This window comes from Gekko japonicus, unplaced genomic scaffold (genome assembly GCF_001447785.1).
Source record: "Gekko japonicus isolate JY-2015 unplaced genomic scaffold, Gekko_japonicus_V1.1 scaffold53, whole genome shotgun sequence".
Classification (NCBI taxonomy): domain Eukaryota; kingdom Metazoa; phylum Chordata; class Lepidosauria; order Squamata; family Gekkonidae; genus Gekko; species Gekko japonicus.
This window is the reverse complement of record NW_015162474.1, coordinates 1,322,545-1,391,647: the sequence shown is the minus strand read 5'-3', so window position 1 is coordinate 1,391,647 and position 69,103 is coordinate 1,322,545. Positions and strand designations below refer to the sequence as shown.

General features: G+C 41.4%; 2 protein-coding genes across 2 annotated transcripts in view; both read left to right on the top strand.

The window, feature by feature from the left end:
* The first annotated feature begins 29,775 nt into the window (after positions 1 to 29,775).
* FRS2 (fibroblast growth factor receptor substrate 2) lies at positions 29,776 to 40,969 on the top strand. Its single transcript, XM_015405712.1, has 5 exons — positions 29,776 to 29,841; positions 30,250 to 30,436; positions 36,842 to 37,000; positions 39,526 to 39,689; positions 39,980 to 40,969. Exons 1-5 carry the CDS (start codon positions 29,776 to 29,778, stop codon positions 40,967 to 40,969), a joined length of 1,566 nt encoding a protein of 521 aa, XP_015261198.1.
* Positions 40,970 to 54,344: 13,375 nt separating this feature from the next.
* Positions 54,345 to 69,103, top strand: part of CCT2 (chaperonin containing TCP1 subunit 2) — an 18,019-nt gene continuing 3,260 nt past the window's right edge. Inside the window, exons 1-13 of the mRNA XM_015405703.1 lie at positions 54,345 to 54,456; positions 57,165 to 57,239; positions 57,367 to 57,432; positions 57,527 to 57,638; positions 58,092 to 58,168; positions 60,787 to 60,899; positions 61,842 to 62,044; positions 64,040 to 64,140; positions 64,644 to 64,771; positions 64,863 to 64,966; positions 65,918 to 66,037; positions 66,642 to 66,770; positions 66,862 to 66,965. Of these exons, the coding sequence (XP_015261189.1) occupies positions 54,454 to 54,456; positions 57,165 to 57,239; positions 57,367 to 57,432; positions 57,527 to 57,638; positions 58,092 to 58,168; positions 60,787 to 60,899; positions 61,842 to 62,044; positions 64,040 to 64,140; positions 64,644 to 64,771; positions 64,863 to 64,966; positions 65,918 to 66,037; positions 66,642 to 66,770; positions 66,862 to 66,965 (1,335 nt within the window). The 5' untranslated portion in view covers positions 54,345 to 54,453. The remainder of the gene's footprint in view (positions 54,457 to 57,164; positions 57,240 to 57,366; positions 57,433 to 57,526; positions 57,639 to 58,091; positions 58,169 to 60,786; positions 60,900 to 61,841; positions 62,045 to 64,039; positions 64,141 to 64,643; positions 64,772 to 64,862; positions 64,967 to 65,917; positions 66,038 to 66,641; positions 66,771 to 66,861; positions 66,966 to 69,103) is intronic.

Genomic DNA, 69,103 nt, shown 5'->3' with positions numbered 1-69,103 from the left:
GACCCACTCTGCTGGGTTGTTTTTCACCGCTATGTGATGTCCTCTTTTAAATTGATATCGTCTCTGGGATGTACCATGGCTGGGCTGATGTCATCTCTGGGATGTCCAAAAACAGACAGGCTGGGTCATCTTGGGGATGTCCGGAAACAACTCGGCTGGGTCCATCTTCCTCTCTGTTATGTTGCACCGCGGGGTTGAAATCATCTCAGCTATTACATTATCCTTGTTTGTTTCTTTAGCCACGGTTTCTTTCTCTTCTATGTCCCTTTTAACCTTCTCTTGGATGGAGGAAAGTTGGTTTGTCTTACAAGCAAGTTCATTTTCCAACGTTCTAATGACTGATGTTAGCTGCTATTCCTTTGTTTTAAAGCGTTCTAGTTCTGCATCTTTTTCTTTAAGTTGTTTACTTAATTTTTCCAATTTCAGCTGGAATGTATTCACCTTGTCTTCAGTACTACTACACTGCTTGCTCTCTATTGCGACTTGCTTTCTCAAAGCCTTATTTTCTTGCTGGAGTTCTTTAAGGTATTTTGTTTTAACCTCTCTCTTAAACCCTTCAGAGTCTTTATTTCTTTTGGCTTCAGAGAGTGAGAGCTTTTTTTCCACACAGACAGGTATCTGGGAGGCCTGTTCTCCCTCTGACTCTTGGCAAATAGCAACTGTATCAGTTGTCAAGGTCTCAAGAGGCTGTTTTGCTGGGCCTATGGATTCACTTGGAGGCAAGTCGCTTTCTTCTGAATTTATTTGAATCCTTGCTTTTGCTCCCATCACATCTCTGCCTAAGATCACTGGTAACTTTTGATTGGAGATAACTGCTACAGGGAAAGATCCCTCCTTTCCTCTCCAAGAGACCTTTACTTGAGCAACAGGTACACATTGGGAGTTTCCCCAAACACCTTGCAATGAGATATATCTATCAGGAAGCATGTCCTCTTTGGGAACTAAATCTTTTCTAACAAGAGTTACTGCAGCCCCAGTGTCTAAACATGAAATCATTACAGGGCCGCTTCCGAAGTTTCGGCTTGAGGAATCAAGCTTTTTTGCTCTGTAAGTTCCTGCTGTCCCGAGGCCAGCAATGGCGCTTAGAGACGTTACTGGACCAGAGCATACAAGGACTTAAATAAGACTTTATCGATGTGATGAAGTGATCCAGCGATTAAAGAAACAGTGAGTCAGTTTCAAAAAGAAAGACATACGTAAAGAGGGTGGTGGAGTAAATACTGATATAGCTAAACGGCACAGCTCCATAGAGAAGGGGGGGGGACTCGTGGTGGAAGAACCCTATCCTGTAGTGAAATTGCAGCGAAACATGCTGGGCTTAAGCTACTAAAAACCCACCCTACTTAAGCAGAACACTGGTTGGTTGGCTAAGACTGAGCCGGCTGAGGCTGAACCCGGCGAAGACGGAGGTCCTGTGCCTGAGTCGGGCGGTTCAGGGGTAGGGATCCCACTCCCGGCCTTCTGTGGGGCACCATTGGTGCCAGCGCTGGAGGTTAGGAGTCTGGGAGTGCTCCTGGATGCCTCCTTAACAATGGAGGCCCAGGTAGCAGCCACTGCTAAGTCGGCCTTTTACCACCTTCGGTTGATTCGGCAGTTGGTTCCCTTCCTCGGCCGTGACGACCTGGCTAAAGTGATCCATGTGATGGTCACCTCGAGACTAGACTACTGTAGAGCTCTTTACATGGGGCTGCCCTTGTCTGAAATCCGGAAGCTGCAGCTAGTGTAGAATGCCGTGGCAGGCTTTTGATGGGCCTCCCTAAATGGGAGCACATCCGGCCTGCGCTGAAGGCACTGCACTGGCTGCCAATAGCATACCGAATTCGCTTCAAGGTGCTGGTACTTACCTTTAAAGCCCTATATGGCCAGGGTCCGACATACTTGAGGAATCACCTTTCCCCATACATACCCCAGAGAGCACTGTGGTCAGGATCACATCATCTGACCATCCCAGGCCCTAAGGACACCAGACTTGCAGCCACTAGGGCCAGGGCCTTTTCAGTGGCAGCTCCACACTGATGGAACGAGCTCCCAGAAGAGATCAGGGCCCTGCAGGATCTTTTACAGTTCCACAGGGCCTGCAAGACAGAGTTCTTCCACCAGGCTTTCAATTAGGAGCTGCCACACCACTACCACCAACTCTGGTGGGTGTGGGTTGGCTCTGGCCTGATGCTTGTGCCATACCATCTCATAATGCTGAAGACCACTGAATCGGAAATAATTGTTGTTTACCGTACAGTATGCCATCTTAAGTACTGAAAGACAACTACTTCCACTAGCAGTTTAATTGTAGGACTGTGTAATGTTTTAATGTTTTAACTTTTGTATATGATTTTATGGTACTGGTACCAATTAATGTAAGCCGCCCTGAGCCTGCTCGCAGGGAGGGCGGGTATAAATTGAAGAAATAAATAAATAGAGATCCAGCTGTCCTCAACTAGGGCCAGGGCTTTTTTTACCCTGGCTTCCGCCTGGTGGAACTGTCTGCCAGATAATATCCATGCCCTGCGGGATTTACTACCTTTCTGAAGGCATGCAAGTCACAGGAGTTCCACCAGGCATTTGGTTGAGGACAGTGACGGGACAGTATAATACCTGGCGCTCTTACATATCCCTACCCTCTGCAACCCCCTCCCTCCTCTAGGTGGCCTGTGGAAATTAAAATCTCTATTCTGCCATCGTGGGAAGTGTATTGTTTTATTTGTTGATATAGGTATTTTAACATTGTTTTTAACTTGAATTATTTATTGTACTTCTCTGCTTGCAGGGAAGGGCAGTCTAACAAATTCAATTTAATAAATAAATAATACATAAATAATAGTATGATATTCTGTGCCTGCCAATGTACATTTTAGAGCAAGAAGTATTTTACCTTGTGGAAAGGTAACTGAAAATCTGCCCAAGGCTGAAATCTTGCTCTCCAGCTGAGATCCCAATGCATCACTTAAGTGATATAGAACACAGTGCGAGTCTAGCGGAAGCTTTAAGACCAAGTCTTAAAGCATGTGCTGCTTTTCTAGGGAGAATGTAATAAAAGCAACTGCCATTAGTGGCAGAAATATCAGGGTGGAGACTGGAGAGTGAAGGGTGTCATATGCGGCAAGGTTAATTAGGTCATTGATAAGAGAGCAGGTGACTTGTCTCTATCTGCCTATTTTTTTCCTTTGGCAAGAGTTTAAGTGAAAGAAAAGTGTAAATCTGTCACCACTTCTTCCTGCATGTTGCTCCAAGTAGCTATTCCTGCAATAATAATTGTCTCTCTTTGACTTAGTACTAATATTGACATGTTTCAGTCACACCCAATTCTAATTACTGCCTGCTTGCTCTTCCTACAAGTAGTATTAACTGTCAAGGTATGCCAGTATTTTAAGCTGTAAATGCCCCCACAGTATGGAGATTACCTTTTGATAGGTAAGCAGAATATTCCCTGGATGGTTTTTAAAACATTTCACTTTTTAAAAAGGAAATAAATAGAAACAAAATGTTTGCAATCAGTATCTCATCTAACAGTGTCTTCTCTGTCAAGATACCCATGTTTTTACAACTATAAGACAAAGCAGAGGTTAACAGGTGAAACAACCTGGCAAAGAAGTAAGGGAAGTATTTTCTAATATGACTTAGATGAAGCAGCTTGCTTTTTGGCTTGGCACAAGCCAGTGAGTCACTCCAAATCCCTTCCTCCAAGATCCAAGAAAATACTGTTCTCTGAAGCCTTGGCTGGATGCAAGATAACAGATGGGGGAGAAGACGTGTGCTGCAAAGGAAGTGACTTTGGGGTGCACTGCACAGACAGCAGCAACTTGAGGTGAGGCCGATCCAAGGTGGCAGCAGAAGGGTGGCATGCATCTCTTCTTGAGTTGTTGCCATCCTTCCAGTATACTTAGTGGCTACAAAAGAAGCACCTTCCTCTGCAACCGGTCTTCGATAGACCCAAGGCAGTGGCAGATTCAAGAGGAGGTGCGTGTCTGCTGTTCTGGTGCTCTATGCAGTTGCTTGAATGCAAACAAGCTTAACTTGTCATGCAGCTACCTGTTATGAACTGTAGTACATCTCTGGCTACCTGCTGCATGTCATTGAAAGTTGCATGCATGTGGAAGTTTGCAAATTACCCTGGAGTCACTCAAACAATCCAGATGAAGCTGAGTTCAGTGGGGCATATCTAGAGATGTGAAGGCCCGGAAAAAAACCGGAAAAATTCGGAAAAAACCCGTTTCCCCCCCGTTTTTTTCCCTGAAGCTTTTTTGTGTTTTTCTGAAAAATTGGAAAAATTGAAAAAAGAAAAGAAAAGAAATTGATTATGGAATGTTTTATTTTAACATGATAAATAAAATATTTTAAGACAAGGTGTTCAAATATTTTCCAAATCATTTCTAAAATATATAATGGTATCAGATTGATCTAATTTGTGTGCACTGAGGACAAGCAAGTCCTAGGTTACAAACTGAACTCTCCAATGCAAGAACAAGATGTATTTCTTCCTTTAGGAGATGTGATTGTCAGAAGAAAATAAAAAGGTTTCAGTTTTGTTTTTGCACGTGGGTGGGTATTCTGTTTGTAATAATTGTTTGGGTACACTATCTTTTTAATATGCTAGTTGTGATAATTTCATGCCAAGTAAAAATGTCCATGGTCATTTTTTATGTTCCTAAAGTAACAGAATGACTTTCAATCTAGAAAAGACAAAAGAAATGCTAATGTAGCATTTTTTTCAATTTTTCCGAAAATTTCCGTTTTTTTCCGGAAAAAAACGGGAAAAAAGCGGGTTTTTTTCCGAGCTTCAAAATTTCCGGAAATTTTACATCTCTAGGCATATCGTAAGCCAGGGGTGTACAAGTCAAAGAGTTACTGGGGCCAGAATTGACCATGGTTGCAACTAAGGGGACTGCCTTGTGAAAAGTATGACATCACCCATGTCATCAGCCTATCTTGTTTAAGGTTTATGGTGCTAGGGATTGAGCAACATTTAGGGTACAAACAGGCAATATGAAGATCACCTCCCCATTCCATAGATCAATTTCAGGCTCATGCAGTTTTCCTTATGGTTGTACAGGGAGGGGAGAGGGGATTTAACCCTTGAACAAAGTGCTCAGTTTCACGATTCTAAATATAGCTCCCTCCTTTGTTAATTTGTTAAAGGAAAAAATGTCCCAGGCGGCTTTGCCTCTCAGCAGCTTGCTTAAGAGCTGGCTTTTGTGGGGCTGTGTTATTGACACACAGTTGCACTGACACTGCTGAGCTGGCCCCTTCTTAGAGCTCCAAAAGGAGCAAGGTGGCCAGCAATGCCTCCTTAGTCACCAAATTGATGGAGGGAGCTGCAGGTGTTGGTGGGCCTCATGCTGTATACCAGGGCAATAATTGTGCATTTATGGTGAGATCTATCAAATATGTTTTCCTGAAGATTCTTCACTGCATGGGCTAGACCATGGGTCCCCAACCTTCCTGAACCTGTGGGCACCTTTGGAATTCTGTGGTGGCAGGTGCCTCTGAAACAGTGTTGTTTTAATCTGCCCACTCAGTCAGCTCTCCAGTGGCCAGTCAGAAGTTCTGCTGGGAAAGAGCCCCACTCACTTCCTAAGAACATTTGGTGAACGCCAGGAAAGATTTACCATTGATTTACTGGAGGTAGGCATTCATCTTTCCAGTGTAGTAATGAGAGGTATTTTAGATGTAGTAAGGGCACAGAGTGCTTCCCCCCCCCCATCGGTTAGTCTTCAAGAGATAGGCAGATAGTTTAAAAGTATGTAAGAATCATCAAATCAGTATTCTAATACAAAATTGATATGACTAATAACTTCCTTCCAGAAAAACTGAATGACTGGACATGCCCAAAGCATATGTTTAAGAGACATATCCTGTGAGTTACAATACCAACAGTTAGACACTTTTCAGTACTTTGCTAAAGAATTGCTGTGGTGTCCAGTGTATCCTAAAAATAATTTTTTTGCTGAATAAGTCACAACTTAAGATCTATAGAGAGAGCAGGTAAAACTTTAAGGCCATATCCCATTTATTCCGCAAAAAAACCCTGTCTGGCTTCTTTAATTCATTTCTGAGACTGCATATTTTATTAATAGCATCAAATATTTATAAACAAATATTACAGGTTTAGTTTTCTGCCTTAATTCAATTATAGTTTCGAGGAGTAAAAGGACTCTGGGACAATGCTGCAGGGTCATTTTGACGTCCTTGCTTATTGGGGAGACGGTTTTACTTTTAAAACACTCTGTGTACCTAAACTTGGTAGGTTTCTGCTGCCACCAGGAATTAAACATTCTAAATCTCTCTATTTTGGTATAATGACCTTGGGTCTGGGTACTTCAGAGGACTATGTGGCCCTGAGGAAGGAATATTCTGATTTCTGAGATAAGTTTAAACAAAAAATGATTTATTTAATAAAGAACAAAATAGGTTTCTGGTTATTTTGAACTGTTGCTGATGAAAGGAACTTGTAAATATAACTGGCAAAGCTTGGTGTCACAAACAGTCTCTCAAACTCCCAAAACTCCACTCTGACAGGCGTAGACAGTCTAATCTCTCTCTCTCTCTCTCTCTCATCTATATAGCCACACAGGCTGAACTCTTTGTCTTATTCACACAGAATAGACTCAAAACTCATATTCACTCAGACTAAACTGTTTGTCTTATTCACACAGAATAGACTCAAAAACTCCCATAGTCACACAGACTATCTTCTCTCTTCAGCCTTCACACACAGAATCACCTCATAGACACCCCTCCTCCCACACTCTGTCATCCACCAATCACATCACACTTATCTTCCTCTATCACTCTCCTTACAGTACTGCAGTCAAACTAAACATTTAAAGAAACACACCAAAACATGAAATCATTACAGTCATATTTAGATACCAACAGATGTTGCAGTTGTAAATATTGCCATTCAACAGAAGTTGACGAGTCATATGTAGACCTCAGCTGAGAAAATGATAAAAACTCATCATCATAGTTCTATTAATTGCTCCAATGTAAAAATTCCCCAATTGATTCAAGCCTTACATTAAAAAAAAAGATTTCTTCTAATTTTTAGGTCAGGATTGGCCCATAATTTTAATTTTGCATGTGAAAATGGATCAAATTGATATTGTCATGACATTATGCACCACTGTTCTCTAGCTACGGAAACTGCAGGAAGAACAGGATCTACTGTAGCATAAGTAAGAGAGGGGCACCAGATGAGAAGCCTCCAAAAGAGCCCAAGCTGGATAGTCCAACTTCAGGGAGTGATCCCAATCAATAGTACAAGTTAACAAGTGTGCCTGATGATATACAGTAAGATCAGGGAAACCAAATTCTCCTTCATTGAATGGAAATTACATCCTCTTTAAAGAACTCCAATTCGGTAAGGAGCCACACTGAATTTTCAAAACAAAGTATTAATTTTATGAATATATCTGCAAGGTATGTGGAAACGAATTGCAAATAAAATATAAATAATCTATATATCTAATACCCAAGTCGCCCCGTCCGCGCTCCGGGGCGACCTGGGGGGCAGGGAGAGTTTTGTGCACTCTTGGGGCAGTCCCCAGGGGTGCACAAAAATCTAAAAACTAAAAAAAAATATCGGGGGAAGGACCGCCCTCGCCGCCGCCGCCTCCTCTTTGGAGCCGGCTGGCCTACCGGCCGGGCAGGCAAACACGCGGGCAAGGGGGAGGGCGGGGAAGGACCGGCCTTGCCGCCGCCGCCTTTTGGGAGCCGGCTGGCAGGCAGGCAGGCCAGGCTGCCTGGCAGGCGAGCGAAGACTGGCCTCGCCGCCGCCGCCGCCTCCTCTCTGGCAGGCGGGCAGGGAGGAATGGCTTCGTTGCCGCCGCCGCCGCCTCTTCGGAGCCGGCGGGCGGGCAGGGGGGAGGACAGGCCTCGCCGGCCGCCGCCGCCGAGCCCGGCAAAGGGGGGGGGAGGACAGGCCTCTCCGCCTTAGAGCCGGGCGGGGGGGCGGCCTCGCCGCCGCCGCCTGGGGGAGAATGAGCGGGGGGGAGAGGAGACGGAGCTCTTCTCCCCACCCCCGCGAGTATCGCGGGTCCCCCCCTTGTCCTAGATATAATATTCATTTTGAGTGTATTTACTTTGCCCTATAAAGGCAAGTTTAAAGTGGCCCATCAGTCCAAATCCAAAGATATAGGCAGCATTTAGGTTGTTAAAACTTAGCATAATCATATGTGTAAGATCTCTAGGAATTAATATTCCAAGGTAAGTGAAGACATCTGGGCACCACTGAAAATGTCCATAGGCAAATATATGCCATGTTATATTGTCTCCCAGTGGCATGGACTCAGATTTTGCCCAATTAATTGACTATCCAGACAAGTCTCCAAAGGTAGTAATCATATTCATTAATGCAGGAAAGGAAGACTGAAGTTCCAAAGTAATAAAAGGTCATCTGCATAAAAATAATTTTAAATTTCAAGGAGTTATGTACAAGATGATGAATATTACTATTTTGTCTGATGGCACAAGCTAGAAGTTCCAGATATAGATCAAACATAAAATTAGAAAGAAGCCAACCCTGTATATTACCCCTTTAAAGAGGGAATGGTGCAGAAAATATGCCATTAGTCAGCACCCTGGATCTGGGAGATGAAAAGAGAATCCACTTCAGAAATTCATGAGGAAAACTGAATTTAGTCAATGTGGCAAAGATAAATTTCCAGTATATTTTGTCAAAAGCCTTTTCCGCCTCAAGTGAGAGAATGGCAACTTGGTCTTTTATTATCAGATCAGTGACCCGACTGAAATTATCATAGCTTTGCATACCTTGTATAAATTCTGTTTCTTAACAAAAGACGGTTGGGTACATGGAGTTCTCTCTGCAGTCTCTGGGTGTTGCCCAAGGTACGGTCCCCCTTTACTCAGTTAATGTTCCTCAAATGGTAGTTTGCAGGGTAGTGCAGAAAGTTTTGCATGGTTAAGCATAATGGTCTGAATCCAGCTGTGCATGCATGGAGTTTTTGTGTTCCTCTCCAGTCCAGCATTTACTTCCTGCCTCGGAAGGATAATTCCTGAGGTTACAGAACCTGTGCAGCAGAATAGTATTGCATTGAGGAAGGGGTACTTTATCCCAGCTCACACAGCTCTTTCTCCATGCAGGTTCTGTGAACCCCCAGAATGACTCACAGGAGGCAGAAGGGACTGTCCTAATAGAAAGGGAATGCAGGAAATCAGTGTTCAGTGCATGGATAGCTGGATGCAGTCCAATAGGTTTGTAAACAAGAATTTCTGGATTTTAGGTCTTACTCTATTGTAAAGGAAAGTGGGGTTATGATTTCCTCAAGTTGCAGAGGAAATGGCTCGGTGAGAGTGTGTGTGTTGGACAGGGGGTGAATGTGTATGAGCAGTACTGTGGGGAGAGGAGGGAATTTGGGAGTTGAGTGAACAGGAAATGAAGCGCCATGATCTACAAGAGCTTGACAGGTATACCCAAGAAAGGTGGTAGATGTTAAAGCTCTTTGTGCTGTTTTTTCAGGTGGTATACAAATGCTTAGATACAGTAAACTGAGATCTTCCTTTATCATTTTTAATGATTAAGCCCCCTGAGACCTAAGAAGCTGGTCATCCTTGTTTTTAGAACCCTAGAAGTGCAATTCTGTTCACTTTAGTGGGCTTAGAACTGAGCAGCTGTGCATTGGACTGCAGTGTAGATTACTTAGCCTTTGTTTTGGTCTTGCTCTGGTTTGATTATTTCAGCAATAAAATGAAAGGGCTAGTAATAAAAACTCTTTACCTAAAATGAAAAGCCAGGTGTATAGGCAAAGATGTATAGAAAACTCCTGGGCACTAAAGCTAGTTAGCATATTATCAATATTAGGAAAAATAAGAAAATTTCTTACAATTTTATTCCCATGTTGGCTAAGAGAGAACCCCCAGTATCTGAACTCTACTGTCAGAGCAAACAAGTTGCATTGCTTAGATGCATGCAGGTGTGACAAGGGCAACATTGCTAAAAGTCAAGAAGAGGGATGTTGGGTACAAGAGAGTATTGGTACTCCACTATTGGTTTAGAAGATAACAGTCTGATTTGGTTAAACTTTTAATTGGTACATATTAATCAAGCTTTCTAATAGGTTAGGTTAGTAATTCCCAACCCGGGTGGGGCAAGAACATCCTATCAATAAATATAATTGCCTAATAGTAATGATAATAATATTGTCCCTGACACAGAGGCCACCCACTTTATGTCCATACAGGTCCATTACTCTGGCCTCCCTTTCTTCAGGTCACCCTGGACTGAAGGGCAGGTGGTCTTGCCATCTCTTTTGATCAGCAATGATAGATCCAATCACTTCCAATTCAAACACTCTACAGAGTTATGTCTTCAGAGGTGGCTTGTCTAGAAACACAGGAAATGGACTCTCCTGAGAGCTCTTGCTTCTTAACTCTAATGGCTCAGAGTAACCTTTTCAGTGTAAGTGAAATGTGCTTCCAATTTTAATTTGGAAATGTGTGTTTCTGCTACAAGTTTGGGAACCACTGAGACTCAATTCAGACACAATGACAAACAGTTTGTGCTTATCTGTGATGAGCATGAATATGGCATGTTGCCATGTCTGTGTGCTGCCCTTCCTCCTCCCCTCTTGCATGCAATCCTTTGAATTCTGGTTTGCGAGGAGGAAACGAGCCCTGGTGCACCCAGATACATGCATTCACACATTGTGGCTTGATTCATGGCTTTCCAAACATGGATGTCTTGCATTGTTCCCTGTGTGTGAGGGGAGCCCATGAGCAGAGCAAAAGGTTTTGTTTGTGCCTATCACAAGCCAGCCTTTGAATGCAGCCTGAGTTAGGCTCTGAGGAACTAGGTAAAGACTTAATGTTTAACTTTAATATACATGTAGGATTATACCTATTGAAACATATGTACAGCAAAGGCCAGCATGGTGGTGTTAGCAGTCAAAACAGCAGAGTCTTTTGGCAACTTAAAGTCTGATGAATATGTTGTAACATAAGCTATGAGTTCGAGCTTATGAAAGCTTATGTCACAATGAACTAAGGTGTCACAAGGTGCTTTGGTATTTAAGGGACACAAAAGTCTCTTGGGTCCTAATGTAGTCTTGCGCAAGAGAGTGTCCACTGTTTTTTGTGAATGTTCCACGAGCAGCAGTCCTGCATCTTCCCCTATGGCCATCTGGACGATCTGGTTTGAAAAACAGCTTTTTGGACGGCATGGACAGTGGGTGCAGAAGACAGGAAAGATGTGTTCTATGAGTGGAACTCCAATCATAGTTCCTTGGATTCAACCCACTGATTGCTTCCACTGCATGTAATTAAAAATAGTTATTAAAAATGCTTTCTCCCTTCTTCCTCCTCTCATTGTTCTTTGGACTTGTTAAAATGTTTACTTTTTGGCATGTATTGTCAAACAAAAAGGGTGTATACATAAAGAATTTCTCTCTGTGTGTGTATGTTGATGTTAAAGTACACCATTATATAATTTTTAAAAAATGATAATCAGGGTTGAAAGTAGAAGGCAGCAGCTCCTGTGTGTAGCTTGGGGAATTGAAGGAGACGATTCCCATCTGATTGAACAAACATTTCAGTTGCCAGCTATGGCCAACTTTAAATGGACCAGCTGTCTCTGTCAGCAGCATAGGGTTGCCATGGTAACAGTGGCTGTTTAAAGAAGAATGTAGCTGAGAGGGCAAGTTTTTGATCTGTGAGTTGAGGGAAGGAATTTGGTGTGATCGTGCATCAGCCTTCCTAATCACACACACTTAAGCACTCAGAGCTATGTGGGCGGTGTGTAGCAATTTACAGTTTTGTTGAAGCTTGTATGGGGCTTCCAATTACTTCATTTTCTTAGGAGTCAAACTACTTAGAGCATACTATGAAAACTCCCCTTTTTCTTATTTTGAGGCATAGTATGACAGATTCACTGGTATATTTGAAATGGTGATGCTTAGTGTACAATTGCAGATATGATGGAGGATTCCTTTGGCTTCAGAATTTTCATGACTTGTGCTTCATGTTGAAAAGGAACACTCAAACTCATCTTGAGATAATACTCGAATGGTGCCATCCTAAGGAGAGTCACACCCTTCTATGTCCACAAAAGTCTGTAGGCTCAGAAGGGCATAATTCTGCTTTGGATAGCATTGTACAGCTAACTCTATTGATGTATTTAGCTCTGTGCACATTGCCATTCTGGTTCCCCAAATTATTTGGTTTCTAAATGATTAATGACAAGTTACAGAATCTGTAAGATGGGATACTTGACAGTTTCTTTTTTCTTTAAAAAAGCCAAGAATAAATCTGACTTGATCAAAGCTATAGCTAATTCAGGAGACAGTTTTAGGTTGGAAAGTGATACAATAAAATAATAAACTTCTGTGTTTATTCCTCTGTGTAAGCTTGGAAAGCACGGATCTTAAAATGATATAATGGACATGTAGCGTGACTTGTTCATGGGGGTGGATGCAGAGGATTGCTGGTAATTAAACAAAATTAGCAGCTTTTAAAATATGTTTCTTTGTGGTGGGGATAAGATATCTGTGAAGGATGAATGTAATTCATATTAGAAAGACATCTGGATAGTAATCTGAGGGATCCAGAAAGGCAGTCAGTGACTGCTGCTGCCTTAAACTCATCATTTAAGACTGAAGAAACAACAGCATACATGTTTAAGTACCTAGAGTACTGTGGACCTAATTACTAAGTAGGTAGAATGCAGAAGAACTTAAAGCATTTGAAAATACTATTGCTGTTGAACTAATAGACTTTATTACATCAGATGATGCCACAAAATGGTTTAGATCCCACCTACCTTTTAATGGGTGCAAGGAGGAGGGGTGACTTTTGCCAACCTGTAGAGACCTCCTATTCCCCCCAAGTTATTTCTGCTCCAGAAAGGGGGCTATGGCAATCTCATCCTCTTCCTTCCCTCATGTATATGATTTTCCTTTTGTTTCTTCTTTCTTGCTTGCTGGGCGGTCCCTGCATATATTTTCTTTATTTTATTTATTTATTTATTTCGGCTTACATGACCAGAAGTCTTAAGCACACTTATGCACACATTATAAAAGTACCATTCATACAGTAAAAGAAAAAAAAATAAAAAATAAAACATCAGCACTATTTTAAAAAGCTCAATCATAAGCAATAGGGTGTGTTGTCCCAATATGAGTGTATTACACTAGCTGGAATCGTCGGACAGGATAAATCCTCCAGCGGGTACCCACTACATCAAATCAGAACGGTTTGAACTTTCCCCTCCTTTTTCCTTTTTTTTTGCCACCAGGGCCAGAAATAAGGCCACTGCTTTGGTAACTGAATCCACTCTATCAGATAAGAGAACAGAAATTGACCAGGGAAAGGGGGGGGAGATTTTCTTTTATCAAGATAGGTATAATATACTTCTGCCTCTACATACTCCAGTTGGGGCAAGCTAGCAATATATGATCCATCGTCTCCACCCTACCTTGATTACAGTCGCATAACCGTTCAGAGAACGGGATGCCATGAAAGTGGCCCGAGACTATATTAGATGGGAACGTATTCAGTCTAGCCAACGTGAAGGCTCTACGAAGTGCTGAACTCTTGAGAGTGTAGCAATAAGTGGGGATCACAACCGGCGGTGGAATATATATTTTCTTATTATTAGTTGGTCTATGGCTGTCCTACCCTGTCACGTTATATATTTTGATGCTGGCCCAGCGTAGGGACTTGAGGGAAGAGACAAAATGACCCGCTTATATTCTACTTCAATAGCACAAGAGAAGCTTTTGAAAGTTCAAAATAAACTATTTTATTTAACTTGGAGGGGAAAAGGTCAGGTGGAATCAGAAGCAGGATGTACGAAGGGAACAGATAATAAAACTGAGATAATTTTGTAATCACATCTAAATCCAGCTAATATGTTGCCAACATGTAGGTGTTCTTGCTTTTCAACAAGGTCTTTAAAACTTTGAGGAGAGAGGCTTTCTTTCCCGTTTCTGTTTTAACTCGCAATCAGCAGGTTTTTGAGTTTCACTGACTAGAAGTGTACAAACAAAATTTGTTCCCCCCCCCCCCCAATTTGGGTCTGTTGGATCCCAAAAATATTGATATTCCTGAATATTCTCAAATACCACTATTGGTATTCGGGTAAATATTTGGGAAACCCAAATTTATTCAGCTCTATTATACACTATGGGGACCATCCCCATAGGGTATAATGGATAATTTCACTTGGCGAGTTGAGAAGCTCAGCGAGTGAACGGAACACATTTAAAGTTTAAATGCCTTCAGTTCACTTGCCTAGTTGCAGCACAGCAAAACTTGGCAAGGAAGGCCATGGTCTCTTCAAATGCCTTCTAGCTGCACTTGAATAAAAGCTGAATAATACTGGCTTTTATTCATGCGTGGCTATTTTGGTAGCTGAATCAGATTATCTAAAGATAAGATTTTTTCAGGTATTTATTTGGCTCGGTATATACCAAGCGCATACCCCTGTCACTGACACTTCACATTTAGAAGGCAGGAATGTATAACCAAGTTATCAGAATATTTCTACATATACAGACCAAGCAATCACTCCTCTCTTTAGAGCTATCTCCCTTTTCACTGGGCAGGGATTACTTCTCTTGACTAGAAGCTCTGTCCCTTTTCGGCTTGAATGGGGATCTTCCATGATTTTTTCACTCCTCTTTGCCTGCTTCCCAGTCCTCAGTCAGTGTTAAACTGTCTCTTTTTCAACTGTCAGTTCCCAACTGCAATTTCTTACATGACACTCTCCACAGAATTCTGTTTAAACCACCTGTCACTCAAAGGGTCTCAGACTCTGTTAGAACATTAACCCTTGACAATCTGTTATGGGGCATTGGCAAAAAACACCCTCCTCCCCATGGAAATCTAGTCAAGTTCTGACCCCATGTATATACTGAGCAAATGTTTCCATCTGCCCAGCTTGTGGATTTTGTTGTTGCTATAATTGTGTTATAGGTGAACATAAATTTGATACAAAGGGTATGTTCCAAGAAAAGAGATGCTGTTCAAAGGTCTTTGCAAAACCATGCTTTTACAGCTAAAGAGAATACTGTGTTAACAGATAGGAGAGGTGAGGCTCAGTAGCAAAGCATCTGTTTGGTATGAAGATCCACTTAAAAGAATCAGGTAACATGACTTCTGTCTGAGACCCTGGAGAGTGGACAGTACTGACTCTGATAGATCAGTGGTCTCTTAAGGAAGCTTCATGTATGTGTATGTTCATTTAATACTCTGAGATTCATTTTCAGTTTTTAAAGGAACAAATGGTAAAACGGTCCATTGTGTGCGAAGTTTGTGACCTTTGACTGATGCAAAATTTATGTAACTATGTTGAATAATTGTTTGAAAACTGAGCTTTTAATTTTTGATGGCACTATTGTGAAATGACTCTGCAAAGGTTCAGACTTTATCTGTGTAAGATGTTTCAGGAAGTTAACTTTCTTTCTTCAGAATGTTGGATATCCCCCCCTTAAGCTGTGAAGTCCAACTAAACTTCAGGGTTTTTTTATCAGCTGTTCGAAGGATTAAACTGTGATGTTAAGGCTGGGGAACAAGGTCTTGCCTCTTCTGAGACCTTTAATATTACTGGTATTTGAAGAATGTGTTCATAAACTTCCAAACTGAATGTAGTTTCTTTCATGTTCTGAAAACAGCAGCTGCGGCAGTTACTTCTGAAGCTTAGTGAAACATTACTTTGTAGAGTCCTTTCAGTATTTGAGACTTTCTGCATCATGCATTAATTTCTTTGCATGCCAGTACAAGAAAACCATAACATACACAAGTTAAGTATTAAAAGCTTAAATGGGCTAATTTTTTTTTGCTACTTCTAACAAGAAATGAGTGTTTAAAAGTGGCAATCTAGTACTGTCCTATCAAGGTGAGCAGCCGTGTTGGTCTGAAGCAATAAAACAAAGTTAGTCCAGTGGGGCACCTTTAAGACCAACGAAGTTTTATTCAAGGTGTGAGCTTTCATGTGCATCCACACTTCCTCAGACGATGAAATGGAATTACATACCATGGTTGTATATAGGGGTGTCTTTAAATTAGCATGCTGTTTTAAAGGCTAAAAGTAGCTGTGATGGGTATAGTTAACATAAGGGTTTGGTACTGGAAGAATGAAGGGTTTTTTCTTTGCATGGTATTTTCTAGATTGCCATCTTCTCCTTGAATTGAGGCAGCCAAAGCAACTTTTAAATACCTGTAGGATCATGCAAATCATGGTTTGGCCCTTGGGAAGTTACTTCCTTTGTTTTATTTTTCTTTTGTATAAGAGTTGGAGAAAGTGAGTGGGGAAGGCCAAGGCAGTATGAGAAGTGTCTTGCTGGCCCTGTGAAAATGCTCTTGAATCATCTTTCTGCTTCGTATGAAAGTTGAATATAATATTGCAATGCTATATGAATGGAATTCCTATGCCTAAAATGTTGAATTTTGTTCTCTGTTGAAGAACTAATATTTGAACATGCTGAAGTAGAATTAGTGCTTGCAATTTGTAGATTAAACTTTGATTGCAATTCAGCAATTTATGGACTAGATATTAAGATCTTTTACAAGTTAGACTAGAATTAAAAACAACCATCTTTTTATTTTGGAATGTTTAAACCCTGAAAATTGTAGAGTATCTAATGCTCTTGGGGGGAAAATATGATAGTGATAGAATTCAGGGGTGTCTAGTGAAGTTTGACATGGTTTACGACTAGGGATGACTCATAAACCAAAATTCGGGCCAAACTTGGGGCAGTTCGAAGCTGAAGAACTTATGTTTGGGGAAGGCGTCTTCCCTGAATATTTACTGGGCTGTTGGATGGATCAGTTCAACTGTTTGGGGCCAGCCATTTAAACCTAACAGCTTTGAGGGGGGGGAAGCGAAACCGACGGGTTAAATGGCTGCCAGCCATTTAAACCTGGCAGCTGACCAGCGGACCTGATTGGCTGTTAGGTTTAAGTGACCGTGAGCCATTAAACCCCTCAGTTTCACTCCCTCCCCTTCCAAGTGGCCAGGCAGCCATTTAATCCTTCCCAGGGAATTCCTCCCTCCTTCTCCTGGCCATGGTGAGCCATAGCCAGGAGAAATGGGGAAAGGAAGTCCTTTCCTGGGTGATCCCCCCTTTCTCCTGGCCCTGGCAAGCCACGACTGGGAGAAAGGTGGAAGGGAAATCCCTTCCAAGGTGGTCCCTACCCCCTTTCTCCCAGCTCTGGCTCGCCGCAGTTGGGAGAAAGGAGAAGCAAACTCGCCAGACTGTTTTGGCTTGGTTTGGGGTTTGGTTGGTAGACCCTGAACTGAACTGACCTTTTTACGCTTGCGCCCATCCCTATTTATGACATGTACAAAGAAGTACTGTTTCACATAGCACAAAGTTATAGAATTCAGTACTACAAGATGAGCTGAAAGCACCATGAACAAGTTTAGAATCCAGTGGCACCTTTAAGACCAACAAAGTTTTAATCAAGGATGAGCTTTTCTGTGTGCACACACTTTTTCAAATGCATTGGAAGGAAGGTAAGGTTCAAACTTTGGCTTGTGTAGTGTCCCTGTTACTGCTGATGCAGTGCCCTGGCAATGGGGCTTTCTCATGGCCAAGTTCCTCTTGGTTTCCCTGCCCCAGTCCCCTGGCAGTTGCCATTCAATGCCCATCAATGCCATTCAACGAATGGCCATCAGGGCATTCAATGATATAGCTATCTCTGTATCAGATTCTCTGAGTTTTTTAAAAAAAGTCTCTACCCCCTTTCATTATGAAGATATGCCTTTCCCCTTACACCCCAACAGCACCTTTTTTGTTTTAAATAAAGGAATGGAATTTAGAGACTCTAATACAGACTGTTGTAACAATAGTCCATAGCCAATTTAAAAAAAATGTCCTCTGGTGACATGGGCTGGTGGTTACTGTGGGGATAGGTTCAGGGAAAATTGGCTGCCTTGTGGGAAGGACCAGAAAATCCCACCTAAATAGCAGCCACCCAGGCTTTGGTGTGATTTCCCCCCAAAACTTTGCAGCAAAGCAGGCTCGTAAAGGAGAAATGCCAGGGAAGTGCCAGGAGGTACACAATGCACCATGATGCTGTGGGGAAGTAGAGGAAAAACACTTCCCAGTAGCACTGAACCTGGGACAAATAGCCCATGTGAAAATGGCCTTTGAAAAAGGAATAGGCGGATTCATGGAGTGATTGATGACCATGGTAGTTAATAGAGTTTTGACAAGACGGGGACCCGCGATACTTGCCGGGGGGAGAAGAGCTCCGTCTCCTCCATCCCCCCCCGCTCGATCTCCCCGAGGAGGCGGCGGCAGTGGCGAGGCCGGTCCTCCCCCCCGCCCAGCGCAGAGGCAGCGGCGGAGAGGCCAGTCCTCCCCCCCCTTTGCCGGGCTCGGCGGCAGCGGCGGCGAGGCCGGTCCTCCCCCCGCCCGCCCGGCTCCAAGGTGGAGGCGGCGGTGGAGAGGCCGGTCTTCTCCCCCCCCCTTGCCGGGCTCGGCGGCGGTGGCGAGGCCGGTCCTCTGCCCGCCCGGCTGGCTCCGAGGAGGCGGCGGCAAGGTCAGCTACAGAGCGTTCCGTGCGCATGCGCACGGAATGCTCTTGCACTTTCGGGGGGATTTAAACATCCCCCCCCCAAAATTTTTCTACTTTTAGCATTTTTGTGCACATGTGGGGACTGGCCCACGTGTGCACAAACCTCCCCCTCCCCTCCAAGTGCCCCCGGAGCGCTGATTTAGCGATCCGCACTCCGGGGGGCAACTTGGCTATTAGATATATAGATATTCAAGAATGGCATACCTTTAATTACCAGACAGACAGCTGGGCTGGATGAAGAGGATCTGATCCAATTAAGCAAGTCAGTTCTTGCACTGCCAGGGCAAAAAAACCTACTTCCAGTCTTTAGCAGCCCTGACAACCAGTTACCTGAGATTTTTCAGCTCTATGGAATACTTTGAATGTAAACCAAATTACCACTCAATTGTATGTAACTCAGAGGTAGCCAGGAGAACTGTAAAATGGATTTTTGCACACTAATTTGCTTCTTGTAAACCTTGTCCTAATTTACCTGAAAAACTGCTGAGGTATGAAAAATTAAAGAAAGTACCAGGATGTTATCAGCCACTGGAGTTTCTGAACTCCAGTGATTATATAGCAGTTTTAGTTTAGTCAGCAGCCTGGCAGCCTTGCTCAAAAAAGACCATCAATGCATTTGCCCACTTATAAATCTGCCTCATCAGCACCATGTTACAGCTTGTTCAAATTCTTCAAACTGATATGCAATTGCTAGTTTATGTGTGTGTGTGTTACATGTAGGGTATTGTGCATACACTAAGATTTTGGATGGAACCAGGACCTTGACAATGAGCTTGACTTAGATTCTGGAAGCTCTTAACACCTGTGGCGATTTCCCCCTGCCAGCTCAAGACAGTAGAATCCTTTTACATTGTCAGGCTAGTAAGGATCATGATACCAGTTTTATAACCATAAAGCTTGTTCTTTTATTTGATCCTGTAAAGTATGTGGCTATATATTGTCAAGATTATGCAATTTCAAGAAGTGAGAAGTTCTTTAATAGAAGCTGAAATTTTCCTTTTTAAATAACCCCCCGGTCTCTCTACCAAAAGATGGCTTCTTGCCCAGTGGCTGCACTGAAATCATGAGCTTGTCAGTCCTAGTTGTCAGACAACATGTTGACAAGGCTTTTTTTTTGTACAGTAACTGCATTGTTTCAGCAAGACTTTGCAACAAAGTAAAGTTTGAAAGCCCCTCCAACTCTAAATAAAATGTGGACATAGTTAGGACTCACAAGGAATTATGGGAAAGGGGGTTAATTTGAAAAGCCCTGCTCCAAAATCTTCTAAAGCATTCTATGAGCTTTTAGGGACTTGAGGAGTCTGATTTATCTCCCTTTCTCCCTCCTTTCCTTTAACTGACACTCAGCTGTTTCCTATAATCTGTTATGCTTTTCGGAGTGTAATTTAGTTCCAATCAGAATTTTTAAAAAAGTCTTACTTTGTTTACTTAGTAATGTTCAAAGTTATGTTTCTGTGGATAGGTGGGAAGACCCTGCAGTATCTTGAGACCCTCATTTTGTATCTGGGTGCCCTGCTTGTGCTGCATTTGTCATCTATTCAGGGATGAGTCAGTTCTATTTGATTACAGTGGTTCTTTGAAAAAAAGACACTGGTTTTACAATGAAAATGAAATGGTGCTAGCTTTAAAATTGGCATTGTTCCCTAAATGACTGTCTAGGGAACACAGTGTCTAGCTTTGATATATTCTGTATGTAGGTCAAATCAGAAAGAAACCATCAGATGATTTACAAGTTGTGATTCAAGGCTGCTTCTATGCTGATCTCATTTGTTGGGTACAGCAGTAGGTACAGGAATTCCTCAAACCCAAGGACTCAAATATCCAGAGAGACGCTGCAGAAGCAAATGTATTTTTCAGGCTTCCTTCTTACTCTGTGCATCCATGAATGTTTACTTTAGCTGCTGGTAAAATCTGTGATAACTGTCTCTGGCATTGTTACCCAAAACTTTTGTACGCTCTGCAGCAGATGAAGCCGAATAGCTTGTTTCAACAAATCTGTAGGAACAGTTGGCAATGAAAATTGGATCTTGCTATGAAGTTTTATTTCAGTCTCAAATAAGGCAAAAGTAAATTAGATATTATTGTGTATGGGATGTTCTTTAATACTGTGCTCTAGAGTGGAGAGGTGGTATGTGTGTGCTGTGTAAAAAGCAATCAGAACAGTGTGTGTAAGCTTGGAGAACACCAATTGAGCCTTCCCAGTGCAATTTAATTATGCAAGATGAAAGGAATGCCCACTGGCAATAATTTTTTTACTTTACGAAAAAGTAATGCTTTATGCAATACATATAATTAAACAGTTTTCCAAACAAGACATTTCTTAGTCAGAACAGTGACTGTATAATAAGAGTCAGGTTCTGATCTTATTAATTCAACACACATGGACTACATTAATTTATATGTACTACAGACTTCAGTAGAGCTACTCAGTTTTCACTTGCGTGACATTGAGAAGAACTGACCCAAGTATTTGTTTAAAAAGAAACAGACTAGATTGCACAAATGACGGTAGGGCTCAATAACTGACACTGATGCAAAAACAAAGATGTTCAACAGAACTGTGGTAGACTATTTTTGACTACACCACAGTGTTGGCTTTCTTAGAGACCCCGTGAAAAGGGGCTGCTGTTTTGCATGAAAAACTGGACCTGTGTAGTATTATCAAAAGGTTTTCATTTTATTGGACTGTACTGTTTTACCCACAATAAGGGCTGTGTAGTGGTATGACATAAGCTGCCTTTAAAATGTTTAGTCAAGGGGACTTTCCCCCCTTCTTTTTAAAATACTGTCCTCAGGGGTAACTGTGTAGACATCATGTATATGAGACACTGACCTGCTGCACCATTAACTTCTGTGTGCATACCAATGCATGTCCATTTGCTGCTATTTGAAAGGAACAGGTTCAGTGGGTTGGACTTGCATGAGCTTGATGTTTAAAATCCTACAAGTAAACAAAGCAGTTTTAACAACAAAAGTACTGTGCCTGTCAGTTTTTTAACTTACGGAATTGCCCCTGATCTGATTATCCATTTTCTTTTCCCTCCCTCTTTCCAGTATCTGCCACTACTTCTTCCCTTGCACTTCAGTAGAAAAATAATAGTCAATCCTTATGTTCACCCAATAGGAAAATATGTATAGATACATCCTCCAACGAGCTATGCTCAAACTTTGCCCTGTGGAGTCATTGGATGGGGGTGCAGCTAGATTGGAGTACAGCAGCACCTTAGTGACCAACAAGACTTTTGGGGTATGATCTTTCAAGAGACAAAGCTCCGTTCATCAGATACCGGACTGGATAGGGGTAGGATCCACACTGCAGATTTTTTGCTGCTGCCTCCTTTGAGCCTGGGAAAGTGGCGGCAACAATCAGTGTGCCACTCTGAGTCAAAATGCATGCACATACCCATTTCTTACCTGCTGTGAAGAATGTAGCCCTTTAAACATTAGCCACATGTGCAATCCTTAGTTTTAGCTATTATGTTTTTAAATTCTTTTGTTCATACTGATACTATGATTGTAGAATATTTCTTGTACACTTTTAATGGAGAGGTGGTAAATACATGTTTTAAATAACAAATTTTTAATGTGCCACAGCCACACTGAAGACTTGCATGCCATTATAGAGCTAGCCACCTGTGCAATTTGGCTTCCTGAGATGCCTCCTCAAATTGTTGTCTGGTGGGAGCTGTTATCTGTCTCAGACAAGTGGCAAATAACTGAACTCACAGAATTACTAAAATGTAAAGAGCAGCCAAAATATATCTTCTTTATGGAACAAGAAGTTGATTATGAAATGTGCAGTTTGGGTGAAAGATCTGTTACAGCTGCAAATGTCGTGTCCCCACATTAATTTGACCTGTCTGTTCTTGCTTACTTACATAAAGGGAGGTCAGGCACCACCCTTAAATAAATGACAGTATTGGTAGGCAACACCTCAATGGCCAACATAGGCTTGTACGCTTACCTATGTAAACATCTCTTTATGCTACTTTGGTTTCAGAGCTAGTTTCATGTTTAAAATACTAAGTTTTAAATCTTGGATTTCTAGATCAAGTGGCAGTTTGTGTGGAAGAACAACACAATGTTTTGAAGTATGACAGAAATACTGATGCTGCACCAGAGGCTAGGAATATTAATGGCCAAATCTAGGTAAGTTTCACTTTAGGCATATGTTCTTTGCTTGTTTTTAAAATCTTTTATTGAATTTAAGAATAGCTATACTATCAGTGTCACTAATGATGTTCTCTTCCTGAAAGTAGCTGGGGGGACGAGTCTTAAACAGTTACTTTAGAGTTCCCTTTTAAATAATTTCCTGAGGGGAAGCTTTCTTGGGAATCCTTCTAATCTGAACACATGTACACAGGAAGCTGCCTTACACTGAATCAGACCCTGGATTCATCAAAGTCAGTATTGTCCACTCAGACTGGCATGCCAGGCCACTGAGCCACAGCTCCTTCCCTATAGTCAAAGCCATCACTGGCTGATAGATGTCATGCCACTTTGGGGTACATTTATGGTACTCGCCCTTCTGTCGACGTGACTACACAATAGTTTTGAAACCAGTAGCCAGTGCAGATAAATTTTGCAGATAAATTGCTTGCATCTGCAGTGACTTAGATTTCGTAGAGGGTTCAGTTCAACATCAAGATGTCACTGGAGTTCAGTCCAGTTGTCATTGTATGGATGACTTTCATTTGGTGAGACCTGATGAAGCAGACAAGCGGCTTTGAAGTGGCAGAGCACCCACTTTTGGGCTTGTCCCTTGTTGCTCTTGGCTAATAATAGTGTGCCAGGCTGGGTTGGTTGAATGGGCCCAGAAGGTAATAAATGCTTCTCTATAGGAGGGTATGTATTTCCCACAGCTTTGAAAGAAGCAGTTGTGAGGCCCCTCATCTCTAGACCCAAATGACCTAAGTAAGTACTACAAAGTTGCTAACATTCCATTCTTGGGCAAGGTGCTCCATTTCAACAGCCTTTGTTGCCTTGACTGATTACCTTTCCCAGGAAAGAGACAGGGGGAGTACCTCCCTGTTGATTCTCCTGGACCTATCATCCATTTTCAGTACCATCACCCGTGGTATACTTCTGGATAGGTTAGTTGGGGGGGAGGGTCTGTGCTGTGTTGGCTTTGCTCTGCCTGACCAGCTAATTTCAGAAGGTGGTGTTGTGGTACGGCTGCTGAGCCCTGGGTCATTTATGCTGTTTAACATCTACATGAAACTGCAGGAAGAGGTCATCTAAGGACTTGGAGTGAGGTATTACCAGTATGCGAATGACGAGCTCTAGTTCTCCGTAACAGCTGAGTGGGTCTGTAGAAGTCCTGATTTGGTACCTTGAGAACGTAATGGGATGGATGAGAACTGAAGCTTAATCCAGGCAAGACTGAGAATCTGTTCATGGACTATGAACTCAATCTGTCTGGAAGAGAGCTGCACTCCTCTGAAAGAGTAGGTTCATAATTCGGGGGTACTGCTGGGTCCTGGCCTGTGGTTGGAGACTAAGATCTCCTCTGTGGCACTTAGCACCCTTTATAAGCTTTGGCTGATATGCCAGCTATTGCTGTGTTTCAGAAAATGTGATCTTGCCATGGTGAGCCATGCTCCGATCACATCTAAGTTATATTAGTACTAGGAATAAGGCCCGTTGTGGAAATAAATACAACAAACTCTAGAAGAGGCCCTGGGAGAGTGCCAAGGCCTTGGGCACTCTGCGTCAATTTGCTGTGGTGACCTCAGCAGGGTATAATGACACAGAGTCCACCATTTTATCCAGAGGAACTGATCTCTGCTACCTGAAGAGCAGTTGAACTCCAGACAACAAATCTCCCCCCCCCCAAAAAAAGAAAACAACTGCTTTGGAAGGTGGGCTTTATGGCATTCTGTTCAGCTGAGGCCTCTCCCCTCCCCAAACACTGGTTTCCATAGGATCTACCAGAAAATCTCCAGGAATCTCCCTACCTGGAGCTGGCAACCCTAGTCAGGACTGGCCCCAATGAGTTCCTCACAAAGGCCTGTGAAGGGTTTCCTTCCTTTGTCTGAACCAAGCTTGGTTGCCTACTGTGGCAAAACGGGCTCCAGTTCACCACTCAGCTGTTTGCCTCCCACCCTCATCCGGTGGGCGTATCTCCCTCCTTAAGTTCGCTGCCACCACTCACTGAATTGTCACTGCTTTTTTAGAGGGACAGTGAGACCCCTATTTGGAGATGGAATCCCCAATCTTTGGGGGATCCCTGGAAAGTTGGCAACCCAAGGGTCTGGCCTTTCCTTGCTTCCCTGGGCTACTCCCTCCCTTTGGTATTGTGCAGAGCAGGGGAGACTATGTGGTCAGAGCACAACACAGATTATTAGCCCAAATAAAAGAATTTATTTAACTATTTACACAATTATGAAGTGCACACACACTAAATGAATAAGGCACAACTGTAGGAGTAAGCACACACTATGAACCAATAGGGCATAAGTCAACAGGGGGTCCCTACACAGCACCCAGCCAATGGCTGAGGGAGCGCATTGCACAGCCAATGGGAGAGCTGGAAAGTGCCACTCCACTTTACAATTATATATAAGGAGAGATAATGTTGTATATAGGGCTGCCTTTGAAAATAGTCCAGAAACTTCACTTGGTTTAAAATATGAGAGCCAGGCTATTTGTCAGGAGTTGGTAACTTACAGGGATTGTATCAGCCATGTACTGAAAGGTCTCCTATTTATTTATTTATTTATTTATTTATTTATTTATTACTTTAACTTTTACCCTGCCCTCCCTGCCGAGGCAGGCTCAGGGTGGCTTACATAAGAATGAATAAAATAATATAGGTCTCGGTATAAAATACATAATAGACAATTTAAAACCATTACTATACCAATGGCGGTACAAATATAATAAAGTGCGTGTAAGAACACGTTCAGTGGTGCCTCCACCTAGGTGGCTTAAGCTGGAGATAAAATCAGCCCAGGGCATACCTGATAAAGTGCAGCTCCTACCGAAATGCCTGCCGGAAGAGCTCTGTTTTCATGGCCCTGCGGAACTGTGGAAGATCCCGCAGGGCCCTGATCTTGCCCGGGAGCTCATTCCAATAAGTCGGAGCTGCCAAAGAGAATGCCCTGGTCCTGGTCGATATCAACCTGGCGACCTTCGGGCCAGGGAGGGCCAAGCAGTTTTGTGCCCCTGATTGCAGTGCTCTCTGGGGAATATGTGGGGAAAGGCGGTCCCTCAGGTAGGCAGGTCCCTGACCATAAAGGGCTTTAAAGGTCAAAACTAGCACCTTGAAGCAAATCCAGTATGTTATTGGCAGCCAATGCAATGTCTTTAGCACAGGCCAGATATGCTCCCACATAGGGAGGCCCATCAGCAGCCTGGCCGCCACATTTTGTACCAGCTGCAGCTTCTGGAGTTGCACCAAGGGCAGCCCCAAGTAGAGAGCATTGCAGTAGTCACCTCGAGGTGACCATTGCGTGGATCACTGCAGCCAGATCATTGCATTCTAGGAAGGGAACCAACTGCCTAATCAGCTGGAGATGGTAAAAGGCTGCCTTGGCAGTGGCTGCTACCTGGGCCTCCATTGTTAGGGAAGCATCCAGGAGCACTCCCAGACTCCTGACCCTCAGCGCTGGCACCAGCGGCACCCCATCAAAGGCTGGTAGTGGGATCCCTACCCCTGATCTGCTCCAATTCAGGCACAGGACCTCCGTCTTCGTCGGATTCAATTTCAATTGACTCAGTCTAAGCCATCCAGCCACGTCCTGTAATGCCTGGTCTAGGTCTTCTAGGGTAGAGTCAGACTGACCGCCCAACAACATATAGAGCTGAGAGTCATCCGTATATTGGTGACACCCTAGCCCATGCCTCCGGGAAGTCTGGGCAAGGGGGCGTGTATAGATGTTAAATAGCATCAGGGAAAGCACCACCCCTTGAGGCACTCCACAGATTAGTGGGTGCCTTCAGGACAGCTGCTCCCCAAGAGCCACCCTTTGTCCCTGACCTTGGAGAAAGGAGACGAGCCATTGCAAGGCAAGCCCCTGAATCCCCATGTCGGCGAGGTGGTGGGCCAGTAGCTGGTGGTCGACCGTGTCGAACGCTGCTGACAGGTCCAACAACAACAGCACTGCCGTCCCGCCCTGATCCAGGTGCCTCCGGAGGTCATCTGTGAGGGCGACCAATGCTGTCTCCATCCCATGGCCTGGGCAGAAGCTGGACTGCGTGGAAGTGTCATCCATAAAGTTCTGCAACTGTGTTCCCACCGCCCTCTCAATTAATTTGCCCAAATAGGGCAAATTGGAAACCGGCCAATAGCCAATTCGGCCGGATCCAGAGATGGTTTTTTTAGAAGAGGGCGGACTATCGCTTCCTTGAGATCCCCCAGGAACAGCCCTTCAGAGAGGGACTTGTTGATAATATCCCTAAGGGCACCTCAAAACCCCTCACGGCCAGCTTTAATTAGCCAGGAGGGGCATGGGTCAAGGCTGCATGTGTTTGGGCGTACTGTTGAGATCAGTCTGTCAACTTCCTCTGGGCTGAGTGGACTGAAATAATCCAGAATAGGACCAGAAGATGTGCTTGGAGCCTCAAGTTCACTCACTGTCTCAACTGTGGCCGGGAGGTCGCGGTGGAGCAACAAGACTTTATCTGCAAAATAGCTCGCGAAAGCCTCACAGCCTGTATCCAATTCACTGATGTTTTGTCTGCCCTGTGGCAAGACTGTTAAAGACCGAATAGTTCTATACAATTGGGCTGGGCGTGAGCTTGTAGACACCATAGTGGCTGCGTAGAACTCCCTCTTTATAGCTTTGACTGCCATCTCACAGGATCTCATAAACGTCCTATAAGATGCTCTTGTTGCTTCGTCACGTGCGCACCGCCACTGTCTCTCTAGCTATCTAAGCCTTCGCTTCATCAGCCTCAGCTCCTGGGTATACCAGGGAGCCAACCTAGAGCGAGGATGCAGAGGACGTCTGGGAGTGAGCTTGTCGATGGCTGTCAAGAGTTGGCCATGCCAGTCCTCGACTAGTTCATCAAGTGAGCCGTCAGGGGGCATTGGATCCCAAAGAGCTATCTGCAGCTGCAGAGGATCCATTTGGCTCTGCGGGCAAGCTAAAATACGTTCACCGCCCAAACAGGGTTGGGGTGACACATTCACTCGGGTCTTCAGGGCATGGTGGTCCGACCATGAAACTGCCATAGCAGCAGTCTGGTCCACTGTGACCCCTGCTGCAAAGATCAAATCAAGCGTTTGACTGGCTCGGTGAGTAGGGGCCGTTACATGTTGTGAGAGTCCCAGTGCCACCATGGACAACACCAGGTCCACCGCCTGTGAGGAAGCCACATCGTCAGCATGGACTTTGAAGTCACCCAGGACTATCAGTCTAGGGTGCTCCAATGCCCAGCGGTCAGTACAGCAGCCAAACAGTCAAACTCTCCCCGGCTTCCCACACAAAGCCGGCACACTCGATGCCTGTGAGCCTCAGTGATGGGAGCGCCCTGAAGGAGTAAGCCTCCCGAATGAACAGAGCCACTCTCCCCCCCAGCCCCTTAGTCTGAGATTGGTGGAGGACTGAGAACCCGGGAGGAGCCAACTGGGAGAGAGCAACCGTCTCCCCATCGCGTACCCAGGTTTCGGTCACGCACGCCAGATTCACGTCCTGCTCCAGCAGGAAGTCACGAAGGACTGAGGTCTCATTATTTATGGATCTGGCGTTGCAGAACACCAATGTCGGAGTGGGGTTTTTACTCCTAGCCCCACTGCCTGCCACCTGTGGGATGGGATGCAGGCTGGAAGGTGGCCGAGCTTCTCTATTTCTCTTCCCCCTTCCATTCCTGCCTGGTCCCACCGCTGTACTTTCCTCTCCCCAGGAGCACTGGTATTCCCTGGCCCATCATTATCAGCCACTAATGATCTTCGCTACTCTGAGCCTCATACCCCTGATAGTTGATTAGATGGTATATCCTAGTATGGTGCTACTAATGGCAGTTCGCAGGTTCTCTTAGTGTTGTTAACCTTAGAAGCCTAATCTGTCCTGACAGACCCTTCTGACCTACTAAATAACCACCCAACCCCTAGTTAGCTAGCACTTAAGTTTCAATCCATTTCTCTTTCTCAAGGCCAGTGATTTCTTTAAAGGCCAGGGATCATCATAGTGATACAGTCAATTCCGCTATGCTCTAATCAGTCCCGCTGTAGGATAGCTAAGTCACAATAATACTTAATTAAATAATTTAATCACATCCTCTAATCAATTGATTTAGTCGGTTCCTCACTGTCTACTGTTTAAATCATACCCCCCAATTAATTCAATTTAAATCATAAACCCCAGTTAATTAACTACCCCAATAGACAATAAATAATCAATCAATTATCCAACTTTGCAGGACTATAATGCTATTAAAACCGAATCATGTGAGATTCTGCCTGCCCGCTGGCTAAAGTCCGATGGTTTCCTCCAGTCCCGTTCAACTGTTTCTGGGCACAATTCAAAGCTCTGGTTCTTACTCTGAAGGCCCTAAATGGCTTGGGGTAAAGGTACCTGAAGGACCATCTCATCCTGTACTGTCCAGCCCTCCAGTTCTGTCTCCCAAGCCCTGCTCTGTTTCCCCTGCCTTCAGAGGTGAAGTAGATGGTTATTAGACAGATGGCATTTTCAGTTGCAGTCTTCTACTTGAGACTTACCTGGCCCCCACCGTACTGTCTTTTAGGTATCAGGCCACAGCATTTCTTTTTACCCAGGTTTTTAATTATCTTTCCAGCTGTTTTATCGTCTGGTTCTGGTCTGAGGTCTGTTTTATGGATAGTTTTAAACAGTTTTTTATGTCTCTGGGCTTGTTTTAATTAGTTGTGTGCTTCTATGTTGGTGATTTATTTTAACTGTAAGCCCTGCTTCTTAATAAGTGTTGGCCAGCAGTGGGAGAGGCAAGAAAGTCCACTGACTGAAATCCCTTCCATTGGGAGAAATTACTTCTGGATTCATCCCCAATATTCATTTTCCAATCATTCTGTTTACTCAAAACATAAAAATATGTGTTTATAAATAAACAGCTAAATTTAATTTGTCATAAAGTGTAAATCCATGCAACAGAAATTTAAGTGACAGCTCTTTTGTTTATAAACTCCACATTGGTGCGTAATTCTGCCCTTTGCCAGTTTTATGTTTTCATATAACTGCCATTTGCACAGTTTACTTTCATCTCTTTCTTAAAATTGTTTTCTTTGCTTTGGCTGTAGCAATCACATGGTCTTCTGAAAAAGTCATGGGTAGCTGTTGTAGCTGTCCAGATAAAGAAAATGTCCCAGATAACCATCGAAACAAATTCAAGGTAAAATTTTGTGTGGGATTTTGTTGCTTTGATGGTCTGAGTTCTGTTTTACAATGGCAAGGAAGAAGGAGGAATGTTAAGGATTAATAGGAACTTCCATGGTAAATTTCAGTTTTCTTCTGAAGTATGTGTGGCCTGTACACCCATGAGCTCAGTACAGAGAGAAAATATAATCCACTGGTACTGTTTTACCACAGAGCCATGCTATTTCATGAACATTTATAATCTATATGGATAACTTTATGCTGCCTGTCTCTGGAATAGTGCTGAGACTTCAGTTAAAAATTCTTTTTCCAGTTGAATTTAATGGGATACATGGTTTTAGTTAATTACTTTTAAGTAACTGTGAAATGATTTACCTTTAAATATGCAAGCATTTAATGTTGTGTTTTTAAAAATATTTTATAGGTTATTAATGTGGATGATGATGGTAATGAATTGGGTTCTGGTATAATGGAACTTACTGACACAGAACTAATCTTGTATACTCGTAAACGGGATTCTGTCAAGTGGCATTACCTTTGTCTGCGCCGCTATGGCTATGATTCCAACCTCTTCTCTTTTGAAAGTGGCCGAAGATGTCAAACTGGACCAGGTATGTATGAAGCCTCCCATTTCACAAATCTGTAAGTGAAATTCAGGTGCAAAGTATAGGTGTATTAGCTGTGTTTGTTCTGTTTTAGAAGACTCAAAATAGCCTACTAAAATAGTCCAATGTCCTTATAACTTACAGGGAGATGGATCTTACAATGTAAATTGTTCTGATTAAAAATAAGTTAATGAAATTTAGCCTAGTTCTGTATTTCCAAAAGTGATTTTGTAAGTAATAGTGGAAGTTTATTGAAATCACCAAATAGCCTACAGTACTGAATTCTCATTTAGTAATTCTATTGAAATATGCTGAATAAGGTTTATGATAGCTCCTGTTTTAGTGATGTAGAAGAATATGCAGAATGCATTAAGAAGAGCTGCTCAGGATTATAGAAAGAGCTTATACTAGCTCAGTGGAAATCCTTGGTCTTATGTAACTGACTGCCATGCCATCCTTTTGAAACTTTGCCTTGTTTTGAACCATGGAAGATGTTGTGGAGATATTCTCCCTCTTCAAGGGAGTTGGGGAAAAACTGACCGTTTTCCAAATGAAGGGAGATAAATGGTGGGCTTCTCCAAGGATCTGTATTGGTGGCAACAGCAGTTAACTCATTGCTAGTTGATATAGAATTATGTGTGAGCATTATGTGTTAGCAGTGAAGTGACCAAGTGTACAGACGATGTCACATTTTTCAAGATGTTGAAAACACGTACAACTATGAAGAGCTTCAGTATGATCTCTTCAAATGGACTAAGTAGACAGAATGCTAAAAGTGGCAAATTAAAACCAATGCACACTGGAGCAGAAAACTAATTTCACACTTATACTGATGAAGTTTGTGTGATGGATTGTCAAGGGTTAATGCCTCATGGCGTCTGAGAACCTTTGAGTGACAGGGTGTTCAAACCGAATTCTGTGAAGAGTGTCAGTTAAGAAATGACAGTTCGGAACTGACAGTTGAAGAAGAAACAGTTTAGCACTGACTGAAGGCTGGGAAGGAGGTAAAGAGGAGTGAGAGGATTATGGAAGATCCCAATTCAATCTGAAAAGGGACAGAGCTTCTAGTTGAGAAGTAATCCCTGCGCAGTGAAAAGAGAGATAACTCTTAAAAGAGTGATCCCTGGTTCATGCATATAGAAGGATTTTAGGAACTTGGTTGTACGTTCCTGCCTTGTAAACTGGAATTGTCAGTGATACTCAGAAATTTCTGCTTGTGAGTGAAAGCAAAAACTAAAAAAGCCTCTCTCTTCAAAATTTTAAAGACCTTGTTGAAAAGTAAAAACACTTACTTGTTGGCAACACATTAGCTGGATTTAGTGTGATTACAAGGGTACCTCAGTTTTTATTATCAGTTCACCTCATACATCCTACCCTGAGTCCATTTGACTTTCCTCTCTCCAAGTTAAATAAAATATTTTGGTTATTTTTTTGACCTTTCAAAAGCCTCTTGTGTGTCATTAGAGTATAAGCAGGTGATTTTGTTTCTTCCCTCAAGTCCCTCAGCTGGGCCAGCATCAAAATATGTAATAACATGACAGGGTGGGACAGCCATAGACCAACAGATTAGAAGAAAATATATGCATGGACTGCCCAGCAAGCGAGCAAGCAAGAAGAAACAAAAGGGAAAATCCCGTGTGTGAGGGAGGGAAGAAGACAAGATCGCTATAGTTTGACTTGGTCATGATGATCCTGCTTTTAGGGTTATGATTAATAGTTCAATAAAAATACCAGCTATATGTACAGGCAGTGAAAAAGGCAGTCTCCTGTATCAGTGGTTACTGAAAGGAATTTGAAAATAAAATTAGCATTATTGTGTAGTGAAGCCACTTTGGCATTGGCATACCATGTCCAGTACTGTTAGCTTCATCTTAGAAAAGATATTGTTAAATGGGAAAAGCAAATGCAGAAATGGCAATCCAGAATTATCAAAAACCTATAGGCATTTTATGACACCTTAAAGACAAGTACATACACTTTGGACTAGAGCACATTCGTCCATAGATGTTTATGCTTTTGACAATTCGGCTATAGTCCATGAAGTCTTATGAAGTTTAGAATAAAGAATGTGTTGCTCTTTAAAGTGTCACACTTGCATTTTGTAACAAAGTTAGAGTCCAATAGCACCTTTAAGAGCAACAAATTTTTATTCAAGATGCACACTTGAAAAGTTGGATTAAACACTAACATGGATTCATTGATTTAAATGAAAAGTTTTAAGTTTTAATACTAACTGAATACTAACTGTTAAGGATCTTCCCTCTTGGGTTTTTAGTTATAGTGTGGGTTTAATTTACTGTCCTTTTATCCTGGGGTACTTTTTCCCTTCCCCTTTTCTTTTTCTGTTAGTGTGTAGGTGTAACAAAAATTAATAAAGCTACCCTGCCTTCAGGGGATTAAAAAAAAAAAAGATGTGAGCTTTTATGTGCATGCACACTTTGTCAGACAATGAAATGGAATTACATATCACATTTGTATATATAGAGGTGGCTTGTTAAATTAGCATGCAAAATAGTGAAAATATTTTTTTAAACAGATCAGAAGAATGACATGCTATGTTTCTGGTTATCATCTGTTTCGGTTCAACGGGGGGGGGGCAACATAGGTAATAAATATGTTAGAACTGGAGATTGATATGTCCTAATTTGTGAGAATCCCGTCCTTAGATTAACATGGCTACAGGTTAGCATGGCTGATAAACAGGATGGAACATTTTCTCAGCATGGAGTGGCTAAACCTCTAGTTCCTCTTATTTTAGAAAATTACATTGGGACATAGAGAGGTAAAATGTGTTAGTCTTAAGGTGTGGAGAAAGCAGGTAAGAGTTTTTTCTCCCTCTACTATGATGTTAGAATTTGGGGAAGTCCAGGGCTTTTTTTGTAGAAAAAGCCCAGCAGAAACTCATTAGCATAATAGGCCACACCCAACAGCAGAAACTCATTAGCATATTAGGCCACACCCCTGACAGCACAACTCATTGGCATATTAGGCCGCACCCCCATGTTACCAGAAGTGTGCTTATCCAGCCACACCCACCGTTTGCTTCTTATTCTGTTTACCCAGGGCTTTTTTTGTAGCAGGAACTCCTTTGCATGTTAGGCCACACACCCCTAATGTAGCCAATCCTAATGAGTTTCTGCTGTTGGGTGTGGCCTATTATGCTAATGAGTTCCTGCTGGGTGTGGCCAACTTGAAAGCCAGCCGGAACTCCGTTCCTGTGCGTTCCTGCCCAAAAATAGCCCTGGGGATGTCCAATTAAACTGTTGGGCAATAAATTCTAAACCGATAAAAGGAATAATTTTTATACAATTCATAATTACATTTTGGAGTTTGTTGTCAGAAGATATGATGATGACCTTTCATTTAGATGGCTTTAAAAGGAGATAAGACAGACCAATCAAGCTGTCAGCCATGATGGCTAAGTAGGATCTCTATCTTCAGAGGCAGCATGTCTATGATGCCAGTTGATGGGAGGCAGGAGCAACAGTGGAGAACAACTTTTGTCCTCATGCCTTGTCCGTTGGCTTTCCTGACTCACCTAACTGGTTGGAAACAAGAAGCCAGACTACAGGGATGCCAGACTCTTTGTCTGATCTGTGTTATTTATTTACTTTACTTATAGTCTACCTTTCTTGCTGAGACTCAAGGTGGATTAGAAAATTTAAAGACAATGCAATAGGAACAGTATAAGACACAATAAACAGTACAATAAAATTGGGTTGGAGAATTAGAAAACAATGCAATGAAATAGCATATGACATGGCATATCATAAGCAGTCCAGAAACTGGATTACAGATGTCAGAAAACAATACAAAACTATAGCCCTAGTCCCTCCGGTTAAAAAAAAAGTCATCCTGAACAATTCCATTTTATTAACAACCCTATTCTCTGTATAAAAACACCCTCCTGAACAATTCTGATGTACACATTCAGCAGAACAATAGAATCACAGGAGCCCTCCTGATCATGTCAGGTAGGCCATTTTACAAAAGAGGAGACACTGCAGAGAAGGCTCAGGTAGAGGCTGCTGTTGATCTTATGCATTTACAGGGTGGGACTTTCAGAAGACTTTGCTAAGATAAGCATAGCTGTTGCAATGGAAGATATCAGAAAATTACTTTTATAACCTCTCTCCAGTATTCTTGTGTGAGTAATACCAAATGTGCACCCCTGATAACCTTAAAAATGTATAAAATTACTGATGAAGATTTGGTGGTTGAAGTACTTCAGAATAAAGCTGTATCAAGGGGAATGTTTAGCCCGTCCCTCAGTGACCTATTAGACTTTATTTTAGTGGTTGAAAGCAAGTGTGTGTACTTATCAACATTTTAGATGTCATTTTTCTTTCACTAAATGATTAAAGGTGACAGAAATGTATAGCCTGTATGGTGTAATTCCAAATATTATCGTGATCTCTAGTCTTTTGTGAAAAATGTTCCCTTCTTCTGTGAAGGATGGGGTTTTGTGGTATTGGTTTATTTTTTTAAAAGACAAAATTTTAAGTATAATGGCTGCCGTTAGTCCAGTCTTTCACTATGTCAAAAGTGCATATTCAGCCCACCTCAAACATTTATGGACTACAGCTGCAAAATATAATCTTTTCTGGTGGAGGTCAAGTCAGTTAGAATCCATGTTCTTTAAATGTGGAGTGGGCCTCCCTAAAGAGGTCACTAAGGAAGAGAGAATGCTTGCCCCCCAAAGCGCAAATTCCTGTGAAAAGTCAAAAAAGTTGCACTGATACTTTATATCTAGTTGCAACTAACATTGTGCACATTCAGTTCTGCCTCTGAGGAGATATTAATAATTGTTAAAGAGTTGTTAAGCATCTTCCCAATTAGTTCATTGTACATGTTTGTTTCCCTCACAATGTGGGGTTCAGTAATACTATTGGATACAAATCTAGCTTTTCATTAATGGGCTTTCTGTTTCCTTGGCCCAGGTACTCTCTTCAGCTTAGAAATCTGTGCTGTATCACAAATGTGTGTGGAAGTTGCTTCTATGTAACAAATTTATAGGCTTAAATTAGGATGTGCTTTGTTTACCAAGATGATAGTTTTCAGCTTGTTTTGGGAAACCCTGTAGTCCCTCACTAAAAAGATCAGCAATGGTTTTCTTTAAGAGACCTTTTCAGTCATTCCCTAAAATGCACAGCAACAAGGGAGTTTGTATGTGTTGTAGAACACACACTTGGTTCATGCTATATATGTAAATGCTTGGCTAGTGCTTAGCATAAACTGTGTCTGCCCTAGAACTTACCCCATAATCCTCTACAGTGTGCATTGGTTACAATTCCTACACTGATATGGCTATGTGGTCAGTAGTACCTCAGTGTAGAAAGTGTTGAAAAATGGTGCCATACGTTACAAGAGCTAGACATGAAAAACACGAGCCTTTTTACGGAATGACCAAGACCGCAATCAACAGCCCCTTAGTCTAAAGTATTAACATATATATGAATAGCATATATTGTTAGATATGAGAATTGTGGGTTGCAAGAACAGACCAAATGGAGCTGTAATGAAAAATTAGGAATATTATAAAGATATGCATAAAACTGACTTAACTGCTACCTCCTGGAACATTTCTGTTATTACAATTGACACTTAGGCAATAAACTAGAATCAGAGTTCTAGTTTATTGCCTGTTTACGGCTTGTCCCTTCTCTATGCGCATAGTTGCATTGTCTGAAATAGAATAGGTGCCGTAGTTTTAGCATGTTAGATAAGCTGACACTCAGCAAAGGCACACACACTTGTTAACAAGAATGTCAACTTTAACTTCATGCTTTCAATGGAAGAAAAATCCAAAGCTACAACTGCACGGGTTCTCTGTTTGCCGATGATGGTAAGTTGGGCTCCCTCTGCTGTTGAAAAGCAAAGTGGAACAATACTACAGGAGAATCTATCGTATTGACTACTTTGTTTCTGTGTCTATCCCTCAGACCAAACCCAAACTGGCTTGGTCTTTTTCACCCAAATCTGTTCTATAATCCTTCATCCTAAATCCTTACATTAACCTGGGCCTGCTCCCTGTGTCAAATCCTTCTTACTTACTTGTACAGGAATTCTATGTCAACTTCTTTGGTTTTGTGTTGGTAATGGAGCAGAAACTTTAAAAGCATATCTTTGGTGCACAAAAACTCTGTTCCTACAAAGGCTACTGCTTACCAAGAAACTTTTTTTCCTGAAGTGCATACCAAACATTCTCTTCTGTGTTCTGTTCACTTTACCCTTTTTAAAATGTGTGCATAAAGGTTTTGAAACTTTTTTTAAAAGGTTGTTTAACTTTATGGTTAATTTAATAGTTCTTTCTTTGACAGGTATGCACTTAAATGGTCTCCAGCAATTTTTAAAATTGAAAACGTCCATTTTCCTTCTTATAACTATCTAATGTATAATATGTTGTTGTAGGAATATTCGCATTCAAGTGTGCCCGTGCTGAAGAGTTATTTAATATGTTGCAAGAGATCATGCAGAATAACAGCATAAATGTGGTAGAAGAGCCAGTAGTAGAAAGGAACCAACATCAAACAGAGATGGAAGTTCCACGAACTCCCCGAACACCTACCAGTAAGTATTTTTTTCTCCTGAGTATTGGGTGTGAACTTAATCTCAGGTTACCAGGTTTACTTTTGGCATTCTAGAGTCACAACAAGATGTTACCTCATCAGTTTTCAGCATTAATATTCCTTGTGAATGTTCACGTGTGGTGAAGACTCATATTTACTGATTTAAGAGAGAGGTTAGAGGTATGAAGTCCCAGACAGATGAAAAGAAGAAATAAAAATGAGAGGCCCTGACCCCCACTTGTTCCTCCCCTCCCAGATTTTAAGAAAAACTGCAAAATCTTTCAGCATTACTGAAATGGTTTAAGGCATTATTATTAGTCATATGACATCTGCTTGAAAAAAATGTTCTTCTGGGACGAATAATTTGAAATCTCATATGGGCTACCTGTAAGATCCAAATTCTTAGAGATTGTACAGAAAGGACTGTAATCAAAGGACTAACTTACATGTAACACTCCCAGTTCCTTCACCATAGTTGCGAAATAAGGCTGGTAGTTTCCCTCACTTTCACAGCGCCTCTCCATTGCGGTATCTTTTTGTTCTGCATTTCGTTCCATTTTCACCTTGCATGTCCATCAGGATTTTTTTTTAGCTCTGCATTGATTTTTGTCCCTTCATCTCTCAGTTTGCTTTCTGTTAGCTGTTTCTCTGGCTTTTCTGAAAGTGGTTTTGTGACAATTTTCCCCCTTGCTTCTCTTCCAAGCTGACAGTAATTCAAAAGCATACAGTTTCTCCCGGATTTCTCCGCCCCTTTCCCCCTGCCAACACTGAGGTCATTCTGCCCATTCTGCACCTTCTGCCATCTTATCCCCTTCATCAGTGCTTACTTTTTCCCTCATGTAAAGGGGTTTTTTTTACAAGCAGAATGAGTTTAGCGAAATCAGTTTTTTGCTAAACTGGCTTCTCTGGGTTAAAATAATTATAGGGAAAGGCTGAGTTGGTGGTTTATGTGTATGTGAAGAGTTTTCCCTGCAGGATTGGCTGGGGCTCTGCTGGGCAGGCCCCAGCTCAACAGAGCCCACCAAGGAGCCTGCCAAGTTTAAGCCAACCAGCAGGGAGAAGGCAGTGCACAGCTGAACATGCAGGGAGCCATTGACATGGCTGTGCCTGCAGGGAGCCCGTCAGTTCAGAGCTGCCTTCTCCTGCTGTCCTGGGGAAAGGGGAAAGAATTGGCCCTCCCACAAGCACTCATCATAAGCCAGGACAAACCCATCCTCTGAACCTTAAAGGAGAAATCTTTAGCTTAGCTTCTGTGCCTCTGCTTCTCAGATCAGGGAAGAGTGAGGGGGAGAACAGGCAGGCTGCTTAGAAAGGAGAAGGAGGTGGGAGACCAAAAGGGGAGAAGCTAGCTATGTGTTTACAAAGAGGGGCTGTTTGCTGCCATTCAAAAGTTATCGACATTCAAGCAGCACTTTTGAAGACACTCAACACACACACATAGGCAGTAGAGCTGCCCTCTCCCTTAGTGCTCAACAATATGGAAAACAGGGCTTCTCAGCTCCTTGTCAATTTCAGGACAAGTCTGGTCAGTTTCAACAGTGGGTTCCCCCCCTTTCCCTGTGTTTCTTTTTGTTCCCTATCATTCAGGGTGCTAACACTAAAAGGCATGTGCAAACCATGAACTATGAGGATTGAAATTGAAGGTGCTTGCTGGACACTACTGCACAGCTGTGATGGGGCAATTTGTGTAAAAACATTTTTTAATTGGACACTGCCCACCACACATCACAAGTGACATTCCACTCAGATTTAGAAAAGTGCAGGTGGGGTGGTGGTTTGTAGCTACAGAATAAATACACCAGATGAAGTAAGACTGGTGCAGGTAGCAGACACAGAAGTCTGAAGTCAAGTTTATAGGCTTGAGTGCTTGGACACGCTGCAGTAAGTTGTGAGTACAGAAAGAGCTGAGGAGTGGCCAAAAATTAAATGTGACCTCACTTCTCTGGCATGAATTTCCTAGCTATTATCATCCTACTGGCATTGTTCTTAACTATGATCAGTTCTAACCAGGATTTGAAAGCAGAGTTTGTCGTTAGTGTCAACATTGTAACAGTTTACCCTAGTTACTGTTAACTGTCATCAAAGTGCTTTCCTAATGGGGATGAAGGTCGGTGGGGTATAAGGCAGTTTGCACTGGATGAGACAATCTAGGGTTGGGAGCATCTGATCCCACAGAGCTGCTCTCAGTCCATTAAAAGAGCTGAAAATGTTTCATGTGCACAAGCCCAAACTCTTTTTTTGCTAGTATTGCATTTTCAAAAATAACACACCTGTCATTCTTAAAGATGTCTGGATTTGTATTTCACATTACTTAATAATTGCAACTGAGTATGAAATACCAGTGAATTTAAATGTTATAATATATTCCTAAAAAGACAGGATTGATAGTGGTGATCAGGAAATCCTTGCATTTTCAAGTCTGTTTCAGAATGACTTAATGTTTAATATATACGTTTTCATGAAACATTTTCTGAAGAAAAACAGCATTTCATATCAATAGAATAACTGGGTTTTCTCTCCAATCAGCACCTGGGTTGAGTGGTCAGAGTTTACCAAATGGGTATCCAAGATATCCCTCCTATGGAGATGCTTCATCCCATCCCTCCAGCAGACACCCCTCTGTAGGAAGTGCACGTCTTCCTTCAGTAGGTGAAGAGTCAACACATCCTTTGCTTGTAGCAGAGGAGCAGGTAAGGAATGTTGATTTTTAATTTAATTGTATTCCCATTTTAATCTAATTCTTATGTACATGTCCAGTGTTACCATGACATATATTTGTACTGAGGTTTTATTACTCTTATATTCTGTGGTGGAAGTGTTGAGAAAATAGTTTCTTGCACAAGCATATGTACATGTCACTATGTACTGTTTTAGGAACAACAATACTATGTAGTCATTGGCCATGAGCTGTAAAGGGAGTAAGGCAAATCATATGGAGCTGTGTGATATTGCAGCTGACACTTTAATTTGTCCTTTACAGGTGCATACGTATGTGAATACAACTGGTGTACAGGAGGAAAGAAAAAACAGGCTGGGTGTGCGTACGCCTCTGGAACGAAGGGTTTCTAATGCAGAATCAAGCAAGGCGAAAGAAGAAGAAAATTGTTCTGAGGACAGAGATGCCCAGGTTGTACTGGAACCTGAAGGAGTCAAATTTATTTTGGGCCCAACACCTGTCCAGAGGCAATTAATGGAAAAAGAGAAACTGGAAACAAGTGGGAACAGTACTCACGCTATTGGAAACAGTACTGAAACTAGTGCGAGCAGCACTCAAGCTAGTGGGAGTAGTAACAGTGAATGGGACACTGGATATGACAGTGATGAACGCAAAGAAGCCTCTTCTGGTAATAAACTAGCATATGAAAATGTAAATAGATTGTCTATACCTAGTGCTCCAGGGCTCAGGAGAGGTCGTCTGATATCATCCAGTACCTCCGATACACAGAATATCAACAATTCAGCTCAAAGGAGAACTGCATTACTGAATTATGAAAATTTGCCATCTTTGCCGCCAGTTTGGGAAGCCCATAAGCTAAGTAAAGAGGATGATGACAGTTTAGGACCAAAGACCCCTTCTCTGAATGGCTACCACAATAACTTAGATCCCATGCATAATTATGTCAATACAGAGAATGTAACAGTGCCATTAAGTGCTCACAAAGTAGAATATGCACGACGGCGAGACTGTACCCCTACGGTCTTTAACTTTGATATTAGGCGACCGAATTCAGAACACAGGCAGCTCAACTATATACAGGTTGATCTGGAAGGTGGCAGTGACTCTGATAACCCTCAGACCCCCAAAACTCCTACCACTCCTCTTCCACAGACTCCAACTAGGCGCACAGAGCTGTATGCCGTGATAGACATTGAAAGAACAGCTGCTATGTCAAGCTTGCAGAAAGCACTGCCACGAGACGACGGTACTTCTCGAAAAACTAGACATAACAGTACTGACTTGCCTATGTGAGCCTGGAATGCATTAGTTAAATTGTTTGCACCTTTATGAAGTTTTTTTTTTTTAGAAATGAATGAGTGCTCCATTTTGATTTTTAAAAATCACCTTTCATAGATTCAGTAGACTTTTTTCTGAATATTTCATGTGCTTGTTTAATGAAAGGGAATTTAAGGTAGAGTATTAAATAACACTGCTTCATTTTACATTTGTAGTAACAGCTTTTGGACAGTACCTGTTTTATTGACTGAAAGTTGGAGTAACATGCCAATTTTGACAAACTGGCCATGTGCCTGAAGCCCCTTAAAGGCATGACTTTTTATGCCTCCTGAAACTTGCGTTCTTAGCAGATCAGTATATTCTTTCATAGCATATGTCCATAGACGCAAATGTTCCAGTTGAACATCATGTGGCATAAATGAGAGATTCTCTGGTCTGTTTTAATTGACTCAAAAAAGGGTACAAATTCCTCTATCCAGAAAACTTGGACTGAATTACTCTGGCAGAAACCAGAACGTAGTTGATAAAAAAGAACTGGCAGCAACTGTCATTCTCTAAAGCCCTCCATATAGCTTGTCACAGTACTGAAGAGTGCAACTCTTTATAAATCCAAGTAGTAAGTAAACATTTAATAGTATATATGATGCCACTGCTTAGAGTGAGTGGCTTGAGAAAAACTGATTAAATCAGCAACATTTTAAGCATACAAAGATCATTTAGTGCAGTTTTAAACACTTCATGAATTAATGACCAGATGCACTTTAAAGCCGCCAACAATAAATGCAGCAACTAGTATTTGAGGAACAAGTTGTGTTGTAGTTTGCATTTCAGAAATAGTCTATGCTGCAGTTTTGTTTCTTTTTCTCTTTGAGGTTGAAATTAACAGTGATTAATGTGTAGCAAGTATTCCATTTAGAGGAAAATGGGATACATCTGGATAAATTGTACTTTTTGGCAAGTTGGTATGGCTGGCACAAAACAGTTTGTACTGTGCTGAAGGGCTAGAAGTTCCTTAGCCAGAATCCAAAGGCCCACGTGCAATGTTCTGCATGTGCAATGGGTGTTCTCTGTTTCCCACCCCTTTCTGCCACTCGAAGTTACTCCTGAAGATCAGGGTAATCTCCCAGAGCAGCCCAAGAGATAGTACGCATGATGCTATCACCTTGCTTGATACTAAGAGTCTGATCAGTGCATGGGTGGGAAATCTTTGGAATCCTTTGTACACAGCCTTGAGTTCCATGATGGAAGAAAGGTAGGATATAAATGTAATCAGAATAAAATTCCTTGCAACTGGAAGAAAAAATAAGCAGTCCCTTGCCCCAGCCCATGTGCTTCTGTTAGACTTTTTTGGCCATCTTGAGAAAAGAACTTGTCACTGTTGACATGGGAGACATCACAACAGTATTCCCTTTCATCAGAATCTGCAATCAGCCTTGTGTTAGACCCACTACAGATTTTCAAGTGGCAGCTTCATGTTTTTCTGTACAGTTGTACAGATATTAAGAAGACATTTCTGATGTAGTTCAGAGTTACGTTGTATCTATAATAAGATCCTTTAAATTTTATTTTACTTTTACTTTCCTCCCTTTTCATCTGTGTGTCTGTACAGTGTTTAAATTGCAACTATTAATTTTGTATATAATCTTCAAAATATTTTATGCATTTCATCTTGTTCAAGTTCCATATTGCCATAGAAAAGCTTTTTGAAGACCTGTTGGTAATATTGTCAGTAACAGAAAGACCTTTTTATTGCCTGCACAAGGAAACATTAATTATCAGTAGTTAAGGTTAAGAAGTGCTGTGGCACCTTAGAAAATAACTGGTATGAGCTTTCATGCCTTGGTTTCTTCCAGAGGCAAACAATCATAGGTCAGTGTCATAGTCTGAAGGCTGGATTTGAATCCATCATGTGGTGTACTAATGCATATTCTATAAATAATAGTGCTGTTGGGTTTTGTGAGACAGAGATCCTGTTCTGCTTCCATCTACATTGGCACATCTGTGCAGGATGCCAGTAAAATCCCTTGCAATGTTGCCACAATGTCCTCCTTTGTAATGTTGGGCTGCTAGCAGTATATTCCATCTTAAGCATCAGGCTTGCTGGCACAGCAAGCCTTGAGACCTGAGTAGCTGCTAACAGTACATAAGATCCCTGAAAGCAATATTTTTGTGAATGGATTATACTTTACTACTGCTGAATATTCCCAATACATCTACCATCTGCTTATCTTCCTTGGTGCTCTGTTCAAAAATGCCTCAGTTTTATGCTAGAAAAGCATGTAGGGCTGCTGGTGCAGCACAAGACTCCATGCAACACAGGCAACCTGAACCTTCAATTCTAGAGGAAGTAAGAGGTATTGCAAACTGCTTGTGACCCTGACTTGGATGGCCCAGGCTAGCTTGATCACAGAAGCTAAAAGCACTGTCAACCTTGGTTAGTGTTTGCATGGGAGACTGCCAAGGAAGTCCAGGGGTGCTACGCAGAGGCAGGCAGTGGCAAACCACCTCTGAATGTCTCTTCTCTTAAAAACCCTTCAGAGGTTGCCATAAGTTGGCTGCAGGTTGACAGCGTCCACATACACACACACACATCCTGGAGTATTGAGTAAAATTGTGTGCAATAGATCCCCCACCTACCCCCCATTTTTTAAAAGCTAACTGTCTTCCTGTGACAGTTGAGCAAAAAAAAAGAAAAAATGGAGAGCCTCCTGGAAAAGCTGCTTTTCTATTCAGTTGTAAACTTCTGGCTTTCATTTCCATAATAGTTTTAAAAGCTATATAGTGCCTGAACTAGCTTCCTGATCATATTATATGGAACGTGTTCAGATGTACTGCTAGCTATAATCTTTTGCAAGTAGGAAAAAATAAAAGGAATCGTCCATTGCCAAATATTGAGAGAACATTAAAACCCTATCTTTTTAATCCATCTGTGGGAAAAGTTTGGGTATTTAAAAAAGCTCTGGTTTTGGCCGAGAAAGAGACTGCCGACACTCAAACCAGCAGCAAATAAAATGTGTCTACAAAAGTCTCTTTGCCTGTACTGTAGTAAATTGTGCCCTGACTGCCTATACTTCCTCCTGTTCAAGGCCAGGATCTTGCTTAAGTAATGGATATTGCAAGTGTACACCAGAGTGAGTTAGGTAGAAGGACGTGGCTACCATTTTATTTCTGTATGCAAATCCTTTGTTTCATCAGTTTCCCCAAGAAATGCCTTAACTTGTCTTTGCTTCTTATGAACCTCAACATCACCTGTTTGCATGTATGTTGGAAAGAAATTAGGATAGTTCTTTCCTCTCTGATTTTTTTTAATCAGCTAAAGATGATTTCAGAGCTTCTTTGCTGTCTTTTCAGTAGAATCAGATGGTTTGTCTAATTAGCTGCTATGAAATCATAAGATCTGCACTTTATTGGAGACTCATCAAAGTTTTGGCAAGAGGTTCATCATCTGCAGATCTGGGGCTCCTTTTACTTTGTCATCAGTATTAATATTTGCATTGGACTTGCAGATGTGCTTAGCAGGAAAGCACCAAATACTTTGGGGGGAAATAACCAGCATGAGGAAGAAATTCATCCTCACAGAATCCTGTGAAAAAGTGGCAATACTATTCATCCATGTGATACCCTGAAAGAATGCATGCAGTTTCTCTGGTGCCTTTCTGTTATAACATTAATGGTCAGTGATTCATTATTATTAAAAGCTAAAAATATGTGTGCTAATATTAACTGATTTGAGGTCTTATGATATAATTTTGTTATTATTATTTTTTAAATTGCATATGACAGTTTATTACATTCACAAGAATAAAACCTCACCAGCCTTAATAACAGGGATGTGCTGTGCTACTCTGGAAACCATCTCTATAAAATCAAACATTCCTCCTCAGGGCTGTGTTATATGTCAGCCCAAATCATATTATGCCTTGCAAACATATCTGTATATTGATCTTTCTATGTTCTCCCAAAGAAAACTGGAATTGAGGCAAATAGTGGAGAGCCGAAGTAAACACACATGAAGCTGCCTTATACTGAATCAGACCATTGGTTCATCACAGTTACTATTGTCTACTCAGATCAAGATGGGTAGCCGTGTTAGTCAGTCTGTAGCAGTAGAAAAGAGTACGTTCCCAGTAGCACCTTAAACAAAATTTGTGGTAGGGTATGAGCTTTTGTGAGTCACTACTCACTTCTTCTACTCAGACTGTCAGTAGCTCTCCAGGGCCTCAGGTAGAAGTTCTTTCACATCACCTATTGCCTGGTCCTCTTAACTGGAGATGACAGAGATTGATCCTGGGACCTTCTGCATTCCAAGCAGATGCTGTACCACTGAGCCATAGCCCCTCCAAAAAATAAAATTAACTGTGCTGGCTACTGGAATCCTGTTCTTTGATTAGAGGACATCCTACAGATCCCCATCTTTGCTTCAGAGATTTATCAGGTGCTGATATATTTCTAAACTTGTGCCACTTAAAAAGGAAAAATGAGCCGGCACTGATTATCAGGTTACCAGATTCTCTATTGGATGAAACACAGCCCTTACAACCCATCACCTAGGCAGGGGGTACCTTGACATCAATAACCTCATCCAGTTCAATTAAATAACATCCTACCAAAATGTGAGTGAAGATGATAATGCTTGCTGTTATAATTCTACAGTGAAACTGTGTTGATTTATTCCTGCTGAAGGCAATGCAGAAATTGTCACATCTTTTTTTTTGCTGAAGGCAATGCAGAAATTGTTTCATCAAATACAGAAGCTAAATTGGGGTAGTATCTAGACCTGCCAACCTCTGGGTAGGGCCTGGAGAGCTCCTGGAATTAAAACTTACCTCTAGACTACAGAGATCAGTTCCCCTGAAGAAGACGGCTGCTTTGGAGGCTGGACTCCATGCTGTTATACTCTGCCCTCCCCAAGCTCCACCCCAAATCACTAGGAATTTCCCCACCAGGAATGGGCAACCCTAGTATTATCACTGGAGGGCAGATTGCCTTGGAACAACCTAATGCAAAAGTTGTGACTGCTTCAGTAATTCCCCACCACCACCACAATGTGCCACTGCTACTTGTGCAGAGAAAGCAGCATGGTTTTCTTGCACAAAATCATGCATTTGAAAAGGTGCAAGTGTTTTTTCAACATTGGATTGTGGATTGAGTATTTTATGTTGTCTCTGTTCATAGCCACCTCTCCTGATTCACTGTCTCTCTATGTTTCCTTTTGCTTATTTGCAAGGAATTTGCACTATTACCATTCGCTTATACACCTTACGCATCTTAGCTGCAAACAGTCAGGCTTTCAGCTTCTATTTCATAATCCCATAAATCATCGATATTCCAAGTTCAAAGTTGTCATGTGTATGTTACTCCCCCCCTTCCCCATATTCCCCCCCCCCATTAGACTTGCAGGACTCTTAAACATTGTGCCAAAGGTAGAAAATGTACAACTTAAAGGGCTTAAATTCCAAGAGTGGGCAAGAACACACATACAGGAAACTTGTCAAAAATTATTTCTGGGCCAGGAAAGGAAGGTAAAATGAAATGTTTTTTTCAAAAAGGCTTGGTGCAGATAAAGCCTAAAGAGTTCAGGCTGCATGCAGTTTATCATGCTGACGGTATGGTTGTGAGTAGCTTGAACTTCAATTTGTCACTGGTACTGTTGCTTCTACTGTACTATGGATTGTTCTTCTAACTATACGTACAAACTGGTAATAGACTAGACCTAAGCAGTATTGTATGGGATCTCATTCTACAGTGGTCAGTTGTGGTCAGTTTCTGATAGGGTTTTAGACTTTCATTCTGTTTATTCAGGAAAGACTGAAGCAGATACCCATCCCTTTAAATGTAAAACACAAGGCTTTCTTTTAAAACCAAATTATGAAGCCCAGAATTATGGTGACATACTTTGAATTAGCAATATTGGCTAGACAAACACTTTAATCCTGTAATATTGTTCTTTTCCATCACTAGAGTTAAGCAATAAAATTTAATTGTTTCTTCATAAATCATTAGTAACTTCAGTTCTATATTCTTACTTTCTTTGTGAATAGTAGCATAGTGATATCTCACAGTATTTCTATAGTAACAGAAGAATCAGAGACTGTACTTAAGCTCTAATATTGTTCATTCTTTCATCATGCTAGCATTCTTGAATACAAAAGGAGAGAGCTTCTGTAACTTCAATAACTGCATAGAAATGGGGATTTTAGGTTCAGCTTTTCTCATCTGTCAGTCTTTCCCCTTAAACCTATTAATGGTGCAGGCATTCTGTTCTCCCTTGCAAATGGTGTGCTTTATATCCCACAGGGCCCAAGAAATCCGTAAGGAAATCCGTACAGAAAATAATTATGTTAATATGGAGTTAAGGTTCCTGATATCTGTTTCATGGTATATGTACAAGCAAGTTATAACTTGATTTTACATTATTTTTTCAGTCCTGCATCTCTTCTTTCTGATAGTACAGGTCAGCATTAACTGAGCCAGTCCAATGTGCAGAATGGCTCTTGCCACAAATATTAAAAGGTCTTCATAGTTATGTCTCTTGAGCTATGTACAAGATGTCTTGTCAAATGTGTTATTAGGCTGCTATCCTAATATGCTGTTTAATACATATTAACACAATATTTTGTGTGGAAGTAGATTTAAATTTAATACAGGATTGCCTTTATAGTTCAAACAATGTGTGTTTACTTTTAACAGTATATTTGCAAAGGGCATTTAAAGTACTTATACTGTTTTCATGTTGGTAAATTATATATTTCATCAAGTACATATTTTCTGTTATATCCATTGCATTGTACCTTTTTCCATATAAATATGAACATATGACTGTCATTAGCAGTTGGATGGTTAGATTTCTAGGCAGAGAGTAGACTTACCGTATATGTTCATAAAGGACCTGTCACAAAAAGGCATCTTTCCCTGATCAGCAGTTTTGAAACCTACCACAGAAGAGTTTGTGATGTAGGGCCAGACCTACAGTTTATGAGAGGTCTAGATAGCATTCTGATTAAAGCATAAATATATCCTTGTTGGTCTGCTTGAAGTGTCTCAAGGCTTTAGAATGAGCCTTGAGCAATATTAGGACAGCCTGATGACTCCTTTAATGTTGTAAGATTAGCCACAAACCAGGACTGGTACTACCATTTTCCTTTGCACTTGTGAAGAAGGGGATTATTTAAATAAAGTAGTGCTTACTAGTAGTGCTTACCTGAGTCATTCACTTGCATCTGAACTCCCTCTCTAAGGCACAAAGTTAAAGTCTTCCAGTGCATGGACTGTATGTTTTGTTAGCAGAAAATATGAAATGTCTGTGTCACAAGATGATGTGGTTAGCAGAATTCACAAATGATGATTTTAATTCTGTTAATGGGCAGAAAGAGATTACTGAATTTTACTTAGTGCATTGATTTTTAAGGCATTTTCTCTTAAACACATTTTAAAAATGGAGAGGACCCTTCACTCAGGAATTTTTGTATACTTTGCTTTTGTTCTAATAATAGGTGTCAACAACCTTAACTCCCTGTTAATTTCTAATGCATATATATATATATGTATAATACATATCTATGGTACTAATTCTGTATTTTCCCTGATATTTGCCAAACCTTGAATGCAGGCAGTTGTCTTGGTTATAAGACATTGATTGCTACTGAATGTATAGGAAATGCTTCCATTTTGCAAAAGGAAATAATGTTTGTAACATATAACGTGATATAGTGTGTCCCAACCAGCAAGTATGGTGCCTTTCTTTTCTTAAAGAAATTTTTAAGCATAACATTTCATTCCATTGTAGCATCACTTACAACCATGTCATCTGAAGCATTGTTTGCCACTTTAACCACACTATGGTTCTGAAGTTACGGTACAACTGATCTCAAGTCTTAGCATGAAAATGGACAATAGTAGTCAAGTAATCACCAGTGTGCCACAAATGCATTTATGAAATGCATAAATATACATTTCTATAAAAGCCAAAACTGTATTTGTTTGTTACTTTGTCATTACATTGTAAAATACTGTAAAGTTGTTGTATGTCCTAATTTTGCATTATAAAAATGTTTTCCTACATAAAGGCATCAATATAGCAACTTTGTATAAAGGTAGCTTTTTAGAGTTTATTTTATAAAAAAAAAGTCTGAAGAGTTGGGTATTACCATTGCCAAAATCTCTCTCACACAAAAACTTAGTTTGAATTTCCCTTCCCCTAGTTCTTGTTGAACATTCCAATCTTCCTTTCAAGACAAAATGATATTATACTATGCATAGTATGTTTTTTATTTTCAACCACCATGTACTACCAATTAATTTTGGCTTGCGTTTTCATTGAGCTTACCAGATTTCCATTTTAAAATGTGTTCTGTAATATTGATAACATTGTCCCCTTACCAGTGCCAGCTTCATACGAATTGTAGCATGGCAATAAAATATTGATTTTTACTATGTAAACATGTGCAGTGCTCATTGGGTTTCTGATTCAGGGATTGCTATGTCTTTTTGAGTTCTTACAGTCAAGCCAATTTAAACTTTTCTTTCATGCATTATACACAATACATTTTTATTGGCTGTGACTGTCATGGCTTGCTCCATCTTTCTGAATTATTCAAGTTTATTATGAAAACAAACTATTTATTTACTGAGTATAGCAGTCCCTACCTCAGTTTGTAGTTGGCATTTTGCCTTAACTGTTACTGTGCTCAAAGGGATTGGGATAACTTTGAAGAAATAACCTACTGATCTCAAAAGGGCAATAATTTCAACGTTCTTTGGGGGGCAAATCTGTTCAAGTAGAAAATGCTGAATATAGGGCCATGTTAAGGATAGGCATTTGGCTGGGAAATACAATACAGTCCTATGGACTTTCTAATACAGCCTTTGATATCCAGCCTTCAATCTTTTTATACAGTTCATTTTCTCTCTCTAATTCCCGTGTTACCCAAGCAGGAGGATAGCACATGGTTGAATGATCCTCTGTGCATACAAAGTTCTCTACACAAAGCAACTGACCATAGAAACCTTCTCCTTGCCATGGAAGTTTTCTACCTGCAAGGAATTCTTTGAAAGGATATTCAAACACAGTACCTCCATCTGCACTCTGATGTAATACAACCCCTGGAAAGGGATTGTTTCTGTGAGAAGTATAAACAAGTCAATGATCAGTGAGGACATGGGATGGATAGGAAATCAGTCCCTATGTTGTTTATTGACAGCCCCAAATCTGAGAGTCATGTATTATGCAATAAAGCAGAAAGATTTGGGTGTGACTGGACAGTGAGCCGTTCAGACAATCTCCACATTAGCAGTAAATCTGGGGTGTTTGTAAATGTGCAGCACTTGTGGGAATGTGTTGAGGGGATCGTTTTCCTAACACAAAGATTGCTTTCACACAAGCCAGAAACTCCAACTGGTCCAGAATGTGGTGGTGTGGGTTCTTACTGGAACCCCACTTAGCGCCCACATTCATCCGGTGCTCCGCCAGCTGCATCAGCTCCAAATCGAATACTGGATCAGATTCAAGGTTTTGGTACTAACTTTTAATGCTCTAAATGGTCTGGCACCAACATATCTGTGGGACCACCTCTCCTGGTATATCCCCCAAAGAGAATTATGCTCAATGATAACAACTTACTGGTGATCCCTGGCCCAAAAAATATCCGGCTGTCCTCAACCAGAGCTTTTTTGGTCCTGGCCCCGACCGGGTGTAACTCTGTAGAGTGAGACCTGGGCTCTGCAAAACCTGATGCAATTCTGCAGGGCCTGTAAGACTGAGATGTTCTGTCAGGCCTATGGGTGAGGACAACGATGGTTTTCATTCAGACTGGCCTCCCTTGTTCTCCCTGTCCCTTTCCCTTGCTGCTATCCCCTTATTTATTAATCTGTATGTTATTCACTTTTCCCCAGAATAAGGAGCACTGTGTTGTGCTCCCTTTTCATGTGTCATCGTATTGATTGTTAGCAGTGTATAAGTTTTTAATAATTTTATTTGATTATTGTTACCCGCTCTGAGCCCGAGGGTTGGCTGTAATTCCAATAAATAAATATTCCCTAGGATTGAAAGCAATTACATTGTAGTATTTTTTCCTGCTGTCCTTTCATTTTTCAGATCTGTTTGTGTTTTCTAAAACAAAAATGTAACTGCAATACTTGAGGAAGGTGCTGAAGGAGAGATTGTCACCATCAAGGGCAGAGCTGTAACCACCTGCTCTGCCCCTTCTTTCTAGCTCCTGTAAGCATAAGAGGAAGTTGCCTCTCAGAAGAAAGGACTTCTGGAGTCTGGCTCCACTGGTGGACCTCCTGATGGCACCTGGCTTTTTGGCCACTATGTGACACAGAGTGTTGGACTGGATGGGCCATTGGCTTGATCCAACATGGCTTCTCTCATGTTTTTAAGTGCATGTCAGTGGGAAGACTGCTGGCAAGAAGGGTGCTGATAGCAGATAGATTTTTTATTAAGTAACCTGTTATAGTATTTGTGGTTGTTAATTTCAGTTGCTGCTTGGCATTGTCAGCTGCTCTGAGTTCTCATTGAGCTGAGAAAAACAGGTGAAAAATGCCCAAACAAATACTAGGCTGCCCAAGAAGGAAAGTAAAAGTATTGTTTCAGTTTCTTGTTTAGGGCTACTGGCCCTTTAAATTTTCCTCCTTTTGGTTCTGCTTAATTGCAGTTCTTACCCAGCCATGGCAATGGCATAATAAATGGTTAGTTACCAGCTGTTTGTGGAAGTAGGAATTATTTACTGCTTTTCACTTGGCAGGCAAAGTTACTGCTCATTTCAGGTGATAGACAGTGATAGACTTCACATTCCTGGGACCCAAGATCACTGCAGATGGTGGCTGCAGCCATGAAATTAAAAGACACCTGCTCCTTGGGAGGAAAGTGATGGCAAACCTTGACGGCATAATAAAAAGTAGAGACATCACCTTGCCAACAAAAGTCTGTATGGTCAAAGCAATGGTATTCCCAGCTAAGGCTTCCCAAGTCCCCCCGGGGGGCGGGGAAACCCCCGCCCCAGAGGCCCGTTCCCCAGCGCCGCCGGATCGGGCCTCGGGGGGAACTCCTCCCCGACGTGCGTGTCACCTGGAAGTGACGCGACCACGCCGGGCATGCTGGGGGCGGGGCCACGGCCATACGAGGGGAAACTATGGTTTTCCCTTGTATGGCCGTGGCCCCGCCCCCAGCGTGCCTGGCGTTGTCACGTCATTTCCGGGTGACGTGCATGCGGTGCGCACACACACCAGATGCCGGCCGGCAGCCCCTTGCTCCTGGCGAAGATTGACTTGCAACCCTATTCCCAGTAGTACTGTATGGCTGTGAGAGTTGGACTATAAGGAAGGCTGAGCGCTGAAGAATAGATTCTTTGGAATTATGGTACTGGAGAAGACTCTTGAGAGTCCCTTGGACTGCAAGGAGATCAAATCAGTCAATCCTAAAAGAAATCAACCCTGACTGTTCCCTGGAAGGCCAGTTACTGAAGCTGAAGCTCAAATACTTTGGCCACCAAATGAGACGGGAGCACTCACTGGAGAAGACCCTGATGCTGGGAAAGATTGAAGGTCAAAGAAGACGGGGACGGCAAAGGATGAGATGGTTAGACAGTGTTATTGAGGCAACAAACATGAAATTAAGCAAACTCTGGCGAATGATGGAAGACAGGAGGGCCTGGCGTGATGTGGTCCATGGGGTTGCAAAGAGTCGGACTCGACTGTGCAACTGAACAACAACAACAACCACTTCTATAAAACAGGATAATGAGCTGTTCCCCCTCCACACAACAGCAATAACTATCCAATGGTTCATGAATGTTTTGGTCACCTGAAAACAAACAACAAAATAATGGGGGTGTTAAAAAATAAAAGAAATGAATGGGGGAAGCTGAACCAGAGTGACTTTCAAATACTCTTAGTAACACTTCATTTTCTGTTCAGGGCCTGCCACCAGAGTGAAACCTTATAAGTGTTTAAGGTGTTATAAGACCCCTGTTTATTTTTGCTGCAACAATCTAACATGGCATCTACTGTGGAACAATCACTGTCAAAACTACATGTTTTAAGTAAGTCTTTGGGATACAATCTTTATCTGCAAAGAAGGATAAAACATGAATAGTGGTTGGATTTAGTAATGCGCAATCAGAAATATGACTGAATTTAGTGTTTTATCTAATCTTATTTCGACGTTTGCTCAAGACCTACCATTCAGCTTTGTAGATATCTATAGTCACAACCATTTTAATGGTTCCAAATAATTGTCAGATTCAAAATAGGGATATGAACCCATTTTTAGGGGAAAAAAATAGAGGGATTCAGGGTTGCTAGGCCCCCAGCTAGCTGGGGAGTAGACTTATGGGCAGCAGGGAGAGGCCTACGCTGGTGTTGCAGCAACATTGTCGGCAACTTGGGCAGGCACACACAAGAAGTGATGTTATCACATTGCTGGCAACATCTCTGTGATGCCAGCCTAGGTTTTCACAGTTGCCAGGAAGTCCCCCTGCATCCTGCTGGTTGCCTACTTGCGCTAAATCTTGCACAAGTGGAACAACAGTCCAGGATCACTGTGCCTGATTTAGTGCCAGTGTAAGCTTTTTTCATACTTTCACTTATGCAATGACCCTATTGGCAAGCAAATTTTTTCCCATGGATCCAATCCAATGAATTTATGGGGGTTATGTTTAGCAGTCAATTATCCAAATCTAGCTGTTTTGAAACCTTGTACTGCACTAGTATGACCATCACTGTCAGCTTTAGAATGTACTGCTCAAGAGCATAAGGAAAGAAACTGTTGGTTGCACTAACTTGAGAGCGGTAGCTGTACTTAGTGTGCTTCAGCAAAAAACAAACAAGTCTTGTGGCAATTGGATTAGCAATCTCAAAGTGGGGCCTGGAGTTCTCCCAGAATGACAGGAACGGCAACTTTGGAAGATGGCTATATAACGACACATTGCTTCACTCTCTCTGTCCCCAGATCTCCAGCTGCAATTCTATATACCACTTTAAAGACTAACATTTTTACCCTACATCATTAGATGCCACCAGTGGGAAGTATGAAAATAGGAAATAGAGCTAAGGGACTATGAAAGAGAATGATGTAAAATGTACATGTCACACAAAAAGAGAATATTTGTTAGCTAGGCTCAGCTACTTAAAACCTGGCTGTAAAAGGTGGGGACAACATAGTGCGGACCCAGGCATTATACTGAAAAAGTGAGCTCTAGTCCACCAAATCTTACACTGGACTAAAATGTTGTTGGTCTTTAACGTACCGCAAGACTCCTTTTAATTGTACCGAGGACTGACTCCTTTTACTACTTTAGCAATTCTGGACGAAAACTACATCTCCCAAGAGGCAACGTTTTATTTGTCTCAAGCCATTCCTCCGGCGGATAAGAGGCGCAGTCAGAAAGGGTCATTTCCGGTGTCGGTTGGGGGTGGCTGAGAGGTTCCGCGCGCTGCCGTAAGACCGGGCACGAGGCTGTTGGAAAGGCTCGAGGAGAGGCTCCGAGATCGCCGCCGCCATGGTGAGTCGGACCGAGGGGGACAAGGTCGGGCCTTCAGATGGATTTGGGGGCCGTAACGTGTTTCCATTTTCGGGATGTGCGTGGCGTGCTAAGGAGCGGTCGAACCTTCCAGAATTGTTCGAAGGTGGGGGGGGGGGTGGAGGAGGAGGAGGAGGAGAAGAAAGAGTCTGAGGGAGGAATAGCGGCATCAACACGCCTTTCAGACGCACTCGAGGTTGCAGCCCTCGAACCTCTCTTAGGTCTTAATCCGGACGTTTCTCCGAGGGTGTGTGACGTGCGCGTGGTGCTGTTCCTTTTTCCTCTCCTCGTTTAGTCCCCTGCCAGTTACGCCTCGCCAGGGGAGCGGGCGGGCGGGGGGGGGGTGCTGTTCTTGCCGGCAAGACGAGCTCGGGGCGCGCTGGGCTGCCTTCGGGCCTCTGCTGCTTATCGCACGTTCTTGTACTCCTGTAGCTTGTACAGCATTGCGGCTAAACGGATGCCGTGGGATTCAGATATCGCCTCTGCTGTGAATTTAGGCGAGCCTTAGTTTAGCGATTTATTACGGCGGTGGATATTGACCTACTTTACAGGGTGGTCGTAAAGATAGGTATTAAAGTATAAGTTACTTTGATCTCTTGGTCTCTCTTGTCCCTCCCCCTGTATACCTTTTAAAGGGTTCTCATGGCTTCCTTGGTGAAGTGGATTTCTGAAACAGGCTCTACATTTAGTTCCACTCACGAGACTGACAGTGCAATTATAGATGTAAAATTTCTGGATGTGTTGAAGTCCTATGGGGAAAATGTTCAGGGGAAAAAAACCTCCAAAATTATGGGGAAAATTGAAATATTGCACCTAATCTTATTTGGCTGCTTTAACAACAACAATATATTTTTAAAGTTGTTTATGTAATTTATTATCCACCTTTCCCACAGGGACACAAGGTAGATTACGCATAGTTTATAACTTTGCATGTTGGCATAGATGCTGGATTTAAAAGAAAGCTAAGGTTTTTAATAATCAGTAAAATAGCAGGTACACTGTATACAAAAATATGGGAGAGTATGCTAGATTGTTGCACTCTGTGTTTTAGCAAATTCCACTGATTTCTAAAGAACAAATAACAGGACTGGAAAATTGCTGTAGGTTCTGAGTTCATTTAAAAGAAAAAAATATTTCATAGAAGTCCCCCCCCCCCCAGCCCAAAATTTCTACTAAAAAAACCGGCAGCAAAGCATCAGCCAGGGGTGGGATCTGAGTTTTTGTGCCCCCCCCCCCCACCTGCTGTATGCAAATTGACTGTAAATTCACATATCATGTCAGTGGACTGAACCACAAAACACATGGATTCTCTGTACTGTGGCATCCAAAAAGTGATGGATGCTGCATGAATTTTGTGGAGCTGTCTGTGGCCATGGATATGATAAACCATTTGATGGTCAGTTTTCTGGGATCTCACTTTAAAATCATGCTTTGGATCCACGTTTTTGCACCATGGTGGCTCCACAAAGCAGTGGATCCATGATTTCTGTGGTGCAGACTCTGGCCACAAATGTGATGAGTGATTTGCTGGGGATAACCCCACATAAAATCATATGGATTCAGGAGGATCCCTGCTTTGGATTCATATTTTTGTGTCATGGCTGTGTTTCTTTGTGGTGCAGTCTGTGGCCATGAGTAGGATATGTTTTTTGATCATCAGTTTGGTGTGACCCAGCACAAAAATAATAAGGACCCATGCCTTAGAACTATGTTTTTGCACTGTAGCAGTGCCACAGAGTGATGGATTTGTGATTTTTATGTTGTAGTTTCTGGGCATGAACAGGATATGTGATTTGATGTAAGTTTGAAGGTACAAATCCTCAGGATTTTTTCATTAGCTTAACCCAGACTCACCATCAAATCACTCATCACATCCATGGCCACAGACAGAAGCACAGTAATCATTGATCTATCACTTTGAGGTGCCATCATGGCACAAAAACATGGATCCTTATGATTTCAAAGTACGGTCAGGGAAAACTCTTCATCAGATCATTTACACATCCATAGTCACAGTCTGCACTGCAAAATTCACAGTTTCATTGCTTCGTTGCAACACCATGGTGCAAAAACATGGATCCAAAGCATCGATTATCAGGAATTGTGGCGCTGCCTATAGACTAAGACCTGATCCACAATATGATGGTGGTTTTATTTTGTTTTAATGTAAAAAACATATGAATTCATGCGGATCCATTTAAAATTATCTAGATCTGCCTTTTACCCAGTTCTCTGCAGGTGAAAACCTTATATCTGATTTGTGAGTTGGATCTAGCCAACTTTTCTACTCTTAAAAAGTGATTCCCGGAAAGGCTATGCTGGGGTTCATGGAACCTGTGAGATGGCTGAGTAGTAAGGAAAGCATTGAAAAAGTTGGCTTGTAGTCACCATATAAATATTAAGAACTAGTGTAATTGTCATAGGAAATAGGGGATAAAATTGAGGCTAAAATAAGTTTTGAGACTAAAATAAGTTTTGTTACAGCTTTAAAAAAGATGCAGGTATATCGAAATTAAGATAATGTAATTCATTCATACATTTGCCCCAGTGCACCTGGTAAACTTAGTTGTACAAATACATCTAGGTAAAATGAAGACGATAGGTACAGCAAAGTTCATGTAGCAATGATAGTGTGAAGTGCATGGTTCTTCATGCTACAATAAATATTGCTGTGATTACCATTATTTCAGGCATCCATGTCCCTAGCACCTGTGAACATTTTCAAAGCTGGCGCTGATGAAGAGAGAGCAGAGACAGCCCGACTGGTGAGTTCAGTAATAAGTATAATTCTAGCGTCAGTGATGGTAAGACCTAACTGCATTTCATTTTTAATAGGTGTAGCTTGATAACATTCTAGTTACTACCTCTTTTTGAAACTACTTCTTGTTCTAGTCATCTTTCGTTGGGGCTATTGCCATTGGAGACCTAGTTAAGAGCACTTTGGGGCCTAAAGGAATGGTAAGATATTTCTAAATTCTGAAATATATTGGCTATTTCACTGTTATCACTGTGAATCAAATGTTTAATAATCCCCTAAACTTGGATTGTACAGGACAAGATTCTTCTCAGTAGTGGAAGAGAGGGCACAGTGACAGTAACTAATGATGGGGCAACCATCTTGAAAGCTATTGGAGTTGACAACCCTGCTGCCAAGGTTTTGGTTGGTATGTTTGACAAAGTGAATTATTATAAGCATATTTTGTTGCACTAAGATAGATTTTTATTTATAGTTTGTCTCTAATGAAACAGATACTGGTTATCTGACATTTCCTCAGTCTGGCTATAGCACTTTACCCACTAAATCATAATTTATCTCTGCACCAAAGGCAATTGATATCCTATGCTAAGAAAAGCTGAACATTATGAATGTTCAGTCACCTTGCACTTGTTTTACAAAATTACTTGCCTGATGCCCATGGGTGGAGGGGATTGGGCTGGGGGAAAGACTGTCCAGGACACTTGCAAAATAGATCACACAGTCTTTGTCTGTAGTCTATAAAAAGTAACGGAATTTTGTTTCCAAATTAGTTTCTGTATATAATTTCTAGTACTATATGATACTACTAGATATATGATATTTCAGTAATAAAGCTGATAGGGTAACATTCTCCTTATAGATATGTCCAAGGTTCAAGATGATGAAGTTGGTGATGGGACTACTTCAGTAACTGTTCTAGCAGCTGAACTACTAAGGGTAACAAAATACTTAATGATATTTTTCTTTAATCTTATATTAAGCACTTAACATGCAGTTATCAGCATGAAATTATCCTACTATAGTGATACAGTATGCTGATATAATATAGGGAATGGTATGATGTGCTGAAAGTCTATTTTATTCTCCAGGTTTTTGTTCCTGAATTTAAAATAAAGAGATACAATTTCTTCTGTCCAGTACAAATGGGCAGAAGTGGGAAAATTTCTGCTAAAACATAGTACTAAATGAAAAGTATAAATATATATGCATATAAATAAGAACATAAGAGACGCCAATGTTGGATCAGGCCAAAGGCCCATCCAGTCCAACACTCTGTCACATAGTGGCCAAAAATACCAGGTGCCATCCGGAGGTCCACCAGTGGGGCCAGGACATTAGAAGCCCTCCCTCTGTTGACCCCCCCCCCAAGCACCAAGAAGACAGAGCATCACTTGCCCCAGAGTCCCTATCTATACCTTGTGGCCACTGATGGACCTCTGCTCCATATGCTTATCTAATTCCCTTTTGAAGCTGTCCATGCTTGTAGCCGCCGTCACTTCCTGTGGCAGTGAATTCCATGTGTTAATCACTCTTTGGGTGAAGAAGTCCTTTCTTTTATCCGTTCTAACCCGACCACTCAGCAATTTCATGAAGTGCCCACGAGTTCTTGTATTGTGAGAAAGAGAGAAAAGTACCTCTTTCTCTACCTGCTCTATCCCATGCATAATCTTATAAACCTCGATCATGTCACCCATCAGTCGTAATTTCTCCAAGCTAAAGAGCCCTAAGCGCTTTAACCTTTCCTCATAGGGAAAGTGTTCCAACCCTTTTATCATTCAAGTTGCCCTTTTCTGTACTTTTTCCAAAGCTATAATATCCTTTTTAAGGTGTGGTGACCAGAACTGCACACAGTATTCCAAATGAGGTCCCACCATTGATTTATATAGGGCCTTATGATATTGGCTGATCTGTTTTCAATACCCTTCCTAATAATCCCCAGCATAGCATTGGCCTTTTTTATTGCAGTCACACACTGTCTCGACATTTTCAGTGAGTTATCTACTACAAAATCTCTCTCTTGATCAGTCTCTGCCAGTTCAGACCCCATCAATGTGTATTTATATTTAGGACTTTTGGCTCCAGTGTGCATCACCTTGCACTTGGCCACATTGAACCCCATTTGCCATGTTGACGCCCACTTGCCCATCCTTGACAGATCCCTTTGGAGTGCCTCACAATCCTCACTGGTTTTCACCACCCTGAACAACTTCGTATCATCTGCAAATTTAGCCACTTCACTGCTTACACCCAACTCCAAATCATTAATGAACAAGTTAAAAAGCAGTGGACCAAGTACTGATCCCTGCGGTACCCCACTGCTTACCACTCTCCACTGAGCAAATTGCCCATTTATACTCACACTCTGTTTTCTATTAATTAGCCAGTTTTTGATCCATAAAAGGACTTGTCCTTTTATCCCATGATTTTTGCACTTGCTTAGGAGCCTTTGATGAGGAACTTTATCAAAAGCTTTCTGGAAGTCAAGGTGAACAATATCTATTTGATTCTCCTTGTCCATATGGTTGTTCATGTGTATGCAAAGTATAAATATATAAGAATTATATATCTGAAGTAAATAATTATTCCAAATTTCTGGGCCACTTTCAAGGATAATCCTAAATGTGTAACATTTATTTATTAATAAGCAAAACACTAACAACCAGATTTTTCTCCATGCTCAAGGAGACTTATAAAATTTTGGCCATTATGGCATATAACTAAAGTTAGAACAATATGCAGCAGCAAAATCTACAGTAACCACTTAGCCAATCCAGACAAGAATAACCTTAGCCTTAATAAACAGTATGCATTTTTGCCAGTAAAATGTAAAGAAATGCAGTTTTTAAAAGTACTGTGTTAACTTGCTTTTCCTGGGCATTGATAATGATGGCCTCCTGACTTCTTCTGAGTGGCTGTTCCAAAAAGGTTGAATTGTGTCATAAAGAAACCATGATCAAGCCAAAGAAGAGCATGCATCTCAACAAGAACATTCTGATGATGTACAGATATATATTGGGAAAGATGATCCTTCAGGTGTGAATCCCAGGTCATAGAGGGCTTAGAAGTGAGGATCTGGAGTTAAAACTGGAACCCAATAGACAATCAATGAAGTGCATAGGGGTTAATATGTTCATGGGTATAATATACATTCATAATGGGTTGTCCTACTCAAGAGACACGCTGCTGCAATTTGCACTAAGTAAAGCAGCCTCATGTAGAGGGCATTTATAATAAAGTTATAAAACATTAGATGAATGTGGCTAGATTTGCAGAGTCTAGAAAGGATAGCTCTTTGGGTGAAATGTAATTAAGATAATATTTTGTTGCCACACTGTCAACCTGTCTTAAGCAGCAAGGTGGAATCCAAGTATACCCCTAAGCTCTTTCATGGAGTCTGTAAATCAAACCTGTAAATAAGGATTTCTCTGTCATTATGGCATTTGAGCACATAGTTTCACAAAACTGCATATGCTGGGAAATGATGTGCACTTGTTGAAGAACAAGCTGTAGGTATTTCATTTCAGACTTATTAAAGTAAACTGGATTGTTAATAGGAGGCAGAGTTACTGATTGCAAGAAAGATTCATCCTCAAACCATCATTGCCGGTTGGAGAGAAGCCACAAAAGCAGCAAGAGAAGCATTGGTGAAATCTTCAGTGGATCATGGGTTAGTGTCTCAGGCTTGTGGCTTTTTTGTCTTGAGCTGCCATGCTTACGTGCAGATGTTTTACATCTGTACCTGGGAGGCAAGCAGCATTAAGAGCTAAATACTACTTACTTTCCTGAAAGGTGGAATTTGATATTACTTGAGGTAATATCGTTGAGGTAATAATAGCATTGTGAGTGTTAAAATCTGGTGGATAAAACATTACAAAATCTGCAGTAGACACCAGAGAGCTTCCTCTAGGAAGTCAGCCAGTATGTACAGTAAGATTATCTTAAATTTCAAAAACTTTGGCATGTGTCAGAATTTGAACCCTTGGTAAGTGTGGTATAAGGAAAGGGAAAAAAGGTTTTGTTGAAGAGACAAAACCTGTTGCCAGGGATGCATAGACCTTTTGGGGTTCTGGAAAGCTCAGCATTTGAGAACAGTGCTTTGTAATACATTGTGTAGTTTAGTTAACAGCATACGAACTATTTATATATTAATGGCCTCTTGCACTGCTTGTCCATATTGATAGCTGTTAACTGCCAGGCTACTGAAGTCTTTCATTTTTGCAAGGAAAAACATGGTTTCTCAGGAAAGAGCATGATACTGTTGCCTGCCTATATATAAGCTATAGCTTTAAATTCGTTCCTCTTGAATGTATACAGTGTAATGCTGTAAGGTCCTTCTGAAGGGTTTGAGGGTAGGGTTTGCCTTTTAAGCATATGCAGGTTCAGTGTATGAGAGAGGGGGTGCATGCAAATTCTTATTGATTGTTTCCAACATCAGCTGTTTGCAGTGTGTTGAAAGTGCTGAAGTTTCTTCAAACTTTAGGAATGGCTGGCTTGGTGACACAGGTAGATGCTCTTGTAGACTTGAACACCTTGCTGTTTATGTGTAGAACTTGAGGAGTGGCCACTTTTTAATAAAATGTAATCTAAGTTCAGCTTTTCTTGTTTTTAGTGCTAATGAAGCCAAGTTTCAACAGGATCTGATGAACATTGCAGAAACAACACTGTCTTCAAAACTACTTACTCATCATAAAGAACACTTTACTAAACTTGCAGTGGATGCTGTCCTTAGACTGAAGGGATCTGGGAACCTGGAAGCCATTCATGTCATCAAGAAGCTAGGAGGAAGTTTGATAGACTCTTATTTAGATGAAGGTATCATTTCACTTATTAGCCATTTCAGTGTGCTGCTTGTGAGAGCAAAAGGCATCTGTGGAAACCTTGTCACTGCTTCTTGTAGTAAATAGTGTGACTATATGAAGCTCCTTTATACAGAGTCAGAACAGAAATTCTTTAATTGGAGATATTAGGTGTGTGCTCTTCCACTGCCTCATGGTCTTTCTTTGCAACAGCAAGTTTTCACTAAATAAGTATAAAAATAAATCACTTGGAAGATCAGTCCCAACATAAGGTATTTTACCCAGATAATACCTCTGAAGTAACTCCCCTGGCAGTGGAACATGCCTCAATGTAGATGAACAAATTTAGAGTCCAGTGGTATGTTTAAGACCAACAAAGTTTTATTCAAGCTTTCGTGTGCACGCAGCACTTTTTCAAATACATTGGAATGGAAGGTAAGGCTCAAACTTATAGACGAGCTGATGTAACATGATGATGATGTTTTAAGATATGCGAAGACAAGAACTAAATAACAAGCTAAGGTTATCAGGTCAACAGTTGTAAAGCAATAGATATGTCAAAATAAGACTGATTCTTTCCATTCACTCCTCTCAGGCGTGGAGGTCACTTAGCAGTGTTATGTCAGCCAAACATTCCAATATTCCTTGTATTGCATTCAGTATTCTAATATACTATTCTGAAAAAGAAATACGCTAAAATACAGAAAATATATAGTCCCTCTGTATGAGAATACATATGTGAGAACTGAATGAGTTAGCATATATAATGAGATAAGAAACCAATATCCCTGTTGAGTCCTGTTTGTCCTATGTAGAGAACTGAAGGGCATTGTTGGCATTTAATGTCATATACACCCAGACAACACAATCACTGGACCTAACAACATCAACTACACCATCAGAGGCTCCTTCACTTGCTCATCTTCTAACATTATATATGCCAACAATACCCTTCAGTTCTCTACATAGGATAAACAGGACAAACCTTACGTCAGAGGATAAATGGACACAAATCTGGCATCAGGAATCACAATACTGAGAAACCTGTAGGAGAACACTTCAACCTTCCAGGACTTTCAGTGGGTGACCTCAGAGTAGCTGTTTTATTACAAAGGAACTTCAGGAACAGAATGGAAATGGAAATTGCTGAATTACAAGTTATTGCAACACTTGGAACAAAAACCTCCCCAGGTTTTTCCTTCCATGGAGGATGCCCCAAATGTTACAGATGCGCTGCATTGCACATTTGTTACAGATGCGCTGCATTGCACATGGCAGGGACACATCTGGAGTCCCTATTGCCCTGCTGCATGGATGGTACTGCTGAGTAGAAAATAGGCAAATTGGCTTAGGTTGTGAGACTCAGCTTCTTATTTATGTAAGGGAAGGTGAACTAATCACAACTGAAAAGTTAATAAATAATTAGTAATGGTAGTAATATTTTTGTACTTGGTTTTTCCTACAGTTTTCTGCTCCTTGGTGAATTATTGTCTTTGTACTCCTTGGAATGCTCAGTCTTTCAGTTTTTAATTTTGATAGAAGGCTGCTTCTGTCAGCTTTTGTAATAATAATAATACCTTTCGATTTATTGATCGCTCAATCCGGCAGAGCTGCTGGCTCTGAGCGATTTACAGTTACGCAGGTTTCACACAAGGGACTAACAATTTCATAGGGGTAAGCTTTTGTATACTTCTGAACATTTATCTGTCTTAACTTTGATTTCTCAAGGATGGATGCTTAACTATTTTCTTGTGTTCTGGCTATACCTTTGTTACCCATTTCCAGTGTACATATTTTTCCACACTGTCACTGGGAGGTTTTTTTCATGACTATATGTATTTTAATTTCCCACAGTCTAAAACTATTGATGTTTCAGGCAGTGGGTTAGGAAAAGTTTCCTGTTTTAATTTCTCTTCTAAATGAATGTTATACAATTAATTGCAAAATGGAAAGTATCAAATAGGTTTACTGTTGTAAAGTAAGTCTGTTTGCCTCTTGTCTTCCCTTTCAGGTTTTCTGTTGGATAAAAAAATTGGAGTAAACCAGCCAAAAAGAATTGAAAATGCAAAGATACTTATTGCAAATACTGGCATGGATACTGATAAAATTAAGGTGAGTGATGGGGGGGGGAGGTAAAAACACTTTCATTTGCTACATTTGATCTGCCAGAATATGGAATATAAGTAAACTAAAAATTACATTTAAAAAATTAATTTCTGGCCCACTTTTTATACTGAAGCAGCTCAAGAGCTTACAAGCAAATAAAATAATATAAACAATTAAAATGCTGCACAAAATAGCACAGTAAACACTATGAGAGGGAGAGGGGCTAAGGCTCAGTGGTAGAGCATCTGCTCATCATGCAGAAGGTCCTAGGTTCAATCCTCCAGCATCTCCAGTTAAAAGGACCAGACAGTAGGTGATGAGACATAACTACCTGAGACAGTGGAGAGCTGCTGCCATTCTGAATAGACAGTATTGACCTTGATGGACGAAGGATCTCAGCCAGTAGAAGGCAGATGCAGGTGTTCATGTATTTTATTTATGTAGTGTGAGTGTGTATTAAAAAAACAATTTAGGAAATATTGCTGCCTGGTCTTGATTCTTGAATTTAGATATTTGGATCCCGTGTACGAGTGGATTCTACAGCAAAGGTGGCAGAAATAGAACAAGCTGAAAAAGAGAAAATGAAGGAGAAGGTTGAGCGTATTCTGAAGCATGGAATAAATTGTTTTATCAACAGGTATGTGTGGGCCTTCATGAAATCTTTCTGTAAAGAGAGAAAAAATAAGCCTGCTTTCTTCCACATTATGATGCATTCATTTTAATTGCAGGCAGTTGATCTATAACTACCCAGAACAGTTGTTTGCTGCTGCAGGTGTTATGGCTATTGAACATGCAGATTTTGCTGGAGTTGAACGTTTGGCTCTTGTTACAGGTACAGTGACAAATTATTTATTCAAGAGTTGGTGTTGACCAACATATTGTTGATTTTTGGCTTTGTATTTGCAGTCATTTCAAAGTGTTCAGTGAAGAAATTGCTACAACAGAAGTGGATGAAATGTCTGCAAAATGTAGTACTTGAAGATTGTGTGTATCTAGAGGTTTAAAGGCTAGAGCAATGGTGTCCTTCAACTTGTCTGTGAACTGAAGGCACTTGGCTGTGTCCTAAGAGTTAAAAGACATAGATTTGAATCCAAAGAACTGCAGATTCCACTCATGCAATCTGATTTTCCTATATTTCCTATTAATACTGTGCAATGTAACATACTGGTGAGAACTGGTGGAAATTCTCCCCATGGATCCCAGCCATTCTTTTTATCCTACAGTGGACAGATTTTTTCCTTGCTGTTCTTCTTCTCTTGGCTTGTGGAAGAGAAGCTGGAAATTCTTATAAAAATAACTTTAAGCTCCTAAAGCTCCTTATGAAGCTGGCTAATGATTCATGCATTATCAGGTTGGACAGAGCTATACACACAATACACACACAAAAAGTTGTCAAGCACTGAAAAGATCCAAAACATCCCTCGTTCTGTGAATCTTTTCGAAGATATTAAGTTGCTGGTATTCAAGTTTTGTGGCATAACAATGGACAGATTTTGTTCAAATGTCTTCACTTTATTAAATGATCTGACATCTCGAGGCAAAAAAAAAAAAAAAAAGCTGCCGCCAAACCAGGCCTCTCCACAGACCTTACCAGCTACGAAAGATCGTAATTCAGCTCTAGCGTTCAGTTTCTAGTTCTTATTGATTTACATAACGTTAGTTCATGGTGTTTGTTTTAGCAGCGTACACTGCAGTTTGGGATGTGGATTTTTATCCTACAAAATATTAAGTTTTTAAAAGGTGTTTTATAGTAGCCAGTAGCTATGTAAATTTACGTTCACAGGTGGTGAAATTGCTTCAACCTTCGATCACCCAGAGCTGGTAAAGCTAGGGACCTGCAACCTTATTGAAGAAGTTATGATTGGTGAAGATAAACTTATTCACTTCTCTGGAGTTGCTATGGGTAGGTTGTGGTGGCTTCATCTGGGGGGAAAGGGAAGGCTGAGAAGATCTCCTTCAAGTCGAAGGAGTTCTTCTCAAACCCACTGTTAATTCTTGAAGTTCCACCTCTGCCACTATGGGTGGCCAGGTTATGCAGATACTTCTTCATGACAGAATCTGCTCATTTGAGAGAGGGGGGTGGACATGGGACCAATGTTCCCTCTAAGCTGTGGAGTCTTGTGAGCAAAAACTCTACTTTGTGAGCTACTGGCATTAAAGTTGTGAGCGAGTGATTCAGCTACTGCATAGATCAGTTTGCTCTGAAGCCATCCTTCCTGAGCGAAGACACAAATGTGTGAGCCGGAGGTTAAAAAACTGAGCTAGCTCACACTAACTCAGCTTAGAGGGAACACTGCATGGGACTCCATTACATGATGGAGGAAATCCATGAGGCAGAGTTTCCCATACATTCAGATGAAATGGGAGACCCAGTCATTGTGGGGCGCCAACCATGCTGCAAGAATAACATTTGAACTGGGTCATGGTAGATATTGGGACATTAAAAATTTCTGAGTGGTTGATCTAACTAGAATTAACTGCTGTTTTGTAATCTTGGCTGTCTTTAGGTGAAGCTTGTACCATAGTTCTCCGTGGTGCGACGCAGCAGATCATAGATGAGGCGGAAAGATCTTTACATGATGCTCTCTGTGTCCTTGCACAGACTATAAAAGATACTAGAACAGTATATGGTGGAGGTGAATATTCAACCTTCTTTTAATTTTTAAAGGGAATGTAAATATCTTTAATTGTTGCTTGCTTGTTAACATTTCTAGTTTCTGCTTACAGGCTGCTCTGAGATGCTAATGGCGAATGCTGTCACAGAGCTTGCAAGCAGAACACCAGGCAAAGAGTCTGTGGCAATGGAGTCTTTTGCCAAGGCCCTGAGAATGGTAAGTTAGTGTTCAGTTAATTACTGAGCAAGTCTGTAGAACTAAATGAGGATAAGTGATTTACATAAATTTTATGTTTCTGGTGTGTTATTGGTTATTGTAAATGAGATCTTTTTTCTCACTTCCAAGCTTGTAGTTCAAACAACTATGTTTAGTGCCCTCTGGGGGCAGGGGGAACATCATACCTGGAGTCCATAAGGCCTTGAGTCACTGTTCCCTTATGCAGATTGCTTTATTTATCAGTCCAGACCCCTGAAGGTGTGGTGCCCTTCACCCACCTCAGAGTTACATTACAAAGGAGAAGAGCCACAACGCTACAACCTGCCTCTTCCTTCTGCCTTCTCCTCCTGCCAAACTTCTCCCATTGTATAGTAACAGAAACTCAACATAGGTGCCTTGTGAGATAAAGTGATTGCAGCCACGTCACCATTGGCTGTTTATTTTCATTTCTGGTCTTCAGGTTCTTTTCTGCTGCTTGCACTGACTGACTTCTGGTTTTCGGGGGTGGGGGTTACTAAACTGAGATTGTTTATCCTTTGAGATTTGGGAAAGTGTAGTAAAGTTATTTCTGTTCTATTAAGTAAACTGATGGATTGTCAGAGATGTATATTCTTCATTTTGATGTAGTACGTTCTGTAGCAAAGTAACGTATGTCTGGAAATAATTATTTTTGTAAATCATTGTGATCATTGCACTTATATTAATATATTTTAATCCCACTTTTATCTCCAGTGGGGAGCCAAATGGTGTACAAAAATACACTTTTGAACAAATTTATATCACAGTATAACCCCCCCAAGGCTAAAAAGTAGATAAGAGTTGGTGTCCACCAGATTAGTGTCTCATCTAGCTAAGGCCCTGGCCCTGGCTTTAAACATCTGCAGCAGAAACTCTCAGCCTGGATGCTTCAAGCTGGCAGCCAGCTTCCCTCATTTCCCCCTCCTGCTGTAAAATGTGACATTTTGTCAAGAACCGCAGTACTAATTACAGTCTGGGTATGTGGAGGCAGTAGCAGCAATGGAATAGGAACTAAAAATTTCATATTTTAACTTAGTAAAATATTCTGCTTTTTGCATAGTTGATACAATTTGGGGGTGTAGAATAAATTTTCTTTGTAAAACAAGTGTTTTATAATATTTGAATGATAAAGATGAAAAGGTACTTGCAGTATGTATAGGAATACAGCTGTGGTGCTGCAGAGGTAGTAACATGGGAAGACCGTGAGGAGGTGGTGTCCTGATCTCTTCTGCTGTTGTTTTTCCCCCACCACATTCCTCCATGCATCAAACCCAGCTGTTACAGAAGTGACTTTCCAAGATGAGGAGGGCTCCAGTAGGGAAGAGGCGGGGTTGTCCTGTTCCACAAGCAGAATTTTGCTTGCAGTTGGCCTCTAACTGACAGTAATGTTATTTACCCAAGTGAACAGAATTGGAAACATGCTGTGGTGGTATTCAGACATTGCAAACAAACCCCTGTTCGTAACAAGCATAAGCCTGGCTTGTTGCTGTCCTTGTTTGCATGTTCCCTGCCTCCGTACCTGTTTTCAGAAGGAATAAATTAAAATATAAAAATTATGGTTCAAGTGAATGCTTCTAACATGATGGGGCGTTAAGTCGTGCTGTCTGCATGAGCATGTGGAGGGAGCGAGCAAGTGAGCATGGCAACAAACCAGTGATGAACAAAGGAGTTTTTCCATGATGCCTGAGTTACATATTTAGGAGAAGGGCTGTGGCATAGTGGAGAATCTTCTGCTTTGCAGGCAAAAGATCCCAGGTCCAGTCCCTGGCATCTTCAATTGAAAGGACCAGGCAGTAGGTGATGTGAAAGACCTCTGCCTGAGACCATGGAGAGTTGCTGCCAGTCTGAGTAGACAGTACTGATCTTGATGGACTAAGGGTCTAAATCAATGTAAGGCAGCTTCATGTGTGTGTTCATGTGAGAATGTTTTTTTTCTGGTTTAGCTGACTCGTTTGTGGTTCTTAGTTTTTAAAAAATCCTGCATCCTACATTATACTATTTTTTAAAAATTAATTATAATAACCCTGTTCCCTCCTTGCACATAAAACCCAGTAAGTCTGAAAATGTGTATTATATAGAGAAAATCATGTAAAATTCAAGGCTAGTGAAGATTTTTGACT

Bases quoted from the DNA above. Each gene is read 5' to 3' on its own strand.
- FRS2 (XM_015405712.1), top strand. From the start codon at position 29,776: ATGGGTAGCTGTTGTAGCTGTCCAGATAAAGAAAATGTCCCAGATAAC. The intron at 30,437-36,841 runs GTATGTATGAAG...ATGTTGTTGTAG, and splicing joins AAGATGTCAAACTGGACCAG to GAATATTCGCATTCAAGTGT. The intron at 37,001-39,525 runs GTAAGTATTTTT...CTCTCCAATCAG, and splicing joins AACTCCCCGAACACCTACCA to CACCTGGGTTGAGTGGTCAG.